The sequence below is a fragment of the Protopterus annectens genome, chromosome 1.part1 (assembly GCF_019279795.1).
Source record: "Protopterus annectens isolate FY-2018-M chromosome 1.part1, PAN1.0, whole genome shotgun sequence".
Lineage (NCBI taxonomy): Eukaryota > Metazoa > Chordata > Ceratodontiformes > Protopteridae > Protopterus > Protopterus annectens.
The window spans coordinates 194,980,448-195,052,536 of record NC_056726.1 but is presented as its reverse complement, the minus strand read 5'-3'; positions in this window follow the sequence as shown (position 1 = coordinate 195,052,536).

The following is a 72,089-nucleotide window of genomic DNA, read 5'->3' as shown; positions in this document are numbered from 1 at the left end:
ACCCTCCAGTGAGAGAAGATGGTAGCCGGAACCACTTTTGCGCTGATAATCAATAGGACACCTTAAAGTGGGATTGTGATGCTAAGGCCATTGTGCAATTTTGCTTGTTTCTTGTTTTTCTCTACCTATATAAAGCTTATCTCATTATTCCAGAGATTAGCCATTCACTTCTAAGGCTTTCTGCTGAATCCAGATCAATCCAGTGCTAGATCAGTACTTTACATTGCTGTTTTGCACTTTATCTTGAAATATACAAGTATTACAGATATATTTTTGCTTTTGTAATTTTACCTACTTTTAAGTGTTGTTATTTTTGCCTCTGTGTTTGACTGCTGAGTTGTATCCCTGATCCTTCCACTGCTGCATTACTACTCTTTATTGATGTGTTATACTTTATTTGAAGTAATACTGGTGCCTCTTTAATGTCTGTGCATTATTTGCATAGTTTTTGCATGCTCACCTACTTTAAAGTGATTTTGTTTTCTTTTGCCATTGTTATCAACTGTTGCCTAATCAAGTCCCTAATCCTAAATGTTGATTATTTGGTCAGTTGTTTTAACTTGGTTATCTATTGTACTTTGGGCTTTATTTCAGTGATTTAAATTTAGAAAAGTTATGTCTGCCCTTTGGTGAGAATAGAGAGTAGCCTGGTTTTCTTCTCTGCTGATAAACATTAGAAAGCATTAATGCATGCTTGTGATTGGTCAGTGGGCTATTTTGCTTGTTTGCTATTGTTCTCTGCCTGTATAAAGGATGTCTCACTATTCCAGAGCTGTAACATTGATTAATGATGCTTTCTGATGAATCCAGATCAATCCACTGTTTGAGTTAAAGTGCTATTTTGTACTTTATCTAGGAAATATATTAGTGCTGCTTTAATATTTGTGCATTATTTGTAGAGTTTTTGCAATCTTACCTAATTTAAAGTGTTTTTTTACCATTGTTACCAACTGTTGAGTTTAGAAGTCAGTTCTGATTGAGTATAAGCACTGGCTGTTTGGTTAACTGTTTTAACTTTGTTATTTACTGTACTCTGTGTTTCATTTCAGTGAATTAAAGTTAGAAAAGTTAGGTCTACACTCTGAGAGTAGAGAATAACCTGGTCTTATTCGGTGCTGATAATCACCAAGAAATCTTAGTGTGATTGCGGGGACTATTTGTAGGATATTTTGCTTGTTTCCTAATTTTCCCTACCCGTATAAATATGTCACATTTGTATGAAGCCAAGCATCACAAAACACTGGTTAGCAGTGCCTTATATAGATATAGGTACACAGAATCTCAAATTCCCTATGACATTGACCCAGAAGAGTTCCTGAGTACGAAGAACACAGCAACCCAACAAGCACCTAGTTTTCATGAAGAGAAGATCTGATGTACAAGATTAGAATAAAATTTATTGTCCAACAAGCATTCAAGCAAATCTGTAGACTGCGGTGGTGGTGCTGCAGTAGCGTTGTCGCCTCACAGTTAGACGTTGCCCGTTCGATTCTCAGTTAGAGCGTCTTCTGTGTGGCGATATGTGTGAACGGGTGTTCCTTCGTTGAAGGTTGTGCGTTAGGCCCGGCAAGCCAGCACGTAAAACTTTACTGACAATTATTAGCGGACCGGAGTTCCGCTGTGGCGACCCCTAACCAAGAAAAGCCGAAAGACACAAAAAATTCAAGCAAATCTGTTATAATCTGTTATAAACATGCGTGATTCTCTGTACATGCAAAAGGAACATGAAACCAAGAGGTTTTTTTTTGTTTTTTTTTTATCACTGATCACAACCTTACTTTAATATCCCCTTGGCACTACTCCCATTGAATACCACTACATCGATGCCTGAATCCTTGAATCAGCATTTCTCTTTGTGTTTTTGTAGTCAGCTTGATAGTATCAGGCATCGTGAGAGAATGTAAAAACTGTCTCATCGCATACCTCTCAACCTCTTAGAGCAAAAAAATCTGGACAAAGCCTAAAATGATGGGGGGACAAATAAGGACAGAGTTTAAATATTGCTCTTACAAACATAGAAAGTTGGTAGAATAATAGGTTTTGCATTAGCATGGATTTTCTGAAGGATTTGGAGTCTTAAACTCAAATGTCTGTCATTATTTAATTACTTTAATCCTCAGCTATTTGCCAGAAAAGTACATATTTTAGGAGGAACACACCAAAAATATGAGGCAAAAATCTGGACATTCTGTGAAAATCTGTACAGTTGAGAGGTATTCTCATGTCTTCTGACAACCATTTAGTTTTCAAACAATTTGCTACAGTATGAAAGAGGGTAGTTATACACTGTTGGGGGTGGCAAAGCTCTCACATAAAACAGCTACAGCTCTCAAAACGGTTGTCAGAAACACATAGCACAAAATACCTGCCACACAAACTGCAAGACAAACCCATACATCATCTAAACTTCAAAGGTCTTTAAGATGCAGAAATTGCAATAAATATCTTTTTTTTTAAAACAAGTTTATTGTTTTTAACATACAAAATAAATATCATAACAATTTTATACAAGTAATTAAAATAGAAATGGTTATAACATTCAATAAAATAACCAAAGTATTTACAAAGACATCCACTACAATCAAATCAATTAATTAAACTAAAATACCATACTATTGAAGTTAAGATTTTTTTAACAAATTTTGTAAAGTATCCCATATAATATAATAAGATGTTTTTCTAGTAGTTCTTGATTTTATTGTCATCAATTCCATATGGCACACTACAGTCATAACATTTTTAAATTCATTAAATGAAGGAGGTGTATCTGAAATCCAATTTCTGGTTATTATTTTTCTAGCCACTGCTAGAATAGACCATAACAAGGGAAGCTTAACCTTTTTAACACTTTGAGGTACAGGAGTGTTGAATAATATAAGAGATTTAGAAATAATGAAATTATCTGTAAAAAGAGCCTGCAAAAAATCATAGATTGACTTCCAATATTCTTTCAATTGTATACAGTCATAAAACATATGTGCCCAATCAGCATTAATTTCTACATTACATCTTTTACATAGATTGTCTTTATTATTTATTTTATTCATCATTAAAGGTGTATAAAAGGATCTATGTAAAAATTTCCAAGTAAAAAGTCTCCAGATAATGGAAGAAGTAGTTTTATAAGAAGATTCCAATATATATTGTTTATCTTGTTGATTTGGTAATTCACCATTAATGGAAGTGAAATAATTCCAATAGGTATCTACATTGTAATAAGTTTCTTCTCTAATAATTTTATGTATGTATGAAAGCTTACCTTTATCAGAAACTTTATGTTGTAAATTTAATATCAAGTAATCAATCAGTGTTGGAATAGATTCTTTAACTGTTATATACATTAAATCAATTTTATTAATGAGATGTTGTCTAAATGTCTGAACTTCTAACCAACAAGTTTCTCTCAGATCAAATTCTTGTTTTAAGAAGTCTAAATTTTTAACTTTATTATCAGATAGCAACTGATACCAGTACTTTATATCATTGTCTGTGACTAAATGAGTTCTTATAGAAGTGGATGACAAAAGCATACCTCATGTATACATTATAGGGAATATAATAAAATTCCATTCCTTATACTTAGGATGCATGAATATAAAATTACGATAACTAATAATAATGTTTAATGGATAACTAACTATATATTTTGGTGTAATAGGTGAAGTACAAAATTCTTTTAGTAACCATAGCATGGAGTTATTTACAATCATATTTTTATGTGTTAAAGAGATTTTCATGAAGTGAATACTAATTAGTTCCCAGTAATCTTTCCATTTTGCAACATATGACTGATCTATTAACAAAGTAATAACTTTTATAATAGAAGAGATAGTATATAAGTTAAAGTCTGGAAAAGAAATGCCCCTTGAGACCAGCTATTAGTATGTTTCTTTAATGCAATCCTAGGTCTATTAGGTGCCCATAGGAAATTTAACATTAGTGTATTCAATTTCTTGATAATTATTTTTGTAGGTGGGAGTATTATTGGTTGTATTAAGTATAATATCTTGGGGAATATTATCATTTTAATAATTGTAAGTCTCTCTTCCATAGTAAAAAACATATTATTCCAGGTATTGAAAAGATTTTGTATATTAAGAAGACAGGTATTATAATTATTATGTATAATAGATTTGATATCTTTAGTTAATATTATACCTAGATAAGTTATCTGACCTGAATTGGGTATATATTTACTAAAATCACTAATGAGAACATTTTTCGTGTATATATAGGTAGTATTTTAGTTTTTTCTTCATTGAATATTAAACTAGAAATATTTTTAAAATTCATCATTTTATCAAATAGAGACTGCACAGAAGAATTAGATCCTGCTGATGTAATTAGAACATCATCTGCAAAAAGTTGAATTTTAGATGTTGTATTTTCATCTATTTCAAATCCCTCTATATCAGTACTGTTTCTGATCAGATTAGCCCAAGGCTCCATTATTAAAGTAAATAATAGTGGAGAGAGTGGACACCCTTGTTTTGTACCTTTTAAAATGGGTATTTTTTGTGAGACATATGTTCTTATCTTAATGTAAGCCAATGCTCCTTTGTATAGATGTTCAATTAGATTTACAAATGCATCTGAGAAGTTTGTGCACTTCAGTAAGGTAAACAAGTAGTCCCTACTTACTGAATCAAATGCTGAACTTATATTGAGACTAATAAGTGCTAGATCTTTCTTTCTCCTATTTGCAAAATCAATTAATGTTAGAGTCCTCCTTATATTATCAAAAGTGTTTCTATTTACAATGAAGCCTGTCTGATCTATATCTATAATGCCTGGGATGATTGTCTTCAATCTATCAGCAAAAATACTCATAAACATTTTATAATCAACATTAAGTAATGAAATGGGTCAATATGAAGTGCATCTAGTTGGATCTTTATTGGGTTTTTAAATTGGCGAAATAAATGTGTATTGCCAAGATGGGGGAGTTATTAACTCATTTTGGGCCAAAATAAAAACCTTATGTATTAATGAGTATGTACTTTTAGAAAGAATTTTATATATCTCTGGTATAATACCATCATTACCTGGTGCTTTGTTTGATTTAAGCTTGTTTATTTGTGTAACAACCTCTGTATATGAAATACTTTTATCCAATAGTTTAGTCTGTTGTTTATTAAGTTTTTTATTCATGTTTGTAGTTATAAATTCCTTTATTTTATCTTTAGGTTCCATGTTAATAGTATTATGATTAATTGTGTGAAAGTGATTTCTATATTCATCTAATATTCCTGGTAGACTAGAAACATTCTTCTTTTTCCTTAGAGAGAACATTTCTTTGATATGATTTTGCTTATTCAACCTTTTTGTTTTATTTTTAAGTCTATGTAAGTATTTGGGGCTTATTGAGTAAGACAAAAACTTGTATTTCTCTAAAGTTATTTTAACTTTATGAGTTAAAATTTCTTTGTATTTCTCATTTAGTTTGTTTATTTCTTCAATGACTTTTTGTCCATAATATTTTCTTTATTATTATGCTTATAAGAGTCTAATTTACTTTGAATATCTAATAATTCCTTATCCCAAGATTTCCTTTTATTATTATACCATCTGATACTTTGTCCATATAGATATGATTTTAAAGCATCCCAAACATAAACAATGGAGACTTCAGGAGTATTATTTATGTCTAAAAATGTTGCACTTCTGAAAGTATATAATCTTTATAGTCTTTTAGTTGAGTTAAGTATGCTGGTATCCTTTTGATCTGAACATTGTAAGTACTTTTTATCATGAACTCAAAGACAATTGAATTATGATCTGATATAGGACACAAAATGATTTTAGAGTTAATTAATTCCATTACCATCTGGTTGGAAATAAAGACTCTATCTATTTTTGAATATAAGTTTTATATCTGTTAGAAAAAAATGTGTATGGTAATGATTTTGAGTCTATCTGATTATTAATATCATTTAAATGATAAGAATTAACAAAATCCTTTAAATGTTTTGCATTAGATGTAATTTTCCTTTTTCCTATAGTAGTAGTATCTTTTTCATGTAGGATACAATTAAAGTCACCTGCTAAAATAATATCTCCTATAGAGAATGATATGATCTTATTAAGATGGTATTTCACTGTATTAATACCAATACCTGGTATCCAATATACATTGATTAATGTATATGTCTTTCCATTAATTTGTATTGTAACCATACAAAACATTCCTTTATCATCTTCATAAGACTTAATAGTTTTAGGAATGGGCATACTTTTATTCCATAAAATAGCCACTCCTCTTTTTTTCTGAGTCTGCTCTGAACTAACTAATACTGTATATTTATTTGTGGCTAATTTATCAATATCTTTTTTCAGGAGATGTGTTTCTTGAAGGAATACTAAGTTGGCCTTATGTAAATTAATGTATCTTATTAAGCTTGCCCTTTTACATGGGTTATTCAGTCCATTAATGTTTAAAGAAATTCCTTTTAGAGAAGTCATTTGGCATTTTTAAAACATATAAAACTTATAATCAGAATAACAATTAACAAGATAAATAATGTTATATCTCCTCCTTTAGGTGTACCTTTAAATATAGCTGTATTTATTGAAACTCTTATGGGATTTTGTATAAGCTTCGATTTTGTTTGTAGTGACAATGAGCTTACAAAATGTATTGTGGATGTCAGAACTATATACAAACAACAGTAAACAGAAGAAAATAATATAAGGATTAAACCTTGCACCCAGCCTGGAGTTAAAAACTCCAACTTTGAGTAGCACATACTACTCAAGTTAACCCCTACCCTAAGCAGCAGTACCTCAGCTGCCACCTTACAAATTTAATACTAGTTATTATTAACTAAAATTAACATCTTTCAATTAGATTGTCTAGTAAGACAACGCTAAACATTTGATAAATCAGCATCGTATAAACAAATAGAAACTTTTAAAAACAATTCATACTGCTATGTACATCTATTTAATATAATACATTTATAATCAAATAGCATTCAAATAAACTTGATATTAGGAACCAAGAAGAGAGAGAGAAATAAAAGTGAGAGAGAGAGAGAGAGAGAGAAAAAAAAAAGAGGGCATATCTACATATTAATTTATTCAAAGTTTGTAAAAATAAGTTCTGATGTTCATTTAAAGTCAATAACTTAGGCTATTATGGTTCAGACATTACATATATTAAGATGTACCTATTTTCTGTCATAGAAATGCAGTTAACAGCTTCTAAAAGACTTTAAATTACTTGCATCAAAGCTTTTTTCTCATACTTATTATTGCCAGTAAAATAAAATATTTATGTTTATAAAAATGGGTACAAATCATACTGCATAGCTATGTAAATTCCCAGATATACTTGCATTATTGTGAAGAAAGCCATCTGTATTTTATATATCTGAACTGCTGCTTTAAAATATATCACATGACAACTTCTTCTAAAATAAAATCATAATGATATTTATGCTTGTCAGTTAGATAAGTCAAATGAATTGTAGCATTGTATATGTTTAAATCATAAGTATTTACATATATTAATATGTTGCAGTCAAGTAAACTTTCAAAAACATATGTATATATGTTTTACTTTCTATGCCTTCTAAAATATCACATTTGCTTACTATGGGATACTGAGTCATTTAAAATCATTATAACTTTCATATTTTATAAATTATAACATGAATAAGTAAGTAGTTATAAAAAATAAGTCACATTTAAATGTTATAGAGTTCATTTTCCATCGCAGAGTCGCATTTGCAGCAGTTCTACTTCCTGGTAGAGTGTTCTTCTTGAATCTGTGATGTGTCAGTGTGAATTCAGGGGTCAAAGTTCAAATCGACTGTATTCAGCTTCTCTGCGTGAATTCTGAGTGTTGAAGCTTTTAAAACAACTCGAGGACACTATTCACGAGGTAACTCACATCCCAAATTGTCTCCCTTAACATTCTGGTGGGAATTTTGATAAATGCAAGTGACTGACATTCATTTAGCAATATAAATGAAACTAAACAGAGCAAAACCTTCGCAAAGTATTTTACAAGTTATTACAGTCTCTATGACAGTGAAACTAAGCCCACAGTTATTAATATATAATACAACTATTTTTTTATGCCCCAATCCATTTTTTTATACAAATCTTATTATATACATGTATCAGTATTATCAAAAGCATGCAAATGTACTTATATGAAAAAAAATAGAGAGAGAGAAAAGAAAAAAAGAGAGTAGAAAATAAAAAGAGAGTAAGAGAAGAAATAAAAAAATAAAAAAGGAAGCAATAAAAAGTATCTACAGTGGAATATTACTTGCTGTTTATATTAATAAAGATAGATATGAAACATATTATTTACTACTATTTAGTTCTAATTATTAGTAATTAAAGCATGACAGATTATTTGTAAACAAGTATAAGCAATAGAATCATGGGAGAATAATTGGCAACAGTATTTAAACAGCATATATACTTTTTTACAAGGAATTAATAAGTTATTATTCCACTTATCATATTTTCATTACACTTCTCTCCCTGCCCTCCCTCACCCCTTACTGAATGCATAATCTAAAAAGAATGTCATTATTTAAAATAAAATAAAAAAAAAGTATCAAATTACTAACCTTGGGTCTCTTTGTCACAAAGAGAAGCAGATTGATTGATAGCTTGGTATTAGTTCCTCAGATATTTTGACTATTTATGAAACAAAAACAGTTCTTTGCACACAGAAAATAACTTTGTTTAAATATTTTCAGAATATTTGTGGCTTTCTGAAAATGCAGTAACTGTATTTAAAAAGATTAATAGTGAAGAAAAAAGATAGAGAGAAAAAAAAGAAAAAACATAGAACAAGTCATTTGTTTTTTAGTCTTTTTTTCTTCTCTGAAGTCTTCCGTGAAGCTTCTGTTGCCAACCTCTTTAATGAAGGACTAGCCCATTCCATTTCCTCTATTTTATCCAAAATCTTATTTTTTTTGATAAACAGCAATGCAGAGTCTAAGTCTTCAAAAATTCTAGGGCCATCAGGAAGAAAGATTTTTAATTTGGCAGGAAACAGAAGGTAGGTTTTAAACTGTGCTTTCTTAAGCTCTCTTATTAATGGCAGAAAAACTTTTCTTTTAGTTATTACCAAGGAAGAATAGTCATTGTCAAAACACACAGTTGCCTCATTAATTTTAACAGGTGCTTTAGCCCAAGCAGATTTAAGTACCATCTCTTTATCAAAAGATGATAGAAATCTAACTATAACTGATCTAGGATACTTTTTGTTAGAGTTAGAATTAGATATGGATCTATGGGCTCTTTCGATACCAAAAGAAAATGCTTTTGGCAAGTCTAAAGTTTTAGGGAGCCATGTATTTAAAAAAGAAGTAATATTGTTACCTTCAATATTTTCTGGCAGTCCAAAAATCCTAATGTTATTGCGCCTAGATCTATTTTCCAGGTCATCAAGTTTAGTTTGTAGATGTGTATTCTGTTTCAGCAAAAACTCAATGTTGATTTCTTCTTCTTGGATTCTATTCTCCATGTCATTTACAGTCTCTTCTATGCCTGTAATCTGAGTCTTCTGTTGTTGCAAGTCTATATGTAACAAGTCTATTTGTTTTGTAGTTTTTGTTATGAAGGTATCAATTTTAGTATCCAGTTTATCCATTTTGGCAGTAAGGTGCTGGATTGTAGATATCAGAGACTGAAGTTCTTTCTTGATGCTGGAATCTTGAGAATTTGTCTTACTGGAACTCATTTCAAACAGAGGAGCTGACAGAAAAATTTCCAAAGTGTTTTCTGACAGGAATATTATTAAAAATTTCTTTCTTTTTTAGATATTATTCAAGAAATAGATATTCCAAACGTATTTAGAAAGAAAATTACTTCATAAATTAATTTTTAAAGTAATTATTTCCTGTCAGTGCTGTGAAATTGGTGGAGCTGAAGAAATCTGCTGCTATCCTGTGTTCATCCTTGGCCACGCCCCTCTGCAATAAATATCTTCAGCAACTTCTAAAATACACTACTGCAGCAACATCCACAATGGCACACTCAACCATATCTTACAGAGCCCATAAGGCAGACCACCTCACAATGCAATATTTTGGTCATAGGAAGAACCATTGTGAGACATACCAATGTCCCACTCACTATGCGTGGCTAGGAGAGGGTAATGATCATTGCACTCAATTCATTGAACCACAAGCACCAGTATGACTCTGTCTTAGTCCATGAGGGTGTAAATAACCTGAGACATATATCTCTGGACTATATGAAGAGAGACCTGATGGAGCTCTTGGATTATATGTCCTAGGCCTGTACGAACCTAGCACTGGGCATCATTCTACTTTCTCCAAGGATGATGCCACAATACGAAGAAGAGATAACTTGACTTTAACAAATGGCTTAGATTTTGGTGTCATTTAAAAGGGGTAAAATATTTGTCGGCCTTGGAGGATATGACGGATAGTTTGTGTTGCTTCACCAGGGACGGCCTGCACCTGTCCCCTATAAACTTTTGAATATTTCATTAAAGCTTTGTTCATCCCCATCATAAACTTTTTAGGCCTTGCTAGCCTATCTATCAAAGCTAAACCATCCCAGGATAATCCAAAGGTGTTACTTCTTAATGCAGGAGTCTAAACAAAAAAAAAATCAATTCCCTGCAAGCTCTCCTTACTCTAGAGAATCTAGATGTCTATGTAGTTACTGAGACATTGTTTTAAGCCAATGAGTGTGCACTGGTGGCACAGCTCTATAATGCCTTCCACACATTTAGACCAGCTACTGCACAGGGATGGAGAAAGGGTAGAAATGTCTCTATTTACATCAAAAACATGCACACCTCATGGCTGGTCAAATAATGTAACACACTTGAACTTCTCCATGTACAACTTACCATAAGCAAAGCAATATACCACATATTTGTGAGCTATAAGACCCTCTCTATGACCCAAGAAACCCATACCTCATTCTTAAATGAACTAGAGTCAAACTCCATTTAACGCAACATCATAATCATGGTTAACATCACCTACCTCACTATAAATTGAGAATCATGCATGACCCTAAACCTACAGGGCAAAATTTCCTGGACTTTGTCAACATGAACACTCTGAACCAGCTTGTCTGAACATCTAATATGGTTGATAACATGCTTGTTCTAGACCTCAACAACATAGGTGGAAATTATATCAATCCACCAAGAATAATGTCCTCATTGGTCAGGTCAGACCATAAAGCTGTCTCCTTCAAAATAAAAATAAAGCCAGGGACAGCAGCTAAAACTGCAACTTTCAGGCTTATTCTAATGCAAACTTTCAATTTATAAGTGAAACTCTGGCAAAATTTCAAGCTCCCCCAACCAAAAAGGAAAAACAAATTATAAAAAGTCTAGGGAAATACCACTGCATATGAGGAGTCATTCGCAAAAGCACTGTATAATCATGCATACGGCTTCATGAAATTAGTATTACTGAAAGCACAGGACAAACTCAAAAAGTAAGCTAGCCTGATGGAATAAACAGATTGTAGGAAGAAAATCATGTCCAAGAATACAAAGGGCAATGCCCAGCAAGGTAGGAACTCCCTCAACAAACTAAATAAGAAACTCTGGGGACTAATTAGGTCTACAAAAACAAAACTGATGTGAAAGTAGCCTCTCAGGCTAAGGACAATCACTAGGTATTCTTCAGCTATGCCCACAACCTCAAGGGCAATGCATTGTTAAATTAATTGTAAATATAGCCCCTTTTACTGAGCCAGAGGCTATAGAAAATCTACTGGACAATAAATTTATCTCAAATTTCATCCCACTTTCATCCCTGACATCCCTCAAAAATGCCCTCTAGCCAACTATCACTTGGTACAGGTCTTAAATGTTCTCTCCAAGGCTAAAAACACTGCATCAATGGAACCTGATAATATCCCAGGATGCCTTCCTAATGGAATGAAATATAAATTATCAGGCCCACTAGAATAACTATTTAACTATAGCATGCAAATAGGCTTTATGCCAATTGTACAAAAGGAATACTGCAACAGTTATCCCTCTGCACAGCAATGGGGTTATCCATGGGCCTGGAAAACTATCAACCCACAAGCCTGAACAGACTAATATGCAAAGACATGGAAAATATAATCATGGATATGACAAATGATGGCATAAGAAACCTTCAAATACTGGATCCAACTCAATTTGGTTTCATCAAAGGCGTTGTAGACAAGCTCATTAAATTAGTTATAAATCCCTACTTCATCCACTGGATAACCAGCTGGCTCAAAGGCAGGACTCAAGAAGTTAGGATAGGAGATATAGATCTCAACATCTTAGCACAAAAAATCTGGACAAAGCCACAAATAATGAGGGAAAAGCCTCTAAAATAGGGACAAATTTTAAATATAGCTCTTAAAAAGTTGCTAGAATAAAAGGTCTTGTGTTACTGTGTATTTTCTGAGGACATGAACTCTGAAACTCGGATATCTGTCATTATTTAGTGAATTCAATCCTCACTGATTTGCTACAGAAATCCAGAAAACCACAAATTTTATGAGGAGCAGACCAAAAATATGAGGCAAAAATCTGGACATTCTGTGAAAATTTGGACAGTTGAGATGTATGATAGGAGAATATACCTCCACAAAAATGCCAGCCACTAGCAGTGTATCTTAGGGCTCAGTTCTGGGGCTGCTCTTGTTTGGCATCTACTTCTCTGAAATCAAGGCTAATGTTATAGACCTCTGGCTGACAAAGTTCACAGACAATTACAAACTAGGTGCTGTCATTGAATTTTCCATGACACAAATACCCTCCAGGAAGGCCAGACACAGATTAAAAATTGGTGCCAGACTCATGGTCTAAAACTCAATGCCAAGAAGTGAATAACAGTATCTTTTGTTAAGACAGTCATCCATGTAAAATACTACATTGATAATATACCCGTAAGAGTAGACCCAGTGGTCAGAGATTTGGGAACACAAGCAGGATTCCAAAAAGGGGTAGTCATAATTTTTAAAGTGTCTACCTCACAAACACCTTAGGAAGCATGGCTAGGCTTAAAAAGCCCCCTGGGATAATGATCATAATAATCACCAATGAAGCTATTAATCAAAGACTTAGTTCTCTGGTTATCACACTTTGTTAGCATTTGTATAATGATTAAGGTGTTTGACTCACAGGCACATGGTATGGGATTTGACTCTTTCCTTTAGAAGGGAAATAGACTAGGCTTAAAATGACCCACAAGCGCAGCTAGCCTAGTACTTACCTGTGACAAGTTATCCAGTATTGTGTGTGAATTGGCTGATCATTCAACACATATCAAGGGTACCAGTACTTGTCAGAGATTTCAGATGCATGGCTAGGCTTAAAAAGGCCCTAGAGCTTGTTAGCCTAGTGCACACCTATGAACCTATGACTCTAGACAATGACCTGGCCTTTGACTATAATGTGTCTCCTATATTAAAGAAATCATTCTATGTTGTACAACTTTTATGCAAGGATATGGCATATGTGGTGCAGTGGTGCAACAGTTAGCATTGTTGGCTCACACATCTGGTTTGATTTTTGGCTGGGGTGCCTTCTGTGTGGAGTCTGCATGTCCTTCCTGCATTTGTGTGGATTTCCTCTAGGTGGTCTGGTTTTCTCCCACATTCCAAAGACATGTATCTGGAGTGTTTTTCCCCAGGCCTTTGCTGAAAATGGGCTCTGTCCCAGTCAGACATTCCTGGTAAACAAATATTAAATAGATCCAGAGTTATCATTGTTTCATTATACTTAACCCTCATTACACCAGTTATTGAATACAATGCCCCACCCCAGATAAATGCGACAACTGGAGCATTCACAGTGGTTCCTCCCAAAAAGAATATGTGGTGTACAAAACAAGTTTTATGCAGACCTCTTCAGTCTTGTCCTTATACTCAGTCTCCTACAGGCTGCTGAGGAGTGACCTATCACCAAGCATCATCTGATCTTGCCTTAATGGACATGTTGCACACATGAGAAACAAATAGCAACACCTGATCCAGGGATTTAAACCTTGTCGGCAACTTACATAAGGGCATGCTGAAGGGGCAGGTATGTGTCTTAAAGACTATTCCTTCTGTGGAACTGGCTTTCCATTCATGTGAAACAGAGGTCTTCTTTGCATCTCTTCTAGAGTGACATGGATAAGTGGATGGGGAATCATAAATTTATCCCTAGTCTGGCACCTATTTCTCTGTTAGAGAGGAAGTTTGTAGATGGTGCCCAAGTTATATATACCCTCCCACATAAACCTGACTGTGTTCTCATCAGATTAAATAAAGTACATTTATTTCAGGTCATTATTGTCAGCTACATGCATGGCAAAGTATTAGAGCACCCCCCCCCCCAGAAACACACATAAGCATTTGATTTTCACACACACACACACACACACACACACACACACACACACACACACACACACACACACACACACACACACACTTTAAAAGTACCCGATGCATTGTGTACTCATCAGATCAAACGAATAAATACATGAAGTAAATTTATTTCATGTCATTATTGTTAGTTACATGCACTACAAGACATTAGAGCATCACCAAGCTACACAAACTAACTATGCTTATATATAATACACACACACACACACACACACACACACACACACACACACACACACACACATATATATGTGTATCTATAGGTTTATTATCATTTTAGTGATTACTACTATGTCAAATTGCTAAATAATGCAACCAGGTCACAAGACGAGAAGGCTGAAGACTACTTGTTTGAGCAATGTCGAACATCAAATCTCCTTACCTGTGCGGACACAGGAGCAAGTGCTAAAATGAATCCAAAAGGGGTGGCAAGTTTGGGTGCTCGAACATGTATTGTAGTGATTGCTAAAACAAAAGTAAACCATATATGTAGCTATATTTAAATATATATATATATATATATATATATATATATATAGAGAGAGAGAGAGAGAGAGGAACAGATAACTATATATTAATATATATATATATATATATATATATATATATATATATATGTATGTGTATATATATATATATATATATATATATATATATATATATATATATATACTGTACATATGTAAATCTGTTCACACAGTATCAGAGATAACTGCAATGTCAAAGCAGGGCCAATACATACATAGAAACATTGTGAGTTGAAGCTTTAATGAATTTAGTTCATCCACTATCCTGTAGAAAGTCTAGATTTGATCAGTTATAAATCTCTCCAGTATAATTTCATAATTCTATTTACTTTCAAGAAGACAATGCAGTAAAACCAGCAGGTACTAATAGCATCAGAGAAATAGCTCAACCACAAATATTCAAGAAAACAAGCCTGTTTATATAGACATGTCAGATAGTCTTTAGATGCTTAATAGAGCAAATATATATATATATATATATATATATATATATATATATATATATATATATATATATATATATATATATATATATACATACAAAATCCAGAAGACTAGGTAACAAAGAAAAGACTAGTAATTCAATAACAAGACACCCCGGGAAAGACGAATCAGCAGCCGAGGTGTAAATCCAAAGTTTTAATGCAGCCAAAAACACATAAAAATATAAAAACATAAATGCATACACTGAGTTGCTAGCTTTTTTGTCTCTCTAACAACGACTTTATCAGATGTGGACACCCAAGTACATATGCCTTAAATAATATCCTCCATTCTTTAATTATTCAGTTAAAATGAAATTTTCTTAAAGGGACATCTTGTTCAAGCATAATGATAATGGTAATATTGTAAAATGTATAAATGTGTATAACCACAAAACAGTAAATTACTAAAAAAAATTTATCCTTTCCAATATAATATCATAAAATGTATTTTAAAAAAACATTTAAAAAGATGTTTAAAAATATAATAAAAACATTTAAATATTTTGAATACCTTAATATATTTTACAATAGGTTTTATAACACTAAAATGTTCCAAGTGGTGAAAATGTATATGTTAATTCCCTCATGTGGCTATTTCTAGTCTATGTTTTTCAGTTTAACATAACAAATACAATACAATACAAATTATAAATAAGAGCTTTTGTCAAAAGTATTAAAATTTTCCTTTCTTACAACTACAATTTAGCAGCTCTCATCTTCAGTAGGGGGCAATGGGGATATTTTCATTCAAACTAGGCCCAGTGAAAAGAACTGAAGTGTTTTGGAAAGCATTATGCCTTTTTGTGTCTTAATCTCTCAGATAAAGGAAATTCAAAGTATAGTCTATTAAGTTTCTGAATAGTCAACAGGAAAGTTAAAATTTCTGACTTTTCTTATTAGGAGATTCCCTGTTGACCCAAGATTCAGAGATGGAGTTTACCATTCTATAAAATGATGATGTAGTGGAGAAAATCGGAGTATGTGTGGATTATTTATTTACTTATTATTTATTTAACATTTGTTGACCAGGAAAGTCCGACTAGGTTCATGGGAATTACTTGGCATGAATTAAGAGCTAGTACTCAAGTATGACCTTTAGTCATGCCTAGTTTAGGGGTGCAAGCACGTCACAGCTGAGGATTTATTTTCTCTCTAAGTTTTGATAATAGTATAAAATGCATCATTTATTACTTTTTCTTGCAATACCAACAGCTCATAAATTGCAATGTTCCCATTAATGTATACGTTTATTTGACTCATTATCACCTTTTATAAGAAATAGTTTGGAGTTTTGATTATTTACTTTGTAAACGAAGTATCTTTAATATCATTTTCTAAGACAAAAACAATTACCAAGTGGTATAATCATCTGTGTAAGGGCAATATGTTTGTTGAGACAATTTAATGCTAAATGACCAAACTTATGCTATTATATGTTCAAAAGGATTCTGTTATTAATTTAAAATGTTATGGTGAAATTGAACAACTTTGCTTCACTAGCTTTATTGCTGTTTATTGTAATATTTTGTAAAGTTTAATGCTAGAAATTGTCAAAATTTGTAAGCATTGCCTGTTTATTAAACTGCAATTTTTTATTTAGTGCATTTCTAGTATTAAAACATTAAATCTTTCAAAACTTTACCCATTTATTGTAAAAGGTAATAGACATGTTTGAGAGTTTGCTATCAATAAAATGAATGCTTCTGTATCTCTTTAAGAAACACAGTATTGTTAATGCATTCCCCCCAATGGAGCTCTGGAAGTTTTCACTGTAATTTCCAATGGGCAGAGCCTTAACCTTTTGATGCAATCAAATTATATCCTCACATTTAAACAAATGTTCATATATCTGGACCAATATTGATTACTAAAGAAGTACAAATATCAAACACTTTACCACAAACTATTTTTAGAGTGGTAGTATTTCTTAGGTTCTAGGGCTTAAACTGGATTTTATATGTCACAGTAAACTCAATAACTCTTAAGTTTTAGATATTTTGTTAACAATATCTCAGCATCCACTCAAGCTGCACACAACCTTTCAGAGGCATTTTCCTCATCCAGCTGAGAGCTTTCATATGAGGCTAAACAGTTCTATCTGTGCTTCTAAGTTGTAGAGATATTTAGAAAAAAATGAAATTTATGACAATATAAATAAATATTGTATGAAAATAATTTCCTTGTCTTACCAGACAGAGATCAAACATCATTTCAGTTGTATTTGCCATTGTGTAAACTTTAAGATACAATATTTTAATAATTTGTATGTAGCATGGTTTTGGAATTATTAATGCAAATATTAAAAAGCAATATTTGATGCCTAGTGGCATCAGTAGGATGTAACTGCAGAAATATCTGCAGACATCACTTGGCTGTAAAGTGTTAAAATGCTTCAACATTATAGCAAGTTTGTATTTTGGTTGTTTTTAATTTTCTTGCCAGAGTTAGGTCTTAGTTCATTCTGTAATCCCCTATGCATAATATTATTTAGTATCATTATATATTTATTTCTTGGAATGGTTTTGCTTTTTAAGTGACATGAGTATATTTTTAGTAGTTTATTTTAACAACTCTTCCATGACTAATACATTTATATAAAGTAATCAGCTGCTGTATTTTTCAGTATGTATCATAGTATATAATTTATTGTTATCACTGTTTTACCTAAATTTAAATTGAATACTTTGCTTACTTTTTTTAAATTATAGCTATACTTTAAAAGCTAGGTAGCCCCAAGTTAATTCTGAGCTGAATGGCTCACAAGCAATAATATGCACATTAGATGAACTGTATAACATACCAGTCCATTTCTAAATGGTAAATAAATAATTTCTATTGATATTGTGGAAAATTTGTTTGACTTTAACTTGTTCCATTAAGATTAAAATTTTTAACCTACCTTTTTCTGTGTTGTTGTCATCAATCATTTCCCCAATTTTATGTTGGGTTAGGGTATCACTCAACTTTAGTCAATATGACCAAATCACCTAAAGTCAGTTTACACCACTGAGTGACTAGCCTATCTAGTTAAAAATAACAGAATGATAAGTTTTCTTACTTCTGTTGATCAAAGCTATTATCCCTCTCACTGTCTTCCCTTAAAATAACATCATGGCCAACACCAGCTTGAGAATCTGTTAAGTATATCAGGTAATTACAAGAACAGTATAGTCATAAAGGAAAGAACATCTGATTTGTTTGCTTAGCATTTGTACATCTGGGCCACAGAATTATAACATTTTTCGGTTTTGTAACCTGAAAATATGAAAAAGGAAGAAAAGGGATAAAATTTCAAGAGCATGTGTAACATATAGGAAAACTAAGTCCTTAAGTTAGCTACAACTATCTATCTGTCTGTCTTTGGTCCCTCTGTCTGTCGGTCCATCCGAATGCCTACCAAGCTATGTTTAGATGCATATATAAGCATTCTACATGACTTTGTATAGGGAAAACACAAGACAATACCCAAGTCATCCATGAAGTGCATTAATATGCTTATAAAATGTATACATTTTGTGTTGTGGACTTGTAAAATGATTTGTAAGTAATTTTATTAATTTATGAATAAAAAGGCTTCAGAGTCATCTTTTAATTAAACCACATTTATCTGTAAACTACTTCATTTTAGATCTCCTAATACATTTAAGCAGCAGGTGAGGTAACTTTAAACTTCTTATTTTCAAAAGTAATGCTTGTTATTTGTGAATATTATTCATATGGCATAGTTTTATAGGGTGCAGTAAAGCACTTTGAATCTCCCCCGAATCTATTACTTTTTAGATAATATATGATCACTTGTGAAATGGCACATCAGAAAAAAAAACTCGTACAGTGTGTCATTTGAAAGGAAGTTAAAATCACTGTTTCCATTGCCCTGTATTTTAAAGTGTTTTGTTAAGAAAAATGAATGCCTGTAAAAGATGAAAAGAGTTTACTGAACTGCAAAATAAACCCATATCTTTGCAGTCATTGCACCCCTGTGCACACTACATATTATTGTGGTTATAGCACATTGTGGCATCTGCCTTGTGCATTCAACTTTTTTTAAGTAAAAATAAGAGAGTAAATTTTTGTAAACAACAAGATGTACTGTATACTGAAGGGGCAGTACCATGTTTCATAATTGAATTACAGCACAGATATGTGAAATGTTGCAATAGAGCTTGTATGTTTAGTGTGAAAAAGTAGAGGTCACACATTCTAGATAATCACTGCAGCTAAAATCTACATTTGTTTATGTTGCAGTTATTTGTATACAACTAAAATGAAAGGCATTATTGTCCTGTTTAGTATAACACATATGTTAGTTAGCAGTGCACGCTGCATACTGGATTCAAAATCTATGAGAGAATTATGAGTTCACTACAAATAACTAAGGGCCAGATTCAAAAAAGCCTACACTAAGTGTACACGATATGCATTCAATAAAATTCTTACAACATTTTTTTGTGCATTCTAGTCACTCAGAAAGATTACACTAAGTGTACATGCAGCCTACACTTTGTGGTAACCTTAATGAATCTCTCTCGATATTTAAATTGGCAAGAAAATCAGTAGGAAAACTAAAATTTGGAGGAAGAAGGTGTGCTTTTACCTGTGTTGTCTGTTCACTCAGAACAGTGCACTTAGTGTACACTTAGCATAGGCTTTATTGTATCTGGACATAAGTCTTGTTTGATCAATATACAAGTATATGAGCCCAAAACATGTTAAATCTTGGGAGGTCACTAGTCAAAACAGTTGCATTCTTAAAGTCACAAAACAATAAAAACATTTGTGTAGGAGACAAGCACTCCCTGTACCACTCTGACATAGAGACAGCCCCTTATCCTACCCAAAAAAACCTCTCCTTTTCTTTCTATTGTAGGAGAAAAAGACTCATTAAATGAATAATAATATTTGAGTGTACACATGTGCACAAATAAACACACATACACACACACACACACACACACACACACACACACACACACACACACACACACACACACACACACACACACACAGGCATGTGCACACAGCTATAGATACTGTGGCACAATAGAGCAAGCTCATTAGACATCAAGCCCTAAGCCCATGAATATAAATTTCAAATATCGATCATATGGTCTCCGCCATATGAATGTCAACATTGTGAAATGTCAACCATGTGAAGGGGGCCCATGTATACACACACACACACACACACACACATATATATATATATATATATATATATATATATACATACACATATATGTGTGGGGGGGTACTCATTTGATTTGAATGAATCACAAATCACTGAACGCAATTGACTGAAAAGTAAATTGAATGAATCACAATCGATAAATAACATCTACACGACAAATATATTGGAAAATATTTTTTCAGGGGCCAAGCCCCCTGCACCCCACTCCCCGCTTCTTGTTTATATGAACTAACTACACAGTTACGCAACTGCAGAGGAAAGACAAAGCACCACACAAAGTGAATTAGTACTGGCCTGTACATACAAACATCTGCAGATCTGGAAATATGAAATAATGATGGTCATTGTCAATCCACACATATTTTTTTCAACTCACTTCCCTAATAACTCCTATTCTTCTCTCTCTATACTGTGATTCTGACCACCATGACCTTGACTTTCTAAGTACTGCTCACATATCTGGCCACAAACAATATGGCTCCCTTGATTTATATTCATGGGCTTAGGACTTGACATCTAATGAGCTTGCCTCTACTGTGCCACAGTATCTATATCGGTGTGCACACGCCTGTGAGCATGTGTGTGTGTGCGTGTGTGCGTGTGTGTGTGTGTGTGCGTGTGTGTGTGTGTGTGCGTGTGTGTGTGTGTGTGTGTGTGTGTGTGTGTGTGTGTGTGTGTGTGTGTGTGTGTGTGTGTGTGTGTGTGTGTGTGTGTGTGTGTGTGTGTGTGTGTACGTGTGTGTGCGTGTGTGTGTGTGTGTGTGTGTGTGTGTGTGTATGTGTGTATGTGTGTTTATCTGTGCACATGTGGACACTCAAATATTATTATTCATTTAATGAGTCTTTTTCTCCTACAATAGAAAGAAAAGAAATTGTGTACTCCAACTGTTTAACAAATGTGCAATTAATGGAAACAGGATTAGAAAAAAAAATTCAAAATGAATAAAAGCACTAATTAATTGATATTAGTAATTAACCTTTCATTAGAACTAAAATAGGCACTTTGGTGAAAATGTTTATACATGCCATAGCAGAAAGCTATTAAGCAAACTTTATATGCATTCAGTTCCTAATTCTTCCTCATAAATATACTGCATCATTGACATTTGCCTACAAATAAAATTATTCAGTTTTGTCAAAACTGCTAGAGACATAATTTAATCTATTTTCTGTATTAAAACAACATTTTGTTGCTTATGTAGATCTTAAATAAATGGAGCATTTTAAAGTTCTCAAAGTACTATTTCTAAAAGCAATGAATGAGCTGTATATTTCAGAAATTTTCCAATTGCTAAGTAGTGTGTCATAAATAAAATTGGCTATAAATTGTAGTCATTGGAGTGTAATTCTCAAGTTAAATGACCTATGTATATATGGAGCACATGCCATTAACACGAGGTGGATCTCTTATTTACAAATGGCTTCCATGTAAGTCTGCATTCACTCCTTGCGTCATACTCTATGGCTATGAAAAAAAAACACAAACTAATTCACAGCTGGAACCAGGATGCTTCTTTTACACCACACTGTTTAGCATTTTTGTTTCTACAGCACTCATATTCCCTTTCTTCTGAAGAGAATAAAAGGAAATGAATTTGAAACAGTTAAAAATTATTTCAAGGCATACAACAACAACCAAACGGGCAACCAATGAGTGTATTCTTGACCTGCAAGTATACATGTTTTCATATCCTATTATAGCAAAAAAAAAATTAAATGAACGTGTAATATTTAAAGGTACACCAGTATGTGACTACAATTAAAACCTTGTTACAGGAGTATAACTTTGAATACCATCACCTGCGCGATGTAATTTCACGTACGTATGTTCCATAGCATAAGCACATATCAAGGTGGTTACACGTTTAAATCCTATCATGTTCTTTCAGATTTATATTATATATAACTATATAAACTATTTTCACTGAACCACTTCAGTAACTGTGCTTGTACTGCTGATATTTGCGTTGTGAATTAAATTACTCCTGATCTTAACTAAAGAACTTAAATTGCCATTTATGTTGATGCTGCAGTGACATTTAATGTGATTTTCTGTAGTGCATTTGTGAAAGAAAAAGGAAAGACAAAGAAAATGAGAGAGAGAGAGAAAGAAGGAGGGGAAGATGATAGAGAGAAGACAGTACAGCAGAAGTGCAGTGCATCTGTAGTAGATTACTGAGTGTGAACAAGAGACTGGGGCAGGGCAGAAGCATAAGCATTAAAATATGACATCTGCAATCCATTACTCATAGCATCCTCGGTAAAGAACACAAGGAAGGTAGACCTGTAGTTTTTTAGGTTGGCACACTTGACAATCCCCCAATCAATGCCACTCAACCAAAGTTAAGGTCCAAATGAAAAAAAAGTAAGTCGTCTGGAGTTGAGCCTCTGTAGTTGAGGATCAGAAAAGAAGGCAAGGTCAAACAATTTTATATGCATATATCTATATATATATATATATATATATATATATATATATATATATATATATATATATTTATTTATATATATATATATATATATATATATATATATATGTATGTGTGTGTGTGTGTGTATATATATATATATATATATATATATATATATAAATGTACTCTGCACTGCAGCAAGGAGTCATACTTGCTTCTTGACACAGTTCATAATGCACGCATTTGAGTGTACACACACACACACACACACACACACACACACACACACACACACACATACTTGAAGGGATCGGTCAGCACCTCTTCTACCATGCAGACCATGCCTACTAACAGCTTATACCATACCTCACCCTACCAATGCCTCTGACACAAGGAATAGAAGGGTTTGATTAAATATAAGGATGTATCTGTTGTCAAAATGTTCAACATAGGTGGTACCATCCTGTTAGCAAAGATAACTAAAAGTTACTGAAATTGCAATTATATCATTTGGACAAGATAAAGCAAAGGAACTCTGCACACTGCTGTAGCAAAACAATAAATAAACTACATATAAATAAATACTATACCTTGCCAGAACTGAGTGCATTTTTGACAACATGATTAATTATAACTAGGGCCTTCCAATAAACTGGTAACACTGCAGACACTCTAAATAACCAGCAATATCATACTCCACATTAGAATGTCTAGTTTATTGCTGCTGCATTCAAACAAATAAATATTTTTTGTTGTGGAACAATTATAATCATTGCAGTTATGTACTCATTCCAACAAGCTCATGACTTCCATGTGCCTTTGCAGCTCTTGGCTGAAATCATGCTGCTATGAAGAAAAGCTGCCTAAGTAAAACATAAATAGTACTGTTCTCTTTCTTGTTCAGCTACTTGAGCATTGAGTGCCTTTTGTTTCGTTATTTTACAAGAGTTGTCAAATTGTGAAATATGACAGCTAACTTGACAGTTATCTGACAGGTGCTGTTGCACTCTTTTATTCATTCTATTCCATTTCACAGACATCACATGTACCAATGGCTCCAGCTGCACAGAATTAATGAAATTCAGAGACTTTCATACTCTATGCAGTTTACATTACATGAAGTTATAATTTACATGAGCTGTTGAAACAACTGTTTAGCTAAGTACCATACAAACTGAGCAGCCCTCTATGGCCTTTATGCATGAGCACATGTGCACGTGCACGCACACACACACACACACACACACACACACACACACACACACACACACACACACATAAACATCAAAACTGCCTGCTGATGTTAATAATTGCACATGCTTTGACAGCTCTTTAGACAGCTGTCAAACTAGATGGCATTTGTTGTGGTGTGACAGTTAATTAGACAGCTGTCAAAACAGCTTTCAAACCACAGCATATGACAGTTTGACATCAAAAGAGATGTCAAACTATGGTGTATGACAGCCAAATTGACAGCAGTCTGAATGGACCAGAGCCAGTTTGTTGTGCATTGTAAATGCTGGGATGGCAACCACCTTCATTCATTACCTAAAATATAGCTTAAACAGCTCTCATCTACACATTGTTTTAAAACAATATTATAAAATAATAGATAAATAGTGTAAAAAGATCTAAAACCAATAATTATCTATTATATATTAATGTAGTTAATGTTAAAATTAAAAGTATATATAAGTATTTATATTTTTATTTTTATGTCCAAGTATAATAAACATTAAAACATGTAAATAACATGTAAATAAAACAGCAAAACCTGACTTAAGAAGCTGAAAGTCAAATACACTCTAAGACAATAATATGCATAGACCATTTTAAAACAGAGCATAATAGTCAACTCCTAACCAAATTTTTAGTTGGAATATGCACTTAATTGAATACATTTCATTAATGCCCGGAGGGTAACATGCAAAGGTGCGTAATTGCCAACTCAATTCTAATTTCTCTAAGAGCAAGGAAAGAGGCCCTCCTCTAGGGTCATAGGCAATACAATCTATAGCCCTAAAAGTAAAACCATGGGTGGGTGCTTTCATAATGTGCCTGGCCAATGCATTCTCTGGTTTGTTAGACCTAATGGCGTATGTGTGTTCATAAACCCTGTCCCTAAGCCTTCTATCAGTTTTTCCGATATAGAAGGCAGGACAGGTATGACACTTAGCCAGGTATACCACTCCCTTGGAGTTACAATCAAATTTGTACTTAGTATTGTACTCAAAACCTCTTATGCTAAATTTTGTTCCCTGCTCCATATATTTACAATAGGGGCATGACAAACACTTATTCATACCTGCATGGTTAAATGTAGCAGAGTTTGAGTACCGAGTTTCCACTAGGTTCTTTAGGTTTTTTCCTTTTCTATAATCTATTCTAGGGAAGTCAATAGGACCTCTTGGTAGATGTGTATCCATGTTTATCAAGTCCCAATTTTTCCTTAAAATATTTATAAAATCATAACTGTCTTTACAATACGTAATAATAAGTCTGTTTTCATTTTCATTTAGTGTCCCATCCTGTAATGTACAACTGTTTGCTTCTAAACTCTGGTTACTTGATAATATTGCTTTGTAAAAGCCCACTTCTCTTTTATTTTACACTTCCTGACAAATTTCTTGTAGGAGTGAAATAGGATAACCTCTCTTTTTAAACATGTCCATAAGTGTTGAGCATTCTTCAATGAACTGGTTGTCATCCATAACCATTCAAGCTGTCCTTACAAATTGGCCCTTAATAACCAAACGTTTTTGGTGGGCCGGATGGCAGCTACTGTAGTGAAGAAATGCATTTGAATATGTTTCCTTTCTATAAATCCTGGCTTTAAAACATTGGTAACACAATCAACACGCCCTGCCAAGAGCTGTATTGGATAAAATATAACAGGCCCATAGCACATGATGATTTTGCTAATACAAGTAGCTATAATTAGAACTTAGTGCAATTAAAATAGTAATACAAGCCTAGGGTAAGGATCGGTGGTGAAGGTTTTATTTGGTACACCATTCTTTTCATCTTATATGGGCTTTATGGTACTAGAATACCTCTCATCATACAACTTTTGCAAGGATGATTAAGGTGAGACAGCTGGACAACATAGCCCAAAATGTAAACTTTGGAGGATATCGGGGTGAAACAAGTAAGGCTGTCATGATACTTATTATTATAAATAGCCACTTACAGGTGATGCTGTTAAAAGTGGCCTAGAGACATTTCATAAACAGTTCCATTTCATTTAGATCAAAAGTCAAGAACATGTCTAAAAACAGTGTTAATCAATGTTCACAGTAATACCTGCATGAATTATGCATCTGTACCAATGTGCGACATGTTTCTTAACCTATTTTTCTTTAGCAAGCTACTATTTAGGTGTTAAACCTTGTTATGTAGGATAAGGCTACCCTATGACATAGAGGGGTAAATACCTGAATAAGAACTAGATAACCTGAGATCAACTAATGACTGAGGCACTGGAAGACCCAGACAAGAGAGGTAGGAGTCAGTGGCTAGTGCAAGTTCATAGACATTTAGAGGATGCATGCAGTCCAGTCTGCTGCTATACTGACCTCATGTGGTAACAGGGGAGCAGTACATTAGCTCAGAAAACCATACCATGCCATACCATGCACTTTCTCAGATCTGTGGGCAAAGTTTAACCAAATATAACTCCTACCCTGCAATAGGATATTGTTAAAGCACATAATCAACAATTAGTCAAGGGCAACAAGCTATCATCCTCACTGAGTAACATCACTGTGTCCGGATTGTTAATCTGATGGCTATAAGGAAACTAAAAAAAAGTTATCAGTCTCAGATTCATTTGTTATATTATATGTTTAGCAATAGTTTATGGATTCATAAGGTCTCATATTAACAATGTATAGCAAGCAAAGTATCCATGCAAAAAAAAAAACATGTTTTTTATCCCACAACAAAATCAATTAATGAGCCCCTTTTTTTATTCTTCCACACCATTTCTACAATCTCATTCACACCAAGACCCTTCAGAAATTATACTCTGGTACATATACTTCCTCATGTGTCATTTAGTTCCTCCACAGCAAGTCATCATAGTTCAAATAATAAAGAAGGGCACCACAAAATGAATTGTTTAATTTCTGTGTTAACCACTATGATGGCCATATCGTGGTCACTGTGACAGTGGCAGCTCCAGGCTCCTTTTCTTGCTAGGGCAAATAGGGGCACATTAGCTAGTTGGTTAGGCATGTAGGGCATTTGGAAAAAAAACACCATACCAATAAAGTATAGAATACATGATACATGTTAACTCACCCATACATTTTTAGATAAATTGCAAAGGCTATTTCTTTACAATAAAAAACAGTGAATGCTATAATCTTACCAGTCCTGGCAATGTTCAAAACACAGAAAAATGAATAATTAGTCATTCAGTTGTACTGGTTTGGTTGAAATGTTGGTATTCTACAGTGTAACATGTCAAGGGTGTAGCTACCAAGACAGACAAGGTGGGAAAATGTCATGCACAAAGACATTTGTGCCTCAGAAGAAGCCAGAGTAATTCAAGCTAAAAAGCATATAAGTCAAATTTAAAATAGGTTCCAGAAGCTATGCAAGATGCATGTGACTCATGCTACTGCCATTTTATTTACATGGAAGTTAAAAAAAATGATTTCCTTATGTCTAACAAGACTCGCATAAAGGTGGCTTTATTTGTATTCTGTAAAAATAAAAAATCTCCAAGATAGCTTTATAGCTGCAAGTCCATTGAAATATATTATCCATAACCACTTAAGGATTCTGATGCATTAAAATAGTCGAGTCCAGAGATATAATGAAACTGCTGACATATAAAGGCAACCATAATTCATGCATTTATTTATTTATACATACTTTTTGTTGACCGGGCTAATGGCCTTTTTTCAGGAGAGACCCATGGTGGTATTCACAATGACAAAGAGGAATTTGACTAGGACATCAAGGAACTTCTCCGACCCTTTTTGATAAGTGCCATGGGATTTTTTACATCCATCTAAGCTACCACCAACTCAGGGAAATGGGGCCTCAGTTTAACATCTCATCCAAAGGACTTCACACCCAAGAGTGTAGTACCCCCTTTATGTGGTACTGCAAAAAGGTAATCATTGCACTTGGAATGTGCACGCTGATTGGTCAGCGTGCACGTTGTAAATCAGAGTTATAGTAATGGAGAAAGGTCCGGTCGCCCGGACATTTTCCATTACTATAACTCTTTACACAGCGGAGAACACAAGATCTCCGTTGCTTCACACTGTCTCGCTATGTTAAACTCCTTTAACATAGCAAGACAGTTTGTAAAAAGCAACGGAGATCTGGCTTTCTCCGTTGCTTTTTTCAAAGCTGTCTTGCTATGTTAAACCCATTTAACATAGCGAAACAGTCTGTAAAAAGCAACGGAGATCTTGCTTTTTCCGTTGCTTTTTTCAAAACTGTCTCGCTATGTTAAATTTATTTTTTTATTTAACATTTGTTGACTGGGAATGTCCGACTAGGTTCCACAGAGCCTGTTTTCAGCGGAGGCCCGGGGAGAAATGCTCCAGATGGGTTTATTATGTTAAATGGGTTTAACATAGTGAGACAGCTTTAAAAAAAGCAACAGAGATTCTCTGTTCCTTTTTGTAAAGCTGTCTTGCTATGTTAAACCCATTTAACATAGCAAAACAGTCTGTAAAAAGCAACGGAGATCTTGCTTTCTCCATTGCTTTTGCCCACAGCTTTGATGTACTGTGTAGGCATACGCATGCGCAGTACATCAGAACTGCTGCAGAATACCAGACAGCTACAGAAGGGCAGCAAGGAGACATTATACAATGCCATTATTTAAGAAAAGTAATTATTTTTTTTCTTAAATAATGTCATTGTATAATAGCAATAACCCACTTCTGGGTGTAGGTAATGCTGGATTTACCCACGGTTGGCTTTGTTTGGCCACTCGGGCTTCGCCCTCATGACCAAACCACACCAACCATGGGTAAATCCAGCATTACCCACACTCAGGCATGGGTTATTGCTATAGTACTCTATTTCTGGTTTGCTGAAATAAAACCAATAGAAATAATTTAGATCTGTATGTGTTGGTGTAGCATCATACTTTTCAACTTCTTTGGTCAAGAATTTTGAACAAAGCCAAAAATAATGGAGGTGGGGATAAACCTGGCAACAATTTTAAATATTACACTAATTCACTTAAATGTATTAATATGCATTCTTTGCACAATAAGAAGCAAAAACTGGTGACTGAAATTATTGACTGACTGAGTGATTTACCAGAAAGTCAAATATATATTATGACAGACTGGACAAATATTTGAAGCAAAGTCAGGAACTTTCTGCAAAACTGAGACAGTTGAGAGGTACTGTAGTACTCAAAAGGGAATGTCTGGTCACAATAACCCATTCCAGGATTTGGAATATAAAAGCCAGGGAAGTCATCCAAAGAAAGAAGGAAAGCAGGAAAACATGGGAGATAGAAAAGACAGACCAAGCTAAGAAGGAATGTGATGGGTGATACAAAGTCAAAGAGAGCAGCTGCAGTAGTGAATGATAAGAGATCAGAGGCACTCCACCAACTTCTGGAAAGTGACTCAATAGATAGCACAGATGAACTCTTGTCAGGTTAAAAGGCAAAATCAGAAAGCTAAAGAAGGTAATTGTCAGACACACTCTCATAAGGGATGCCAACAGCAACATGCTCACCAGTCCAGAGGACGTTAATTGCAGATGGAAGGAGTATTTCCAGCAGCTTCTGAATGAAAAACATCCCACAGAAGCTATGCTGCTCTAGACACAGCCTGCAATGAAAGAAGAACTCATCCTAGAAGTAAGAACATCACTAAGGAAAATAAAGCCAGGGAAAGCAGCTGTCTGAGATAAAGTCACTGTAGATATGATCAAGATGTTGGGTGAGTTAGGGGAGAAATAGCTGCTGAAGGTACTCACAGCATTATGGATTGAAAGGAGTATCCCAGATGACTGGAGAATAAGCATAGTTGTGTCACTTACAAAAACAAAGGGGACAGCCAAAACTGTGGGCAGTATACAGGTATCAAACTCCTGTTACACTGCCTGAAAGTTCTGGAGAGGGTGATAGCCAGAGTAATAAAAAGTAAGATGAGAGAGTAATAGTTCAGATTTGGATCGGGACGTAACACAACCAACCCAAACTTTGTAGTGAGATAGGCAGTTGATAAGAGGCTAAAGATAAATAAAGAGTTCAAATGGGGATTCCTAGACTTGAAAAAAGATTATGATAAGGTCTCAAAAAAAGCTGATTTGGACAGCCATGCAGTGGGTCAAAGTCTGAGAAACATTAGTAGAATTAGTCCTGCTATTGTACAAGGACCTAATGATACAAGTATAAATAGTGTTCAGACTCACAGAGGGCTTCATAGTGGGAGTGCATGTACATCAGGATTCGGCTCTGACCCCACTGCTATTTCTACTGGTGATGGACTACACTGGCAAACAGCTAGGAGCGGATAGATTAACAAAGTTGCTGTATTCAGATGATGTAGCATGAAAGGCGGATTCCGAACAAAAACTTCAGCAAAGGGTATTGCAATGGAATGCAAAACTTTAAGGTCCATGGGATGAAACTGAGTACAGGTAAGACAGTTGTAATGGCAACAAACTGGGGCAATCAGAAAATGCAGAGAACTGAGATAGATGAGAAATAGTGGAAGAGCTTTTGACAACTTCTGGTAACTGGGAGGATAACTGAGGAGAAGAGAAGTCTGAATGAGGAGGTCAAAGTTAGAATCGGATGGTTTATAGCCAAGTGGTGTAGTGTGATAGGGGTAGTGTATGACAGAAGAATGCGTAAGAAGCTGAAATATAAAGTGTACAAACCAGTGGTGTGACTAGTACTGCTGTATGGTACAGAAACCTGGACAGCAAAGGCAGAGCAGTTGTGGAAGCTAAAGGTTATGGAGATGAAGTACCTGAAACAGGTGGTAGAATGCTTAATATAGGAGAGATGAAAAAATAAAGACATCAGAGTAGAAACTCAAGTAGCTTCATTTGCAGAGTAGGTCAAAGAGAACAGATTACAGTTGTTCGGGCACATGTGCAGGGAAAGGGGAAAACAATCTGACGAAGAAAATATGAGACAGACTGGATGAAAACAAAAGAAAATGAGGGCATCCAGAAAAAAGATGGATGGATTGTGTAGGAGAATACCTGAGATAATCAAACATGACTACTGAAGAAGGTAAGAGAGTGGCATTGAATCAAGACAGATGGCAACAGTTGACACGACACCTCAACCCTGTGTAGAAAATGAGAAAAAAAGGTTGATGATGACTGATGATGAATGATCCATTTTAGGATTTATTTTTTTGGATGCATGGGATTTTAAATGATACACTTATGATTTTCTGAATGTTACTATACCTGTCTATGAACAAGTCTGAGCAGACGACTTTAAGAATTTGCAGACTACTATAATTAACAATACATATCCTTAAATTCTTAAATACATAACCTTAAATTCTTAAATATATATATTTAAATTCTTACATATCCTTAAATTCTTAAATATATATCCTTAAATTCTTAAATATATATCCTTAAATTCTTCAGATGAGACTTCTTCATTTTCAGACAGTTTAGAATGCTTTAATATCATCATAACATCCATAGCACCAACAAGAAAAGAATTATTGTAACCATAACCAACTTTCCATCTTCAAAATAATGGAACACAATACTATATCTCATAAGGTGGAACAAATGGGAAAAATGTGGAACATTTATTAACAACTAGGGATAAAGTTAACAGTATGGTTAAAATCTTATTTTATACTTGTTTTACCGCATACCCAGTTCTTCAATTGTTAGAGACTCTCGCAAGAAACAACTCAAGTTGCAAAAGTGCAAAACCCCAGACAGAAAAGCCAGGCAACAGCCCCCCCATCAAAAAAAAAAAACACAATCCAGTCAGCACCAGGCAACATCCTGAGTACCATACCATCTATAAAGCCAATAAGCAAAAGAATTAAGTAAACCACAACCGTAGTCAACCTTCCATCTTTAAAATGTGGACTGTCTCACTATCTAGTACAATGTGGAGCAGATGGGAAAAATATGACACATTTACTAGCAACGAAGAATGAAGATCACACCATAGTTAAACTGTGGGCTTTATACTTAAAAAAATATTTAATAATCTCAGTCTCTCTTTGTTTGCCAGAACAGTCAGCTAGCTACAATATAAAATATTACATCAGCACTAGTTATGAAAAAAAGTTATACATCAGTTGACATATACTGCTTTTTACAACGCACCCAGCCTTTCAAAATTAGACACTTGTTGAAAAAGCCCAGGAGTCCCTCCTCCCCCACACAAAATGAGACAATTATTCTCATATTCTTTATTAGCGTCTCTACTTACAAATTCTCACCGACAACTTTAGCCTTTCTCCTCATCTTAGTAATTGTTAATTCATTCTACCCACTACATTGTTAATATTTTGATCTTTGACACACACGAGCTTGTGTACACACACACACACACACACACACACACACACACACACACACACACACACTCACACACATGCTCACATATACACACACACACATACACACAGCAATTACAGCCACTTATATGACTATACACTGCTATTTTCTTCAGATCAAGTGAATGAATACATTTATAAATAATGGCCCAGAAATGCATCTCAGTTTGCTGATGTCAGAACCATACACCCTCTGTTTTCTCATCTTCTTAGTTCAAGAATCAGTAACAAGGAACAAAATCAGGAACAGCTTTTAAATATTCGCTTATATACTTAGAATATTTATAGAATAGCAAGCTTTGCATTATCGAACATTTTCTGATGGATACAAAATCTGAAATTTACTTGACCACTATTATTTAGTGACCACAATCAGCAACAATTTGCCAGAAAGCCACACATTTTACAAGGAAAAGAACAACATTTCAATTTCTTTGTTCAGGAATGCTATACGAAGCCAAAAATAATTGAGGGGTGGGCAAAGATCCAGAAGGGACACATTTTAAATACTATTTTTTATTTGTTTGTTAACCAGGTAAACTCAATGGAGAAAGTGCCCTGTTCAGGTGTAAACCAGGAGTACTGCCTGAGTGGGGCAAATGAAAGTGGCAGGATCAAAACCTGCACTTTTTAGCTAGAGGAACTCAGCTAAGTGCCAGACCACTCTAATGCACTTACAAAGCTAACTGAATAATAATGGGCATGCATTTTCTGAACAATGAGAACTATGAAAATTCCCTCAGTGATTTACACGATAAAGAAGAAAGAAGAAGTTAACGGAGGTATGGCAGCAGGTATGGAGGACTGAGGCTCCAAGTTCTTAATAAGAAGGATTCAGGGTACGAGTCTTTCTACCGCCACATTTGTCTACTGTGCGACTTTGAAGAAGTCACTTAACCAGGCAGCTTTGATTGATGGACACACACACACACACACACACACACACACACACACACACACACACACACACACACACACACATATGCACATACATATCCTGGGCTTCAGAATGTTTACTCTTACCATCATAAGTCAAAATTTGCTTCATCCAGCTTTTCTCCATTTCAAAACCCCCATGCTTTGCTTGTCAAGCTGTCTCCACACATACGTAAAATTCCTTTCAATTGTAATTCATGTGCATGAACCTATGAAGAGAAAAACTATGCTGATTCCATTGCTTTGGGGTACTCAGGGAGACACACACATTCACAGGTGGGCACATGCCCTCATTTGACCCTCTAGTTCCACTATTGTATTGTGGTATAGTGCAAGTTAGTAGACCAGAGCCTCCTTTATAACATATACAAAAATCTATTGTGTGCCGCTGATATACAATTTCATTATTTTAAAGATGATTTGTTTACTTTTTATAATAATTCCATTTATATAATAATTACTTTTTAACCCTGTATGATCTCACAGCACTGATGCAATTCAATAAAAATGGCCTTGTGATTCACTGTGTATATGCACAGTCATCTTAATGGCTATATATCTTTAAAAAGTAAAGTTGCATAATGAATCATCATACCACTAAATGTAAAAATAATATGATCATTGCTGCAGGCTTCACTGAATGACTGGTATATTTGCCCAAGTCAGTGCCAGTCCACAGCTACACCTTTTTGCAACCACATGTTCAACAACATATGAAACTACATTCTCAAAATGAAGAATACAGAGTGGTTATAAAGGAAAGCAATTCTTGTACTCGATTTGTTTGTTTACCCTTCACAAATGGAACAAGCAAGAGCTAAGTATGTCCATCTGTCTGTCTGATAGGTCTTGTCCTCTATTCATAATATCAAAGGGGCCAGTACCCACCCATTCAGTGGAAACTTATTTCATATTCATTTTCTTGCTTTAGATAGAAAAACAGAAGCTGAATACATTTATTCAGTGTAAATTCAGAGACCACTTTAAGCATAAATTGGATTATCATTAGGACCATATACACAGACCATATGTTATGCATAATTGTCATTATAATCTGGCTGGGCTTCCTTTTCTCTCTCTCTTTCTCTCTCTCTCTCTACATTTTTTTTTACCTTCCAGGTATTTTGAGTTATAAATAAAAGTTTATTTGTTTAATGTATTCATAAAGCTTTCTCCATTTTTTATTTTTGTAAATATCTAGTCATCAAATCTCTTTAAAAACATTACTCCATTATTTTTTTTTTCTTACTATGAGCAGGAATCCTCTTCAGTGCATTGTAATTAGGTACAATGTAAATAACATCTGTTTTTCTAATCTGCAATTTGCTCTGTTATTGGGAACACATGTCTATTTCAAAATCATTGAATCTTGTGACCAGTGTAATGGCTGCAAAGGGGCATGTTGAACCGGCTTGATCTAATAGTTAAGTTCTATGGCATCCTTTTGTGTGAATCTAATGAATCCCCAAACAAACTAAAGTAAAACAACATATCAAAACAATCAATCAAACATTTTATGTTGTATACTTTTTTACAAATTCTCTCTGATACATGTCACAACCCTACTAAATATAAACTGGCATATTCTTGCATGTTATAAGTCCAACCCAAAACATTTAATAAATATCAGAATGACTTCTACTGAAAACATTCACATTTTGCTGCATGTGTTCTTCTAAGCATTAATGCTGCTGAAAATGCAACTGCAGTTCTTCTCTATAACAATATTCAAAACGTTGCCTTCATTTCAAAAGAGCTTACATATTTATACTTCAGACTAGTATGATGCTGCAATACTTTGTGCATTTTATTAAATCAGTTGGGCATACACAATTGTTTTGCCTCCATGCCTGCTGACCATTGGCTATCCCTCTCATAGGTTATGATCCCATTTATTCTTAAGTATCAATGCTGGATGAGGCAATATTCAACCAGAGGTCAGTGTCTTCCAAGGAGACATACAGGTTTTGTGTGTTCTGATCTGCTTCTAACTATTGCATTGCAGTCAAAAGTGAGGTGTGCTGTAGTTTCAGTAACTCAAGGCTCTGGCTTAGTCTCTGCAGACTGCATCTGCTTACCTGTTTCAGGTTGGACTTGCAATGTGCAAAAATATCTGACCTCCTACTCCACATATTCCACCTCACTCATGAAGAGGCTCTAAGGGATATTTTCTATTTAGTCCTATTCCCTCCTCTGTCAGCTGACATGTACAAGCACATCACTCCTGGGGCCTGCAATATCTCTTCTTGTGCACATATGTTTCTAGGGTTTTGCAAAGCCAAGCACACATCCTCAGTTAGTGCTGTATGCCAAGCAATTGCTCTTTGCTAAATGCTAGCATTGCAGTAATCAAGCCACTCTCCAGAATGGGTGGGTCATTATTTGCCTCTCACTCCCCTCCTCTCCTTGTTCAATTATCTAGCAGCTAGGCTGCTAGTTAAACTCCAGCTGCCTGAGTGATAGTCAGGACTTCTGTACTCCATGGAGCAAATGTTCTGCATTGAGCCTAATGTAGAAATGGTCTTTGTGCTTTAACTATGCACAGGTGACTGAACATTAAAGTATAGTTAACAAGTAAGAAAACTGAGCAGTATGTAAGTGGCAATAGAAAAGAATAACTACACAACGATGATCCAGCAAAGGTTCTCATAATACAAGGACAATTAACAGCAAGAAAAAAGATAAGAAAGTACTCATTGGGACCTGCAACATTTAGTTTAATAATAATAATAATTCTGAAGTATGGGATCAAACACTGCAAACCAAAATTCTCAAATGAGGCGAAAGTTTCACCCACATTGTAGTCCTTACCATCATTATTTCAGGAGTCCAACATGCTCAACACCCCAGTAGTTAACTTGTTTTTTTGTTGATGACTTCAAGAAAGTCTTGGATTGCTTACAGGTAGCTTTAAGGGCCTTTGGTTTTCTGTCCATTTGTTATAGCCATCCAGGATTTGTCACCTTTACCCAGCCCTTTCTCTGTTAGCCGTAGTACCTTAGAGATGGAACTCTTTATGGATGATAGTCTCCCTTACTGAAATATCTTTGGGTAAAATGTCTAGCTATTAGTGTTTTGCAATAATTGTTTTATTCTCTGTGGACCATGGTAAGGATCTCCTTATAATGGCATCTAAATTGCAGCAGTTTGTTGATTTGTCAGGGTTGGAGATGAATCCCTTTAAAATGACATTAATTGATGTGATTAGTCCACTGTTGCCTTTGAAGGCATCTTCTGTTAACTTTCCAGTCCCATGATATGATAGTTTCCCCAGTTATTGGGGCAATTATTTGGTTCCCTCCCATAAGATGTTCATTTTGATGCAGTCCTGGAGAAAGCTGAAGTTAGTACTACACAGAATCTTGGGTTGTCTGAAATACGTTATGGCAATATCTGCAAATTAGGCTTGTTGTTCTTACAGCAACATTTAAGTAACTGATAGGTGGGCATTCCTGCATTTGCATTTCCTGATAAACAGATTAGTTGTTATCATGAACATGGACCTTCAGAGTGATGTCAGAAAATTTCAGGCATCAAGTCAAGTATAAAACAATAACTAGTCCCTGGCTTGTTAAACTACAAGAAAAACATATAAGGGCAAAAGTATGCTTTAGATGTCTTCGCAGGTTTCCCCCTATCTCAAATGCATTATCAGTGTTACAATTTGTGGTGGCACCTAACCTTTTGGGAAACGTGGGTAGTGTTACTGCAGAATTGGTGCTAGCATCCATGGTAAAGCCATTTAATGGCGATGCTGCATCATAATGTGATACATCTGAGACAGAGATAGCAGACAGGGTGCAAGCACGTTCTGGGATTGCATCTAGAACAGTAAAATTAGAACGTTTGTAGTCCTTGTTGCTTCAAGGTAGCCCAGCTTAGTCTGCCATGCTGCTCCTCATCATTTTGGATTTTAAGTCGGCATAATGTGGTCTAAGAAACAAGCATGGAAATGAGGAAGGCAGTGTTCCAGGCGACATCAGGTTCAAAGCTGATTATAGCTGTTACCATTACAGTGGGGTCGATGCATGTTTAAGGTAGCAGGTGTTCAAGTCTGGTAGAATTGTGTGCCATGTTATTGGGATTGTTATCAGCGTGGCATTAGGCCTGCTGTGGTCAGCAATCAGAGAAGCCAAAGAATGATGTGGCTGTACTAAGCTTGCAAAGATTACTGTCTGAGTACAATAACTAAACCTCTGCAGTCTGTCCATTTTGCTTATATATAATATGTAATTAGCTCAAGTAACCATTACAAGTTTGGCCTGGCAATGTTAGTCTTTATTTTGCTGTGTTGTGTGGCTGTCAGTATTAACGGGGTGTCTTTCAGTTACCTGTACAGATATTTTAATACTTCCATTTTAATTTATAGAACGTCATCATTTTAATTTGTAGAACTGTATCATGCATTGATGTCTGTGTTATATGCAAGCCAGAATGTTTGTACTAATGTTGTAATAATGTGTTACAGTTTACAACATTGCTAACATTCCATTGTCTATCTTGATAATGATATATGTGACATAAACTGAAGTAAAAAAATACTGAGACATACCTGATAAAGTAATCTCTTGTATACACTAGCAGTCAGTGCACAACAGCAGGTTAAACTATATTTCTCCAAAAAACACAAACCCCACAAAAGAGGTCCACTCTCGGATGAATTGTTAATAATATTTAATAACACTTCTGGTACCTAAGCATTTTGCCTTCTCAGGGAATACTACAATAATACAACCCCATCCTTATATACAAACACCAGATACCAATTAATCAATTAAACAATCATTAGAAATACATCAATTCCACATTTAAACACATACTATCCTATAGCAACTTTAAATATGTGCAAATATTAATACATACATTAAATAAATAATAACCCTATGACTTAAATAGTTAAATTATTATCTAAATTCATGCCATTAGGAAATAATGTGTGATAATTAATAATCATCCTACACTTAAGTCTATTGAGTTCCTCTTAAAAATTCCCATTAATTCAGGCCATGCCAGACAGTAAAGTACAGGTTGCTACATGAACCCTGATGCTTGGACAAAAAAATGGGTAGCTACTGGGCTCTCCAATTTCTGTCTCGTAACATCACCCAAATGTTATAAAACACAAATTTTCACCTTCCTAGTTGTTTGTCCTATATACCAACATGTGGGATGACATCCACAACCTATTACATAAATCACCCCACAACTATTACAGTTGTAAAATTCCCTAGCTTTGTAAAACTTTCCATTGATTTTACAACCATCCAAATTCCTAACCCAGTTACATACTAAACAATTCCCACAATGACAGGTACCCACTTTATTGTCCACCACACCATAACTTTCACCTTGGGGGATTTTATGATTAAGTAATTCTTTAAGATTACTGTATCTCCCGTATGAAAAAATAATATGTTTGGGGAAAAACAGAACCTATAGAACTGTCCTCACTAACAATCTCCCAAGCCTGCCTAACTATTCTTTCCATGTGGGAGAAAATTAAGAGTACCTAGTGATGAAAAACAACCTTTCATCACCATTACCTTTCTCTGATGATGTCCCCCTAGATTCTCTTTGTAATCCTTTCCCCAGTTTCCCCCAAAACCATTGTTCTTGCCCTCTGGAGAGGACTATCAGTATAACCATGAGTATGCAATCTAACATACACCTCATTCAAAAATTTATCTTTAAACTTTAATTCAGAGGTATTGTTAAAAATCCTATTAAATTCCTCATATGGCAAAGAGTCTATGAGGGGGGATGCATACTGGTAGCATGCAAAAAATTATGAACAGCGGTGGGTTTTCTAAATGATCTATGTTGAATCCTCCATCTAGCATCAAAATAAACACTACATACAAAAATGAAATACTGTGTTTATCAGTGCTCCAAGTAAACCTCAAACCATGGGGATTATTGTTAAGTAAACACATAAATTCCAAAAACTCCTCTTCCTTACCCTTACAAATGAACACCAAATCATCTATGTAGCTTTTATAATATACTACCCTATTCAAAAAGTATTCTTTGGCTACCATGAATTGTTTTTCAAAATCCCCCATGCATATAATGGTGTACGATGGGGCAAAGGCCGCCCCCATCACCGTGCCCTTCTTTTGTAAAAAAAATTATTTTTCCATCTAAAATAATTGAGTCAAACAAAATTCAAGAAGGAGTAACAAAAACAATGAATGAGGACCTTCCCCCAGCATTTTGGCCACAGCTTCCCATCCCCATCTTATGTCAATATTAGTATACAGGGTATTCACATCCACAGTTGTCCAAAAATACCCTTCTTTCTATTTCATATTAGAAAGATCCTGACATACTTCCTGTGTGTTCTTAACATGGGAAAGAGCCATGGTCAAATGATTTTTAAGATGAAAATCTAAAAAAGTATTCACACGTTCCAAAAAAGATCCTACACCAGAAATAATAGGTCTACCTGGGAGATTAGAAAGATCTTTATGGAGCTTAGGGATAGCATGCATAAAAGGATGTTTAGGTGACTTAACAATCAACTTCTTAACATCACTGGAGTTTAAAAAACCCAGTCTTTCCCCAGGTTCTAGTATTTCATTCAGTTCCTCAGAAAACCTCTTGATAGGGTTATGTGGTAGCCTAACATAATAACCTTCCTCAGACAATATTCTCTGCACCATACCCTCATATTGGGATATGTTCATCATTACCCAGTTGCCCCACTTATCAGCCAGTTTAAAAACTACCTTATCCAAACTGGACCATAACTTCTGTAGAGCCTGCCATTCCTCTTTATTAAGGTTATAAGAACAGAATTTTTTAAAACATTACCAAAACTGTTCTCAACTTTTTTACAAACCAAATTCTCAAAGATGATAATGGCACTGCTTAACTTAGGAGGCATACAGGTGCTGTTGGAGGGTAAATCAGGCATATCAAGTTGTCCATAACCTGTGCAAAAAAACCCATGCACAATATTAGATTCAACAGAATCAGTAACATCCCCTTCACCAAATAACACACACTGTCAAAATATTTCTGTGTCATGAATACTTAAATCAAGTAAATCCTCCTCTTCATCATCAGAACATTCAACATTACATGCATTACTACCTAGACATTCCCATTTGCCATGAAAAAACACGTTCAAATTTAATTTACGGCAAAATTTAACATCCAAAATGATGTCAGCTAGACCCAGAACTCTGGTAGGGATGAATTTTGCCCCTCTTAAAAGTACATTTTCCGCATGCACAGAAATGTTTAAGTCTGTCAAGTTAATAATTTTCAACTGCTGATTATCATCATGATAAGAAACATTACTACTTAAATCAAACCATAAATCAGTGCACACATTGTCCATTAAACTGTCCTTACAGGTAGAAACAGGGTGGTTAAAGTCTCTGCTCAAAATGGCAGAATAAGGGGAACAAAGTCTTACTTCTGTTTGTTGTTCTGTTTCTCCCATGCTCTCTTGGGCCAAACTTGCTGCTGGACTGGCTGCTGACCTCGCAGCACATTTTTTGGCTCCAGGACATCTTCCAAACTGGTTTCCTCAAAGGAGACACTCTTCCTACCGACACTCAGCTCCCCAGATGAAATGGAAGAATCACAAAAACATTATGCATTCCATTTGCTGGATCTCTATCTATTAGGATGTCCCCCACGTGAAACAGCATAGACCAAATTATTTTCAAAATCCTTGACATCTCTGGACAATTTCCTTCTTTTTCTTTCCACCATATTAGCCTCTGCTTTTTGTACACTGATGTTAACATCACTAAAAAGCTTCTGGTACCTTTGGGGGAGACTTCCATTAAAAGTTTATTCTGCAATGTAGTAATCTCCCCCGTAACTTATCAAGATTTCTGACATTCCTCTTGATAAGTATACATAACCAAGCAAGTGCACAATCGAAAGAGGCCTGCCTCCACTCAGCCAACAGATCACTTTCTTCATCAGTAAAGTCCCCAGCTGGTAAGAGATCTACACGAAGGCCCCGTGGAGTGATATTAAGTAAAACATACTTTTCCAAAAGTTTCAAGTCATAAAATATAGTCACCTCTTTAGTCATTAGCCTCTCCAACAGCTGAAAGTTCTCCAATTCACCAATTTCAACAGTAGAAGCCCAAGGATCTGCAGAAGCCAGGCTAAGCTCATGATCATGAATTAAATCAGCAAACAGGGTACTAGGAATGGTACCTGATGGTTCAGTGGTCCCCATACTCATGGAGTAAATGACAAACCACTACAATAAACATTCAAATGAAAAATTCCAAAAAAACACAAACCGCACAAAAGAGGACCACTCCAGGATGAATTGTTTATAATATTTAATAACACTTCTGGTACCTCGGCATTTCGCCTTCTCAGGGAATACTACAATAATACAACCCCATCCTTATATACAAACATCAGATACCAATTAATTAATTAAACAATCATTAGAACTACATCAATTCCACATTTAAACACATACTATCCTATAGCAACTTTAAATATGTGCAAATATTAATACATACATTAAATAAATAATAACACTATGACTTAAATAGTTAAATTATTATCTAAATTCATGCCATTAGGAAATAATGTGTGCTATCCAAGGTTACAACATTCGTCTTTGCCAACAACAGGAGGAACATGCAAATGTGGGTTATGTGTTTACTGTACTTATATAGATGAATCCTGGTTTTTCTAAGACCCAGTTACAGGGAGGCTATGGGAGCTACGACCAGTAGCAGACTGTCATACTATGAATCTTGCATATGTAGCACACTGTGTGGTATGTTTCCATTTTTATGTTGGCAAAATGAACCGGCGTTTAAAAGAAAGGGTTAAGGATCATATGTACTGTTCTAGAAAGGACTTAACATATAGTGCTTTGGCTAAACACTCACTTGAATATGGGAGTGATCATACATTTGTATTTCAGGTTTTACATGTGATGCAAGATAATGGGTGACTTGGATCAGCTACTAATGCTAGTGAGTACACTGAGTTGAAATGGATATTGAGACTAGCTGCACAAAGAGAATTAGGGCTTAATGATTCAGTCCCTATCAAATCTGTTTTAAAGTCTAAAAAGCTCAAGTAGTTTTTTTGCTATTGCTGTATGAAGCATGATTGTCTTAAATGCGTACTGCTGCTTTAAATTTAAGTTTTGGTCTTAATTAATTGATTTGAAGGGAATGTAATTAATGTGCAATGAATACATACTATATAAATGGTGATTAGGTTTATTGTTTTATATCTGAAGAACCAGTGATTTGTAATGCGAAAGCACTCACATTTTAATAAAGTATTGCTTCCATTTTATAGATCAGTGTTTACCTTCTGTTTTTAGGGTTTTTTATATTGATTGGGTCTGCTGCTTGCTACATTTGGGCTTCTCTGACTTATATATTCATATATATTTACCACCATGGGATGAAGCACTCTGATGTCTTATATATTCAAGTGCTGGGGGGGGTTATTGTGGTAGCCAGTAACATCTCCTGACAGTTGGCAGGGATCAGTCCATACTTGAGTGTTATGATATACAACAAACTGTACAATGCAGTGGTGCAGCAGAAGTATTGTTGCCTCACAGCAAGAGGTTCTGCAGTTCACTTCTCGGCTAGGGTGTCTTCTGTGCAGAGTCTGCATATACTCCTTGTGTTCATGTGGGTTCCTCTGAGTGTGTTTCTCCCTGGGCCGCTGCTGAAAATTGACTTTGTTCCAAGTTGGACTTTCCTGGTAAACAAATGTTAAATAAGAAATCAAGAATTATCTCAGACTTCGATCGAGACACAGAGGCAAGGCTTCTTGTACGCTCTGTGTGTACGAAATGTTTTTATCTTTTTTGTGGTGTTGACAGGAGTTGGGAAATCTCCCTTTTTGCGCTTCTGCATACAGCGCAATATGGGAGATTTCCTTTTTCCCCACTGTAGCGCGATCTTGGAGTTGGTATATTTAAGTAGGGGGTGTGGGGGGCACATCCCCCCACATGGGGGGTGCAGGGAGGTGAAGCCCCCCTGCAAAAGCGATGTTTGACTTTTTTTTTTTTTGGGTTTCATTTTAGAAGTTCGAGTTTCCAAAACTCGATCATTTGGTCTCGACCATATGAGGTTCGAGATTTTGGGAATTCGATCTTCTAAAGTGAATCCATATACAAACACACACACACACACACACACACACACACACACACACACACACACACACACACACACACACACACACACACCCAGGTACACATACACAAACATCCATACATTTTTAATAACAAGAGCACAATTCATTGAGTTTATGAAGTAAAGACATAAATGTACAAAAAAAAGCATACTATCATTGCAAAGCATTTAATGCCATATAAATGCCTTCAGTGTAAGCATACTGAAATTGCAAAGCATTTAATGCCATATAAATGCCTTCAGTGTCACGGTCAGCCTTCGGGTAAAATTTATAGTAACATCGAGTGGTCTAATCATGGCCTGAAAGAGACTGAACTATGACAGATCATATCCACCCATAATAATCTAAACCTCAGGCCAGAAAATGATGAGCAAATAAGAATTAGGGCAAGAGACAGTGGCCATTATGGTCTAACTATTTTTAGACTGAAAAGCCAGTGGTAGAAGATGAGGTAGTGGTCATAGGGAAAGCTACTCCTATCACCACGGGTACCCAGAGCAGCTTCCATCTACTCAGGAATGAAGGTTATTCCCATGCAGTTGCTTTGTCACCTGGAAGCCCATCCCTGTTAATAGCTGAGAATCAAAGCAGGTTTAACTTGGTGTGAGATATATACCCATTTTATTCCATACTGTAGCCAACATGCTACACAAAAAGCAATAATGGAGCTAAGTTATCACAGGAACTCAGTTTCAGTGATATATTTTTGAATTTAGTTTTTCTAGTAACCATAGCTCTCAAATGTTTAGGGCAACAATTAAGGATAAAACAAAAATTAAGGACTCATACATTTAGAAAGTTGCCAGAATAAAAAACAATCAAAACTAGGTAACCAACAACACAGCTGCAGAGTAGACAGGAATAACCTCCAGGACCACAAAGTACACTTTATGTATACAAGGATTTAGTGCTTTCGTTAAGAATATAACAAAACTTCATCAGAATCATGTAAAACCTATACACACCCATTTAAATAACCCTCCTAAAAGAATCACATGACTAAAATTTACAAATAACAATGAATGCAAGCTTAACTGAATACTTAAAACATTTATATCAATAAACATTAATTAAACAATAAATAAATGCCAAAAATACATTTATATATTATATGACAATAATCTTAAAACACACACAATGGAAATAGTATCATTTACACCTGGGGGTACTGTTGCATTTAATTTTAGTTGTCAGCATAGCTCCCTACGCTCAATTAAATCACAATATGGCTCCACCAAGGTATTTTTTGGAATAGCCTCAATGCCAAAAAACAAAAACCCATGGTCAGGATTTTTTTCTATGTGGCAGTAAAGTGAATTTGTACTTTTATTATTTTTTATATCATTCAAATGTTCATAAATTCTGTCTTTAAATTGCCGGACAGTTTTTCCCACATAAAAAATAGCACATTTTTTGCATAGGGCCAAATAAATAATACCATTTACTGTCACTTCCTTGTTTTGTAATATAAAAGGACATTGTGTGCATGCACCACATTTATAAGTTCCATTTCTCTTCTCACTTGTGCTTATAGCTATGGTTTCTTTTGTTTCCAAAAAGTTTTTTAAACACTTAGCTCTCCTAGTGACAAAGCATGTTCTAACACCAAGGTATCAGAAATTCCTTCAAATGCCTTGAATATTGTCCAGTTATTTCTTATGATGTCCTGAATATGTTCATATTCATCTATGTATGTAGTAATAAAAAAGCAGGTGTAATGGTCATTAGTTCTTACTACTTGAAGTGGGCTTTCTTCCATTAACATAATGAGTTTAATAACCCCCTGTCGTCTTTTTTGAAAAACTTCATTAAACACCTGATTTATTAAATCTGGTGGCTAGTCCCTAGCCAAGAACATATTTTTCAATTTACTAAATTCACTCATAAAGGTATTGACTAGATTGTTTAATGAAATCTTGGAAAGTGAGAGGATGCCTGAGGAATGGAGAAAAAGTGTTTTGGTACCAATTTTTAAGAATAAGGGTGATGTGCAGAGCTGTAGTAACTACAGAGGGATTAAACTGATCAGTCACAGCATGAAGTTATGGGAAAGACTAGTGGAAGCTAGGTTAAGAAGGGAGGTGATGATTAGTGATCAGCAGTATGGTTTAATGCCAAGAAAGAGCACTACAGATGCAATGTTTGCTCTGAGTGTTGATGGAGAAATGCAGAGAAGGTCAGAAGGAGTTGCATTGTGTCTTTTTGGATTTAGAGAAAGCATATGACAGGGTGCCTAGGGAGGAGTTGTGGTATTGTATGAGGACGTTGGGAGTGTCAGAGAAGTATGTAAGAGTGGTACCGGATATGTACGAGGGTAGTGTGACAGCAGTGAGGTCTGCAGTGGGAATGATGGATGCGTTTAAGGTGGAGGTGGGATTACATCAAGGATCAGCTCTGAGCCCTTTCTTATTTGCAATGGTGATGGACAGGTTGACAGACGAGATCAGACTGGAGTCTCCGTGGACTATGATGTTTGCAGATGACATTGTGATGTGTAGTGAGAGTAGGGAACAGGTGGAGGAGACCCTGGAGAGGTAGAGATATGCTCTAGAGAGAAGAGGAATGAAGGTCAGCAGGACTAAGACAGAATATATGTGTGTGAATGAGAGTGAGGATAGAGGAATGGTGAGGATGCAGGGAGTAGATGTGGCAAAGGTGGATGAGTTTAAGTACTTGGGATCAACAGTTCAGAGTAATGGTGAGTGTGGAAGAGAGGTGAAGAAGAGAGTACAGGCAGGATGGAGTGGGTGGAGAAGAGTGTCAAGAGTGATTTGTGACAGAGGAGTAGCAGTAAGAGTGAAATGGATGGTCTGCAAGAAGGTAGTGAGACCAACTATGTTATATGGGTTAGAGACAGTGGCATTGACAAAAAGACAGGAGTCAGAGCTTGATGTGGCAGAGTTGAAGATTTTAAGATTTGCACTGGGTGTGACGAGGATGGACAGGATTAGGAATAAGTATATTAGAGGGTCAGCCCAGGTTAGAAGGTTTGGAGACAAAGCCAGAGAGGCAAGATTACGTTAGTTTGGACATGTGCTGAGGAGGGATGCAGAGTATATTGGGAAAAAGATGCTAAGGATGAAGCTGCCAGGTAACAGGAAAAGAGGAAGGCCTAAGATAAGGTTTATGGATGTGGTGAGAGAGGACATGCAGGTGGTTGGTGTGACAGAGCAAGATGCAGAGGACAGGAAGAAATGGAAACAGTTGATCTGCTGTGGTGACCCCTAATGGGAGTAGCCGAAAGAAGAAGAAGAAGAAGAAGAAGAAGAAGAAGAAGAAGAAGAAGAAGATCATACGGGCTAATCTTATAAATTGTCCCTTAGCGATTCCTTTCTTTTGGTGTGTTGGGTGGTAAATCGTATAGTGTAACAGACTATTAGAATATGTAGTCTTTCTATATATACTACTCTGAATCAACTTTTGATCATGGTCCTTGCACCCCAACACATCTAGATAATTAATTTCATCCTTGCTGTATTTATGAGTGAACTGAAGGAAAGAATTAGTAGAATGTAGGTAGTCAATAAGCCTAGTGGTGCTCACTTCATCTTCATCCCATGCAATAAATATGTCATCCAAAAATCTGGCATATAAACTCCAGGGAAGGGTATTGGTGTTATTGAATGCAAAACACTTTTCCCCCATTGCAAGAAAACTATATTTGCAAATACCGGGACACAGCTAGAGCCCATCACTACCCCCTTCTTTTGGTGAAAAAACTGCCCATCAATGTGAACAAAATTGTTCTTCAAAACCATTTCTACCAGGGTATTGAGAACATTAATTTCATTGCCACTGAAGATGCCAGATTCACACAAAAAAAATCACGAAACTTCTCCATGCCTTGACCTTGAGGAATGATGTTAAATAAATTAACTACATCAATAGTTACAAATGCTAAGCTAGAACTATATTTAACTTCTCTCAATTTGGGTAAAAAAATCCCATGAGTCTTTAACAATGTGGGAATACTCCTTTAACAATTTCTTCACTTTTTCATCAATATATACTGCCATGGGGTGGGTGATGGAGGTGCTAGCACTAACAATGGAGGGATCCATGAGACACTTATGTATTTTAGGGATGCCAGATATATATTTGATTCTTTTAGGAAGGTTATTTAATTGGGTGTGTTTAAGTTTTACATGATTCTGATGAAGTTTTGTTATACTCGTAACGAATGCTCTTAATCCTTATATAAATAAAGTGGACTTTGTGGACCTGGTGGCTATTCCTGTCTACTCTGCAACCATGTGGTGTAAGTTGCCAGAAAAACATAATTTGGTTTACATTTGTGTTCTGAAACGTTATGAAATCTGAAACAAGCATATCTAATATTATCTAGATAGAGTCCTCAATTATTTGCCAGGAAAATCACAAATAAGGCCAAAAATATGAGACTGAAATAATAGCTGAGAAGTGAATTTTGCCATCTATGTTCAACACCTAAAAAGATGGTTATGAGAGAAAAGCAATCCTAATTATTTTTAGTACATGCAGCTTCACTTGTTTTGATGCAGGACTAGTTACAGAGAAAAAAAGTAGAGACTCACAAAGTGTTTTATGGCTGAAATATTTCAAGTCAATGAAAGCTATAAAAATGCTTAGTGCTGCCCCATAAGCAGTAAGGCAAAGTTAAATGTAGCCTTGATAGACAACAACATCTTTAAAAGCTGTTAAACACTTTCGTCTGTCTTGCTGTGTGTGGGGGAGGAGCAGGGACAAGTGCTGTTCTGTAGTGGGTGATGTGCATCCTTCAATGTCAGACCAAAGTATAACAATTCTGGTTACGTGCACGTCTCAGGAAAAAGAGAAGAACAAGCTTGTTTTGTCTCAGTTTTAGAGTGCAATCAATGCACTCCCTGCGCTGCATAATGTTTAATAGTGTATACAGTTTTTATTACTAGTGGATCCCTGGGCTTTAATGGATTCATCTTATTTGTAGATGTAGCCATGACTTCACCAAAACCCATTACATAACCAGATCCCATTTTCTATCTAACTGATACATCTTTATACTCACAATATCAGCAGCTAGTCAGCTAATCCTTAATCAAGTCAAAGACAAAAAATGTGCATGACAAGGCATCAATTAAGAAAACATACCAGGGTTTACATAGCTCCACTCAACTTGTTATATGCCATGAGCCCTTGTCATCCTAAAGGAACAGTCATTTAAAGAAAAAATACACACTGGAGAACCATGCTTACTTTTACCTCTTACACAAACACAAGTCTCATGGTAATTAGCACTGCCTGTTATGCAATCTAAAACATCTATTACATTTTCCACTATGGAATTAATGTGTCACCCTTACTGTAAATAGTACAATCATCTGTCAAATGCAAAGTCAATTGCAACAATCAGTCTAGTCTTCAAGGGAAAAATAGAGAATGTAAGGTCATTTTCAGTTTTTTGTTACTTTGCTTTCCTCCCTGTAATGACACACGTCCCTATACCCTGGTATGCTAGAGGGTGAAAATATAATCCGTTATTGTTCATGGTAGTAGGTAATGTGGAATAAACAACTGTAAAGTTGTAAAAGTGGGAGAGATGGCACCTCCAACCATACAGAACCTCATAGCTCTTCATAGTCAGTCTCCCAAAAGTGGAACACTGTCTCATAATGTGAACAAATTAACAAAATACAGAAATCTTACTAACACCTTTAACCAGCTCAAAGCTTGATTAAAAGCTTTTAATTCATACTTACAAAAAGTTGTACAAAAGAATTGATATAGCTCACTATTATCAGTATTTCTTAAAGAAAATATAAAAATATTACAAATCATTTCAATATGCAAATTACATGGAACTTAGAACTTTTAAGACTTAAAAATAAGGAACTTTCATTGTGAAAAGGCACTGCTGATAGAAATACTGCACCCTGATACAAGCATTTACCTTGAATGACAGAATGGTAAAAAATCAGGGTTACTGGAGATCCAAAGCCTAAACCTAGAGTTGGTTTATTCTAAACTATAAGCCAGTAGTTTGATGAGTGGACACAAAAGTGATAAGTAGTACTGCAATATACCTAAACACAAAGTGTTAATGCTTTACCAGTATATAATTACCACAGATGACACATGCTAACTTATTGTAGCGATAAAATGCTGCAAGTACTTTACCATATTAAAAAATATATTTTTATTGTGCAACAGTTTACAAGCAAAGAGCATCATGAAGAGGCTGTAAAAATCAATTAATTTAATTATTATGTACAGAGAATCTACAGACAATTATAGATGAAATGTAATGTTATTTGGGACCAAAGACACTGTCACCCCTTAACAGATACACATAAGTACTGGAGTTCAAGATGCTTCATCTGTGTGTGTTTGCCAAGTTTTATAAAAGCTTCATAAAATGACATTAACTGCACATTACAGTGAGCAACATGTACTACAAGATTTGTAAGGTAGTTAAAAAAGCCATGCAACACACACTGCAGATTAAATGTGCACTAGTATGTTTGATGATGTCCCAAGGTATGAACAGGAGCTTAGTGCTGGATATGGAGATAAAAAGCAGACTGATTATTAGCAAACTACTAGACTACCTGAACCACTGCAGTAACAAGGAAACAAAAGAAACATTAGTAGTTGCGGGGGGTCTATATTGAAAGCTCAAATGCCTTATTAACTGAATACATAAATGTCGACACATATTCCGTGAACCGCAAATACACCGAACGCCCTAAAGTGTGAAATTCAAAACCTCGAACCGTCATAGTTGTCCCACCCCACCGCCCACTACATACTACCTACCCAAACTAAATAAACACATACATGCACTAACCAAAACCCTACTTCTAACCCTAAACTAAACCCTACTTCTAACCCTACACTACATCTTGCATATACCACCATCTATGCACTTACCTTAACCCGCACCCTAACCCTAAAGTCCGTAACTATCGCACAATTACCTTAACAAGGTATACCCAAACAAACTAAATAATCCACACACATACACGTAACAAAACCCTACATCTAACCCTTCACTAAATCTCACATACATTACCATCTATGCACTGACCTTAACCCACATCCTAACTCTAAGGTCCGTAACTATCGCACACTTACCTTGCGAAGCTATACCACTGAAGGGTCGACCATGAAGATTTGACGTTTTGGATTTTGCGCTTCAGGATGATCAGTGTTTACCCAGTTCAATGAAGATGTGTTGGCGTTTATGTATTCGGGTAAGTGCGTCTTCGAAAATGTAATAGGGAACCGTTAGGGGGTGACTAAGATAGCAAACTGCTATCAGCACAAAGTCTTAGCTTTGATTTATTTTCTTTTTTGTTTTTGACAGGATTTTATAATACAAACTTAATAAAAACATGTTTTCTTATACACTTTGAGGCTTTTAAACAAACTTGGACAACTGTTTGAAAGAAAAATAAAGTTTTTATGATTTTTCTTTGATTTTTTTCGAGTCACAAGTTTTAAGTTACTGTTCTAACAGAATGAGCCACTCAAAAGTGGACTCTCAAGACAACTTGGTGAAAAAGGAGCTACAGTCTATAATGAGCAGCACCCAGGAGCTTTCTGTTAAATTTGATAAACTTGAAATTAAAATAGACAATATAAAAGAAGATTCCAAGAAACAGGCAGAAATGTTAAAAGAGATTATAAAACAACAATCTGTTCAGATCCCAGCAATTGTTTTAACTTTCTTTCTGTCTTTGCCGCATAGAAGGAGTCACAATCACCACACAAAAACAATGTATATCACACCTGTAGTATTACAGTTTGCATACCCTTTAGTTGTTATATATTAATTGCTACATTTTAAATGTATAGCATCACCAGTCCGTATATAAATACATTGGGGACAGTTTCCACATTTGTGTGTACCTTTTCTGTTACTGGAAAAAAATCCGTAATTCTTGTGATGTGGACCTCCTTCTAAAAAGTTTTTGATATTTTGCCCTGAGATCAGCAGATCCACCACACTAATAGTTTAATGCAAAAAACAAAACAAAATGAACACACAGCACATTAAGCATATTTTTTCCCTTTTTTGTATACATATTTGAGTGGTTTATCAAATATACCATTTAAATCTGATAACCTTGCAAATTTGTTCCACTCATTTTCTATAATTCCCTTCACCAAATTAGTTTCACCATCATAGGTAATAATTAAAGCAGATTGATAAGAACCCCCCCCCCCTCTAAATTCTTGTCATGATCTGCATTATCAGGAGAAGGGTGGTTTTTGCCCAAAATAGGGGCAAACCTAGATTCTGTAGCCTCAGTAACTTCTGCCAACACATCAGTCAATAAATTCAAAGGGTCCCCTCTGCTTCTAAACATTTCCATTATGAATTCACATTCTCTTTGAAAGGCTTGGTTGTACGATGCCATTCTGCTAGCCTGGACTAGCTGATCTTTTATCACCCCTCTTTTCTGATAAGGAGGGTGGGCACTAGTATAGTGCAGATAAGAATTGGAGAATGTCTGTTTTCTATGTATTTTGGATTTAAAACCATTACAGCCCCTTTGTATGTTTACATCTAAATAATTCAGCTCCATGTTATTAAGTTGATATGTGAATTTTAAAAAAATTACTATTTTTTGAAATATAATCAAAAAAATCTAAGCATTTGTTGTCAGTATTGGCCCAAAGAAGACATATATCATCTAAAAAGCACCCATAAAAGTTTCAGTATTGCTTATACTCAGAAGTAAATATGTATTTGCTCTCCCAATATAGGAGAATAATGTTGGCATATGTTGGGGCACATTGTGCCCCATTGCCACTCTCATCAATTGTTTATAATATTCTCCCTGAAAGAATATAAAATTGTTCTTAAGAACTAGGTCCATTAAAGTTAAACATGTGCAGAATACACCAAAGGGAATGTCATTACAATCAGCTAGAAATTCTTTGAACCATAAAAGCCCCACATTGTGTGGGATACAGGGGAATAAATCCACTACAGCAAGAGTGATAAAGCTATTTGTGTTAGATTGTTGTATGTTATGTAACCATCTTAAAAGGTCCCAAGAGTCCTTTAGCATGTTTGCATTCTTCAATATTATATATTTTTAAATTGTAATCAATATATCTTGCCAGGGGTGAAGTTATTAATCCTTTCACCAAAACAATAGGCCTGAGGGGTGGGTCTGTACTGTTTTTGTGGACCTTTGGTATGCCAAAGATTGAGGGAAGTCTGGCTTTATCAACATTTAAAAAAATATAAGTCTCCATATCTATGAGCCCCTCTAATAATAAATCATTCAGACACATAGAAATATTTTTTATGCAATATTATCTTTGTTTTAAGAAACTCTTGCATATATGTCATTATCACTAAGCAACTCAAACATTTTTCCTTCATACATAATGTGATCCATTAAAACAACCCCCAACCCTTGTCAGGCTTCATAAATCTGAGGGTTTTATTTTCCTTAGATTCATATAAAATGTCCTTCTCCCCCTTTGCCAGGTTAGGAGTCACTTTATTATGCTTAAGCAGCTCTCTTAGTTCTTTTTCTACCACTTATTCAAAATGTCAAAGCTGGGGGTGTAGTGGTGGTGGATTTTATGCACTTTTCTTCACTAATTTATTGTGAATATTTCTTTTTTCTTGTCCATTAAAAGATAATTCTTGATTTTTTTTGTCTAATAAATCATTTAAAATCAACTAATAAATTTGCCATATTTGTTTTTACCCTGAATATAAAGGTGAATCCTTTTAAAAACAAATTGAAATGTCCTTTGGTAACGACAGTATTAGTATAATTAAAAATATTAAAACCATTATTACTAAATATACAACCTTCTTGTGTGATTCCATCTTGTCATTCCATCTCCAATAAGTTATGTCCTGTGGTGCCCAACCCTTCTGTACTTCATTCCTATACCTGTAATTCACAGGCTCCTTTTTCCTCCTTTGCGACCTCCTCGGAGGTGGAAATTCTAAAGGGTCCTGTATGTTTAAATTATTTGATCAACCTGGTTATTTGTCTCAGTATACGCCCATCTTCTATCGTTTTCCCCCCTATAAAAATTATTATTATTCACCCTAAAGGGTTTTGGTTTATGGTAATGTGTGCTGTTGCTATATTCATTTGTGTCCCTCTCTATTTTCATAATTTTTCTATCCTGCACTTTCTTACATTTCACTTCAATACTATTCAAAATATCAAAATACTTTGCCTTTTCATTGTCTATACTGAATAATAAATCACTGACAATACTGTTATTAATAGTTTCAATCGGGTTAAAAACATTTTCCATTTCAGTTTCATTGTTTTTGATAATAGCTCTCATTATATCTGCACCACATCAATCAAAGGCCATAATAAGGTCCTGATGAAATTGAGAACCTTCTTTAACATTGTTAGGGGACTTACATACCCTTAAACCTTTTGGTACAATCTTTAAATGCAGGTACTGTTTAAGAGAAGCCTTGTCCAATTCCCATGTTTTGTACTTGTATAATAAATTGTCAAGGTTAGAGAGCATAGTTGCATAACAGTCATTGTTAGTTGTAACACGTACTTGTTCACTAAAATCAATTTTAAAGTTCAAAATGTCTCTAAAATGCCTTTTAGAACCTGATTGACTTAAATTGTTAAAACATACTTCATCACTCACTGAGTTGTTTGGGTGTGTATTTGTTTGTGTAAGTCCTTCCCCGTTACTGGTGGTTAAGGAAATGCAAGGAAATCCATCCAAACTCAGTCACAGATGTTGGCTTGTCTGTAACACTGTATTTTCATTCCTTGCTGTTCTATTATGACCATCCATTCATTCATGCGGAACAGAACATTGGAGCCCTTCCTGATTACCATGCAAAGAAACCCCTGTTGCTAATGAAGCCATGGATTGGCTAATTGGTGTCAAAAGCCCCACCAGTTGTGTAAGCTGTCCAGTGAGATTACGCAGCTCACCCAGTTCACTTCCTTTATGTCCGTTTTCATTGCTGGAGGCGTTGGAGCCCACCAGTGATTCCATAACCACAAAACAGGACTGATAAGCTGTAAAATATGTAGTTTAAGTGCCCAAAACAGAAACGAATAAACTAACAATAGGCACCTGAGATCAGCGGATCCACCACACTAATAGTTTAATGCAAAAAACAAAACAAAATGAACACACAGCACATAAAGCATAAACGCTGTTAAAACAATTCTTTTTACATTTCCGTCTCACAGAACTTCATCAGATGGGCATATACATCCTAATTACTTCTTTAAAAACCTTTTTCATCCTTTAATTAACCAATGAAATACTTGAATTAATTAGTTTCTAAGATACATCAAGACATAGTTTAAAATAGTGAAAATGAATAAAACTTCATAAATAATTCATATAATACTGTGTACACATAAATATCCATGTTAAACATTTTTTTATATCAGCTTGAACAATAAATAAATATACTGAATATAAATAAGGATAAATACTTATAAAATGTCATATTTTAAAAATGAAAAAATGTGTAAAATGAAGTGAATGAATTGGCATCATCTAGTGGAGAAAATTATGAACCACACATTGAAGTTTTATAACCTAATAAAATCAAATTCTTTCACTTAATAAACAGACAATACATCAACTAAGTAAATCTAATATTACAGTTCTGCAGATCTAAGCTTTAGTACAGGTTTTAATGATACCATATCATTCAGCCCTGGATAATTACAAGCGTCCAGGACCAGTTGCCAGTATAGTTCTCTATACCCGAGTTTAGTCTCCCAGGGACCAGCCATGGGGTCTATAGGCACTACTTCTATTACAAAAAATTGATACTCTGCTTTTTCACATAACTGACAGTCTTTATACATGGCATTGATTTCATTTTTCTTCCTTGTATCATATCTGTGTTCATACACTCTTTGTTTTAACTTTCTTTCTGTCTTTCCCACATAGAAGGAGTCACAACCACCACACAAAACAATGTATATCACACCTGTAGCATTACAGTTTGCATACCCTTTAGTTGATATATACTAATTGCTACATTTTAAATGTATAGTATCACTAGTCCGTATATAAATAAATTGGGGACAGTTTCCACATTTGTGTGTACCTTTTCTGTTACTGGAAACAATTCCATAATTGTTGTGATGTGCACCTCCTTCTAAAATGCTTTTGATATTTTGCCCTTTTTGTATACATATTTGAGTGGTTTATCAAATATACCATTTAAATCTGATAACCATGCAAATTTGTTCCACTCATTTTCTATAGCTCTCTTCACCAAATTAGTTTCACCATCATAGGTAATAATTAAAGCAGACTGATAAGAACCCCCCCCCTAAATTCTTGTCATGATCTGCATTGTCAGGAGAAGAGTGGGTTTTGCCCAACATAGAGGCAAACCTAGATTCTCTAGCCTCAGTAACTTCTGCCAACACATCAGTCAATAAATACAAAGGGTCCCCCCTCCTTCTAAACATTTCCATTATGAATTCACATTCTCTTTGAAAGTATTGGTTGTCCGATGTCATTCTGCTAGCCCAGACCAGCTGACCTTATATCACCCCTCTTTTCTGATAGGGAGGGTGGGCACTAGTATAGTGCAGATAAGAACTGGAGAATGTCTGTTTTCTATGCATTTTGGATTTAAAACCATTACAAACCCTTTGTATGTTTACATCTAAATAATTCAGCTCCATGTTATTGAGTTGATATGTGAATTTAAAAAAATGACTGATTTTTGAAATATAATCAAAACATTCTAAAAAACTGTTGTCAGTACTGGCCCAAAGAAGACATATATCATCTAAAAAGCACCCGTAAAAGTTTCAGTATTGCTTATACTCTGAAGTAAATATGTGTCTGTTCTCCCAATATAGAAAAATAATGTTGGCATATGTTGGGGCACAGTGTGCCCCCATTGCCACTCCATTCAATTGTTTATAATATTCTCCCTGAAAGAATATAAAATTGTTCTTAAGAACTAGCTCCATTAAAGTTAAACATGTGGGGAATACACCAAAGGGAATGTTGTTACAATCAGCTAGAAATTCTTCGAACCATAAAAGCCTCACAATGTGTGGGATGCAGGTGAATAAATCCACTACATCAAGAGTGATAAAGCTATTTGTGTTAGATTGTTGTGTGTTATCTAACCATCTTAAAAGGTCCCAAGAGTCCTTTAGAATGTTTGCATTCTTCAATACCATATTTTTAAAATTGTAATTAATATATCTTGCCTTCTCTGGTTTATCCTCGGCTGGGGTGCCTTCTGTGCAGAGTCTGCATGTCCTCCCTGTGGTTGCGTGGGTTTCCACCGGGTGCTCCGGTTTCCTCCCACATCCCAAAGACATGCTGTAGGTGGATTGGACACTCTAAATTGGCCCTAGGTGTGGGTGTGTGCATGTGTGTGCCTTCTGTGGAAGGTTGGGCACTGGGCTGGCAACTCAACACTGTAAAACTCCACTGCCAATCATGAGCGGACAGGTGATCCGCTGTGGCGACCCCTAATCGGGAAAAGCTGAAAGAAGAAGAAGAAGAAGAATTAATATATCTTGCCAGGGGTGCAGTTACTGACCCTCCCGCCGAAACATTAGGCCATTGGTCTGTAATGTTTTTGTAGACCTTTGGTATGCCAAAGATGTAGGGGACTTTGGGTTTTCAACATTTAAAAAATTATAAGTCTCCATATCTATGAGCCCCTCTAATAATAAATCGTTCAGACACATAGAACTTTTTTAGTATGCAATATTAACTTCATTTAAAGAAACTCTGGCATATGTGTCATCATCACTAAGCAACTCAAACATTTTTAATTCATACATAATGTGATCCATTAAGACAACCCCCCTCCCCCCACCCTTGTCAGGCTTCATAATTCTGAGGTTTTTATTTTCCTTAGATTCATATAAAATGTCCCTCTCCTCCTTTGTCAGGTTAGGAGTCACTTTATTATGCTTAAGCAGTTCCCTTAGCTCTTTTTCCAGCACTGATTCAAAATTTCTAAGCTGGGGGTGTAGTTGTGGATTGAATATACTTTTCTTCACAAATCTATTGTGAATATTTATTTTTTCTTGTCCATTAAAAAATAATTCTAGATTTTTTTGACTAATAAATAATTTAAAATCAAATAATAAATTCACCATATTTGATTTTTTAACATGGATATTTATGTGTACACAGTATTATATTATTTATGAAGTTTTATTCAGTTTCAATATTTTAATCTATGTCTTGATGTATCTTAGAAACTAATTGATTCAAGTATTTCTTTGGTTAATTAAAGGATGGAAAAGTTTTTTAAAGAAGTAATTAGGATGTTTATGCCCATCTGATGAAGTTCTGTGAGATGAAAACATAAGGGGAATTGTTCTAACAGCATTTATGCTTCATGTGCTGTGTGTTCGTTTCATTTTGTTTTTTTGCATTAAACTATTAGTGTGGTGGATCTGCTGGTTTCTGGTGCCTATTGTTGGTTTATTAATTTCTGTATAATACTTGATATGGTTATCTCATGGCTTAATTTCCTCGCCCTAAGAAACACAGTTTTAGAGCCAGGGGTTGTTGGTTCCTTGTCTTTCCTTTTGCATCACACATTTTTGTTATTAATTACTCAATATCTTCCTCTATATTTGGGCATTACTGCCCCACTGATATGAAATCTTCACTTCAAAACTATTAATAAATATGGCACCTTATAAATTTCCTTGTGAAATATATTCAACTATTTGGCTTAGAGAAGAAATGGAGGAGGGAAAGTTATAAATAGTTTGGTTTAATACAGCTACACTCTCAGTTTAATTCACAATGTATTTGAGATGCCAACATTTGGAGCTCCAGGGTGCCTTATAACAGCAATATAATATAAATCCTTCATAAAACCTGTAGGTCTAACAAAATTCGCAGAAGAGAAGATAGAAAATATGCAATCTGGAACACATAGTATAGAAAACAACTTAAATGTGTCAGATGCTAATGAAAATAAAACTTAAAAGATCTTACCAGAGTAAATAAATGTGGATCAATGCAACAAGTATCTCAGTTTTCCATCCACTATAGTTTTATTTCTGATAATCACTTGCTATCCACCCAAGCCAAATAATGTTGTCCATGCAGGATAAATACAAGAATTGAAATGCCAGTCTGCCATGAAACCAACAACTCTCGGACAAAAACTACTCAGCATGTGCTTCCCAGACAACATTACCAAGAGGAGTTAATTCAGCATGTCACTTGCATGAATAATTCCCAAGATCTAAGTTGCTTCATTCAAGGAAGATGTTAGATTATATCATCACTATAATTCAGCTGCCAGTTGTTGAAAATACCCATATAACTGCACAATCTGTGTGATCTCTTGAACAGCAACATGAAGCAAACATCAATGCTTTTCTCTTCTGCTGCTGTCCAGATTCGTGCATCTGCTGGTAAGCATAATGTGAAGTTAGGGAGTGCTCTCAGAATTAAACTTTATGTGCTACATGGTTCACCTTTTCTGTATATATTTTTTGCTTTTCGTCAGAGTATTTAAAGTTGCACCTTTTTCTATTGGCTTCACCATTTCCTTCTCATAATGCCACATTCCTTTCTGACATCTGTATATGGTACTGAATGTAAATGGCTTCAGGTTTAGAAAATATGTCCAGTCATTAGTGGTTACCAGACAACATTATACAAACACAAGGAATATTTCATTTGACTTTTCTTATGAGTGAGTTGCATGTCACTAAACGTATGGTGGTGGTTATACCATGCTGCTATTACCATGTGGTATGGTATACAGACTGCTGCTATGATATGAGAATATTAGATAAGTGCTATGGTTATCAGGGTCTATATTACAAGATCAAAACTTTAGTTAATCGAATAACTAAACATAGATCTTGTAATATTGAAACCTAACAATGTTGAACAGCTGATTTAACTCAGGGAAACACTTCCCTCGGCCACATTAAAAAAAAAACTTTAAATTCCAATTCAAGTGGGGGCTTCACTCCCCAACTAAATATACCAACTCCGAGATCACTCCAAATTGGAGAAAAGGGCATAATTCACATAACAGACAATGGAAGTGCTTCCCTGGGTTAAATCGGCCATTTGACATTATTAGGTTTCAATATTACAAGATCGATCTTTAGTTATTCGAGTAACTAAAGTTTCAATCTTGTAATATAGACCTGGTTATCACAGGTAGGGGTAGTGGATTACTACCACTTTCATAACACTTTAACACATGTATATGAAGGTCATCTCTGATACACTTGGACCAGTGACTATAAGGCTACATGGAACTTTTATAGTTGTACACTTAGACTTGGAATGAATATCAAACATCTTATATCCCAGGGATACGGATTTAAAGCACATAATAAAACAAATTTCCTTTGCTGTAAAACAAAATCTGGAAATTATGCATTTGACTTTTAAGTGTAATTTAGTGATTACAGTGATTCAATTATAATGTTTTAGCCTTATTAATTATATTTTGACATGGTTATGACTGGATAAAAATTATGTGTCATATCTCCAGTAGGGTAAAAAACAAACAAAAAAAAGCATTTTTTCACAGGAGAAAGCATCCTCCCCTTCAACCATGTGAGGAGCAAGCCCCTCATAGTCTGAATCTTACCATCACCCTTACTGCAAAAAAAGAAGAATAAACAACTCTCCCAAAAGAAAGGAACCATTGCCAGAGCACACTTAGAAGCTATTTACTAGCAGTAATTTCCTATGTAAGACAACTTCTGGGGAGTTCAGCATCATCAGACTGAACTCAGACAAGTGTCACCTCATCCAGTTTAAGACGATGAGGTGTAGAGAAAGGTATAGCAAATCTGAATATGATTTTAAAGAACAAAAACAAGATGATTGGTATTCAGAAAGATGCCTAACATCATCATGTAACAGTAATTAACAATGATAACTTAACATGATGTAGCCTTCCATAGGTGTGAGTGCTAGAATAGCACTTTTATATCACAGACAAGCTGCATAATGAAACTTTGCAGCCTTGTTAATGGCAGTAACTGTGCTGCTGGACGGACCAACTGTGAGTCATCACAGTACCCAAGAAAATGCATCAGGCAAGTGGCATGTTTGGCAATATACAAGTTTACATGCACAACAAACTGCCCAAAAACTGCTAAATGGCTACTGATGGCAGTCCATACAAGGGCACTACAGCAAAATACCTAGTCATTCCATCATATACTTTGGCAGGAAAGTAACAGAGGGTAAAGGTAGAAATGAGAAAGAGCAACTCCTCTCTTAACATCTTTGTTAGCCAACCAGTATTCCTTCTTAACCTAGTTTATATTTTTTATCTCCCATTTTTCCTACAATCTTTTCTTTGATAACTTTTTTGGACTTCAATTTTTTATCACCAACTTTCCTTATGTACATTATTTCCATATCTGGTTTGGCCACATATTGTCCTATAGTCCTCAAACATGCTGTTTTTAGCTGCCGCCATTCCCTTTTGATTCCACATATCTCCTGTTCTTCCAGTCAATCTCCAGGTCCTCAGTCTAGTTGCTGTTAATCTTAAAGCTTTCTCTGACCACTGCTTGCAGCCAATTGTGGTCACAAGTCATTTATGCATTGGGCTGACTGTTTCACTAGGATGACATTGCAATCCCTGATTCTTTCCCAGTGTCTGTTCATTACTAGGAGAAAGTCTGCATGTTGACCACTTATGTATGTGAGCTTGTGACCATTTCTCTTGCTGAACTATGCTTTGGTCACCATCAAGCCATTTGCCATTCAGAAGTCTAGAATTTGTTTCCTTCTTTAGTTGTGTTGCCCTGCACCATGTGGACCAAGGCAGTCTTCATACCCTGTTCTATCTATCTGTTTATCTTGATGTGAGAATGCAGGTTCCACGTTATAAACACAAACTTGTGTTTATTTTATATTTGTTTACCATAGAAGTCTGACTGGGCACAAAAGCCCCTTTTTCAGCAAAGGCCTGGAGAGAAACACCCCAAATACAAAAATACAAAGAATACAAAAAGTACAAGAAACATGATAATTGCAGTGGGTCTGTATTATAACATCGAAATCTACAAAGATTGAATGTTATAATATCGAACCCTAAACACCGAAATCCGCAAACATCGAACAGTCAGAATAGCGATTTTTTCCCAGGGAAAAAAATAGCTATTCCAAGAAACATACACACAACACAAACACACACAAAAAACAGCAATCCACACACATACACTTAAAATCCTACACCTAAACTAAACTTTACATACACTACTAGCTATCCACTTACCTTAACCCAACCCTAACCCTAAGGTCCATCACTATTGCACACTCACCGCACCCACGCCCTAACCCTAACTCACCTAACCTGCCCCCCAACCCTAACCTACACACAACTGCACACTTACCTGACCCGATCCCTAACCCTAACTCACCTAACCCGCCCCCTAACCCTAACTTACATACAATTGCACACTTACCTGAACCCGACCCGTAATGTTACAACATATCGAATGCTGAAAACAGCAAAGCCACGGCAACGGCCCACTGAATTCTTTCCCTGGGAAAGAATTTGGTGTCCTGCACCTTTGCTGTTTTCAGTGTTTGACAAAACTGGTTCGATATTATAACATTCAAAGTTTATAAAATTCGATGTTATAATATAGACCCAATTGTAGTATACTCATACATTTAGTATCAGTATAATAGTAACAAAACATGCAGAAGCAGACATGCATGGGATTAAATACAGATGTCCAACAGTTCTATCACTCCAAATCTCTGCATTGTCTTCTGGACACACAGGATGTTCAATCTCCTCCATACTATCATGTCATTCACTTTCAAGCTGCATCCTGTTAATTAACCTATATTCAGTGTAGTAGACCTTAGTTCATGTTTGCCAGGTTGACTGATTTTACGTCTAACTTTCATTTAACAGAGGTTTTCTTGGTAATGGGATAACCAGTAGCTTACTGACCAACTGCTGCAGGGCTTTATGGCAGGTGCATACTGGCCAATAGAGGCACATAGACCTCTCCCACAACTAGTATGGGTCCCCAATGCAGGTTTGAGTAGGCCAGGTCTTCAACCCACATATCACTGGCAAACATCCATGCCCAATTAGGTCACATAAGTCAATGGTGACCAAATCTCCTAGAGACAATTTTTATATCATTGAGTGGCTAACCCTGATTTGACATGCAGTCTGTAATCTTAATTATTTTATCTTGAGGATTCTGTACACAACAGTTGATTCCTAAAGTGGTCTACACAACTGTTCCCCAATTAGGCATCACATTAGCGTTTGTGCAGCCCATGACTCCATTCAATTTTGGGTGCACCCGTAGGTTCATAGGTAGTTACTAAGCTTGCATTCTAGGAGACCATTACGTGGCCTAGCCCAAATTTACAATTGCCACAAAACACTATGTGGTAAAGTTACCTGCTCAAAGTCACATAGTAACCAAAAGAATGCTATGGTACTCAATTCCTGAACATATTCTGTTGACTTACCGCTCACATTTGAAGTTAAAACACCATTTATGTCTTTGGTAGGTGAAAGGACCCCCCCCACACACACACACACACACACACACACACACACACACACACACACACACACACACACACACACAGAGCACTGGCAGTACATGCAGATTCTACAAAGGCATTGGATAGAACATTTACCTTAATGTTATGGACATAAATCTTTGTTAAAAGCCATGTGTTATTAGAAAAATGGCCAGAGTATTGGCTTATGGTATAGGTATCAGAGGTTGGCCTTATTAGCTCGAATGGCTTCTAAAATATAAAATGTCAGTGAATATTTAGAAGACAGGTAGCTGAAACACTTATATGTACTTAAGGACACATTTGATTACTTCCCATGCATCTCCTTCACAAGAGGCTTAAGGTACTACACTTTGAAGAGTCTGGTTTGTTAGGGTTCTTTTGATGCTTTAACCTATAAGAATTATCTGTATGACATTTTTACTTTTATTGCTCCTTAGTTGGAAAATATTACAGTCACTTAATGTTATGGACATAAGGCATTGTTAGAAGCCCAGATAATGGCCAAGATATCCATTTATTTTGTTATGATAATCCTACAAAGAAAGGTTTCCTTCATAGGATGTTTAAGATGTTAGGCAATAAAGTTTCTGGTTTACCAGGGTCTGTTGATGTTTTGTCCATGACGTTTTCCCATGTGACCTTTTTATTTGCTGTTTATTTTCCTTATTTGAGAACTTTTGTACTCATCCAATGCTATGTACATAGCACTTTGTTAAAAGTTGTGTTTTCAGAAAATGGCTAGACAATCCACTGATACTGTAACAATGATCCATTAAAAAGGGTCTACAGCTAGTATAGTTTGTTTTTATTGGTCTAAATGTCCCACTAAAGACCTATAAAAAGCATAATGTAAGTGGGAATTCAGAAGATGTGTAGCTGAAACAATTGTATGTCCTTTAGGAATTATTTGTTTATTTCAGATGGAGTTTCTTCATAAGAGGTCTAGGCTACTGCACATTAAAGTCTTTGGCTTTCCAGGGTATTTTTGATGTGTTTGCTTATCATTTTTTTTTCTGTGTGAGGTTATCTCTTGCTTTTTTGCTTCTTATTTGGGAGATTTTCCACTTGCCATAATGTTATTAACATGACGTTTTGCTCAAAGCTGAGTGCTTTCTGCAAGTGCCTTGAATATATAATATACTTAAAAACATAGTATATCTGCAGATGATGTTAGCTGGGCTAAATGCCTCACATATGATTTGCAACAAATCAAACATTCAGTGGGTCTTCAGAAGCTGTGAAGCTGACACACATATATAGCCTTAAGAGGCCATTTGTGTATTTCTTATTGCCCTTTTTAATAGGAGGTTTAAGGTATTGCACACAAAAATAACTTGTTTGCTTGGGTCCTTTTCGTGTTCTTGCCTCTTAAGATTTGTAGATGACCTCTTTACTTGTTGCTTTCCTTCTTATTTGAGAATTTTTGCAGCTATCATAATGTTATGGACATAAGGCATAAAATGGCTAAAATACCCATTTATACTGTGCTGAGGAGACCATAAAAAGGGAAAAAACGTAGTATGCCTGCAGCTAGTGAAGTTTATTTTTATTTGCCTGAATGCCTTAATGAAGATTTAGACAATGGAAAAAGCCAGTGAGTATTCAGATGACATTTAGATGAGGCAGTTATATTCCCTTATGAGTAATTGATATATTTCTCATATCCATTTTTCATAGGAGGTTTGGGGTATTGTTAGTCAGTGAAATCTCTTGTTTGGCAGGGTTTTTGTGTTTTTGTCAATGTGTTTTTTCTTTTTTCCTGTGTAGCCTTTTGGTTTCATAAAATGGCCAAAAGCTATCTACTTTTGCATTATTGATGAGCCCATAAAAAGCTTGAAATGTATAATTTCTACAGGTAGTGGGATTTAGCTTTACTGACCTGAATGTCTCAGCTAAATTTATGAAAACGTTGGTGGGTATTCAGAAGCCATGCAGTTGAAACAGTTGTATGTTCTTAATGGGATAGTGGCATGTTTACCATAGGCCTTCTTCATAGAAGACTTGACATTGTACACAGTGAACTGTCTGATTTGCCAGAGTTGTTTAATGATTTTTGCCTATGCTGCTTTTCAGTGTGACTTTTGTAGTTATTATTTTGTTCCGTATTTGTGAAGCTTTGCCCTCATTGGGATATTATTGATGTAAGGCTTTGTAAGGTGCCAAACTATCCACTTATGCTGTACTGATAAACCCATAAAAAGGAGGAAACATGTCTACAGTTAGTAAGGTTTGGCTCTATTGGCATACATGCCTGAATAAAAACTTATAAAAAGTAAAAACTAAATGGACATTTAGAAATGATGTAGTAAAAATACTCATAATCCCTTAAAATATAATTTTGTGTTTCCCATGGGCCTCCTTCAGTGGAGGTTTAGGTGTTGCTTCGTAAGGTGTCCTGTTTACAGGGTCTTTTTGATGTTTTTGCCTATGAGATATTTTTCTAGGTTTACCTTTAAATGTGAGTATTGCACAAGGGCAAACAGAACATTTCCAAAAGGCAGTCTGCAAAGTTTGCAAACGGCGAACAGAAAAAGGTACGAATGTGCAATGAGCAAATGCACAGCGAGATTCGCTCATTGCACATTCGACATTCTTGAGCAGATTGCACTATAGTGGGGATCGGGAAATGGTTCCTTTCCCCACTGTAGTGCGATCTCGGAGTTAGAATAATAAAGTAGGGGGGTGTGGGGGGACAGCCCCCCACATGGGGGTGCAGGTGGGCTTGCCCCCCTGATTTACACTTTGTTTTTTTTCTTCAACATTAATGTTTGAAAAACAGCTAATCTGCTTTTTGATTTGCTGTTTTTTGAACATTAAGAACTGTCGACATTTACAGTTTCATGATTTCGAGTCACTCATATGAGCACTCAAACCACTGTGATTCATAGGTTCATAGTAGGTTCATAGGTAGGTACTAGGCTATTGGCCCAAGGACCTACGTAAGCCTAGCCAACAAAGTTCCCTGGCTTACACCAACCCAAAAAAGTTACACTTTGTTTTTTTTCTTTGACATTAATGTTTGAAAAACTGTGATTCACAGTTTTAAAGGTAAACCATTTTTCTGTGTGATCCTTTTGCTTGATTTATTCCTTCATTGAGAAATGTTGCATTCACATTAATGTTATGGACATAAATTGAGTGTGATCTCTGCTTATAATGGAATAATGAACCAGTAAAAACAGAGTGAAACGTGTCCCATTTATAGATGGTGATGGTTGGCGTTATTGGACTGAATAACTTAATACAGACTTAAAAGAAATAAAAGTCAGTGGGCATTCAGAAAACATGAGCCCTTTATTCCTTAAGAAGTTCTTTGTATTTTCCCAGTGGACATGAGGTTTAAAGTATTACAAAGTGAAATCTCTAGTTTGCTAGGGTCATTTTGATGTTTCTGCCTATGAGGATTTATTGCATTACTTTTTACACTTATCATTTTATTCATTATTTGGGAAATGTTACACTCAAAGTTTAAAAGAGAGAGAGATTGTAAAATTTGCAAATTATCACAAATGCATTTTAACATATAGTTTTCTCAAGTCAATTACAACTCACATTAATTTCTTCCTTTATATAAACTTTTAAAATCATGTGATCAATTAACAATGAACATATTTAACCTTAAAGAAACAGCATTCAAAAACATTCTAAAATATATAATAAATTCTTTACAAAATTAATTTCTTTTTCTAAGTACTGGTTTCAAAAACAAGCAAAAAAACATAATTTAATCTTGGTCCAGATGTGGCATTAAAGGATAATATCTAATTCCTTTCTTTAACCTCAGTATAATTTCTAAGATCTCCAGTTCTTGGGCTTGCTAAGATTTTTTTATAAGGCCAAAAACTTAAAACAAAGTTCCTTCCCTTTATTTGAAACATGTCTTGCTAGTGCATTTTCTTTCCTTTCCTTTTCAATATCAGCCAAATGTTCATAAATGTTCATAAATTGTATTCTTCAGACATCTATAGAATGGGTTGCATACAATGCATTCAAAAACCGTATTCTTTGTTTTATGGTCTGCATAATGATTAAATAAAATAACCTCTGAAGTTCTTGAATGTTTTAAGGAACAGCATATATTTATATACATACAATATTAACAGCCCCTACATTTCTGTGTCCCTTGAAGATCAAACATTACTTCTTAATGTGTATTTTTATAGCAAAGTTCTCATTTTACATTTTTTTATTCCAGTAAGTAAACCTTGGAGTATTTCCTACAGTGTTAGTTATACTGCTATCTGCTTCAAAATATGTAAATTCCACTGTAATATTTTGCATATTTCTATAGATTTTCTGGTTTAATTTAAAATAAATCTCCATTTCTTAGACTTATCTCATTTTCCCTTTATTACAACTTTTTCATTAACATGACAGAAATCATCATCATTTTTAACTCTATTCTTTAAGACTTACTGTCTTATTTGTGAGAGCTGTCTTGGTTCACAGCCTCTGGTCATAAGTTCATCCTCTAAAGTATCTAACAAATTTGATAATGTGTTATAGTTGCTTGTTATTCTTGAGTAAAGTAACACCTGTCCATTAACAATATTCTTAAAAATAAAAGGAGGATGCATGTATTAATATGCCTATCTCCATTCTTATTTAATACACACCTAAAACACAATTTTTATCACATGAAGTAACATTTTTATCAAATGTTACCCTCAGCTTAATGTTATGGACATAAGCCTTTGTTAAAAACTGTGTTCAGTAAAGGGCCAAACTTTCCAATATGTTGTTCTGATGAGTCCATAAAATCTGTCACATCTACAGCTTGTAAAATTTGGCTTTAATAGCATATTTGCTTCAATAATAACTTATAAAAAAATTAATGGATTTTCAGAAGTTATGTAGCTGAGGCCCTTGTAGGCAAGTAAGGGGTCATTTGCATGTTTGCTGTGGGTCTCCTTCATATAAGATGAATAAAAGTAAAGTCACTTGATTTAGAGAGGGTTCCTTTTAAATGTTCAACAGCTTAGGTTGTCAAATGCCTAATTATCGACACCTAAGCATCAAAAGTTTAAAATCACGAATGGCCACATACACAAATTCTTTCCTTGGGAAAGAATTCACTTGGCCATTATTGGGGATTTCCCCTTTCCCCAACGTAGAGCGATCTCGGAGTTGGTATATTTAGTTAGGGGGGTGTGGGGGGTACAGCCCCCAACATTGGGGGATGTAGGGGGAGAAGCCCTCCACTATGTTTGGGTTCAGAAGTTCATTTTATTTTGTGATGGTCTAGCGAATTCTTTCCCCGAGGAAAGAATGGCCATTCGCCATTTTAAAGTTTCGACACTTAGGTGTTGATGTTTAGAGATTCGACAACCTAAGCTGTCAAACATGCAATATAGACCCTTTAGAGACTGGGTTAGCATAGGAGAGATTTATTTAATGAAGAAGATTCAAGCATTAGGCGTGCTGTGTAAAGAAAATGTTAATTAAAAAGTATTAATCTTTTTGATAGAAAAGAAAGTATCATAAATACGGGATCCTTTAAAGCTGTATATTTAGTTAATGTTAATTTAGTTAATTTAATCTTTACTAGTATCTTTACTACTAGGGTGGGGTGTACAATTTGCCAGAAGAAAAAGAGAAACATTTTTTACAAGTAATATTTATGTTTATTTATACAAGTAATATTTATGTTTCTTTGTGGTTCTAGTTTAAATCCTCTTAAACAATGAGAATTAATGAAAAGTGGAAAGATGAATTTACTGTTTTGAATCCAGCTGAATTCTAAGTTCTTTATACATGTATTACACTTTAGAAAAATCTTTTAAAGATGAAAAGAGCATGATGGGAGAGATTATAAGAAACATATAATAATGTTTGGAATTGCACAGTGACAGAAAAGAAAGGATTAACAAAGAATATGATATAAATGAGTATCATAAGAAGATAAATGTATAGAAAATGAATATCATGCAAATAGAAACAAAAGAGAACCTTGGGTATAAAGGAATACTGAGAGCATGTTATCTGAGTAGATGCATGGGATGATTTGGAAGTTGTCAAAATGAAAAGTATTAGGAAAATTTATATAAATGTTTTATGAGGCTTTCTAAAGTTACACTTTTAATTAACATGCATATGAACTACAAATGTTAGATTATGTAAAGAAGAAGGATGTAGAGTGCAAAAAATGTGTTTATGAAGTATAAGAAATAAATTTGGTGATGTAAGGAAAAAAGCTGTAAGGTGTAAATGAAAGGTAGTTATGAAGAGTAAAAATTAAGGTTTGATAGGAAGCTATTAGGAGTATATAACATGGAATGTTTAAGACAATTGAAAATACATATGGTATTATATGGATATTAGAAAGAAAAATAATAAAAAAACAGAGTAATTATAAGTTCATTATCTTTTTATGACAGTAAAACATGTTTGTGTTTTCTTATAATATGTACTGAATAGATTTATTAAAAAACAAATGGATATGTCAGAAAATGTTTGGGATAAAAAGAGTAATTAGTCATAAATACACTAGTGTGTGTGTGTGTGTGTGTGTGTGTGTGTGTGTGTGTGTGTGTGTGTGTGTGTGTGTGTGTGTGTGTGTTTTGCGGGAGGGCTTGTGTTCAAATGTATATATATATATATATATATATATATATATATATATATATATATATATATATATATATATATATATATATATATATATATATATATATATATATATATATATATATATGTATATATACGGGTCTATATTATATTTTTGAAAGCCGACAATGTCGAATCAGACATTGTCAGCACGAGAATATCAAACGCTCAGAAACTTGAGCATTTAAACGGAAATCTCCATAAGGGGAGATTTCCATTTACTGCAATGTAGTGCGGTCTCGGAGTTGGTATATTTAAGTAGTGGGGGGTGCAGGGGGAAGCAGTTACCCTGCTTAAACCCGTTACGGTAAAAATTTTAAGTTTTAATTTTTTTTTTTTCATTTTCGAAGTTATGGAACTTTGACAATATGATGTCGACTATATTGTATTCAATGTTTCATAACTTCAATGTTATAATATAGACCTATATAGATATATATAAATGCCAAAATATACACCAATATTTGTTTTGATGTAAAAATGTAAGAACGTATGCGTAGGGACCCTACTCTTTTTCAGCTTTTCCTGATGCATCGTATGGTATTTTACATCCACCTGTGCTACTGTCAACTCAGGCAGATGGGACCTTGATTAGTTTCTCATCAAAAAAACAATACATTCAGGAGTGCAGTTCTCCTCAAGGCAAGTATATTTCCTGTTGAGTCTGTGAAACATTATCAGTGGCATTTTAACTTGGGAGTCAATCTAAGCTGGTGGGACATGAGAGCAAAAAAAGTTACTTGACCAGCTGAAACAACCTAATCTGAAGTCAACTAAAGACAAATTCCAATTTTGTGGGACAAGCATGAGATATATGGTCCACATTCTGATAAGTCAAAGAATTCAACATGAACCTGAAAAAGTGAGTTGTACACGTGGACAAACTATTGGAAGTGAAATCATTTCTGATGTAAAGAATGGTACAATACTTATCCATGTTTATACATGATCTCGCAAAGTTTTCCATGCTATTGAAAATGCTGATTGGAAAGGGCATGTTATAGCATTGAGAGCTAGTTCAGGAAAAAAAAATTCTAAAATCTTAAAGAAACTTGTCACTGAGAGTCCTACTATATTCTACCATGATGCGACAGAAACAGTTGTGTTACAAATTAGCATTGGTTGATCAAGTATTAGAACAGGGCTATTACAATAAGGTCAATCTATTTTTGATTCCAGAGCATGAACCTAATTCCAGCCAAGTTATGTATGCTCATACAGAGAAACAGTTAGGTTATTTTCAATACAGTTGGCAAATTGTATGAATGCACATACTGAATATAAGTTTGTGTAAATCTTTCCACAAAGTATTCCTAAACTTTTTTTTTCTTTTTTTGCAAGCCTTTAAATAAGCTAGTAGAACATGTGGCTCTGTGGTTGCTATTATAAATATTTGACCATGCAGTTGTGTATAAAACTAGCAAGGAGATAACCACAGTGTGTGCTTTGTCAGACCATACCTAAAGAAATATACAAAAGACCTTTTGATCATGGCATGAAAATGATGTATGTTGTCCTTTTCCCACCACTGTCTAAAGAAAGGTTAAAAAAACATCGAAATAAAAGTGATGAGAAATATGCTACAACCAAAATGACCAGCTGAATAGAAAATGTACCACGTCCCAGCCACATATATTACACTTTCCATAATGAGATTAATTTTTCACAAGGTCTCTTATTTAAATCCAGCAAAATAATAGTACCCAGATAGTTGCACAACAATATGTGGGACGGAGTACATGAGGCACATTTGGGAATAGTTAAGTGAAAAGTGATACATAATGTCTTGCCCTGATACGTCTCTTCAAATCAAAATGATGGTGAGAAACTGCCATATTTGCAAAATGGTTCATAAAAACAATTCCAGAGAGGGAAATACTACCACATGAAATACTAAACAAGCCAACAAGTAAAGTAACTACAGATTTGTTTCATTTAAAACATTGTCATTATCTAATTTGTGTTGAATATTACTTGAAGTTTCCTGAAGTCATAAAACTACATGATATAATGTAATATTTATTTGTTCTGCTTCTTAAAGCTTTTATTTTACATGATGTGACTCCAGAAATTCTTATTTCTGACAATAGTCCACATTTTTGCAAGTCAATAATTTTACATCTTTCTGAAGTAATGAGAATCCAAGCAAATAACAATCAAGATGAAATATTAACAAAACATGAGCATACCTCACAACTGTCCAAATTTTCACGGAATGTTTAGATTTTTTGCTTCATATTTTTGGTCTGTGCCTCATAAAATTTGTGCTTTTTCTGGCAAATCACTGAGGATTGAAGTCACTAAATAATGACATACATTTGAGTTTCAGAATTCATATCTTTTGAA